Source organism: Polypterus senegalus, unplaced genomic scaffold, assembly GCF_016835505.1.
Source record: "Polypterus senegalus isolate Bchr_013 unplaced genomic scaffold, ASM1683550v1 scaffold_1404, whole genome shotgun sequence".
Taxonomy (NCBI): domain Eukaryota; kingdom Metazoa; phylum Chordata; class Cladistia; order Polypteriformes; family Polypteridae; genus Polypterus; species Polypterus senegalus.
This window is the reverse complement of record NW_024384976.1, coordinates 14,247-86,335: the sequence shown is the minus strand read 5'-3', so window position 1 is coordinate 86,335 and position 72,089 is coordinate 14,247. Positions and strand designations below refer to the sequence as shown.

The 72,089-nt window shown below is 40.0% G+C and overlaps 1 protein-coding gene across 1 annotated transcript; it reads left to right on the top strand.

Moving 5' to 3' along the window:
- Positions 1-15,776: 15,776 nt before the first annotated feature.
- On the top strand, positions 15,777-65,604 carry LOC120522220. Its single transcript, XM_039743294.1, has 6 exons — positions 15,777-15,917; positions 16,216-16,415; positions 30,960-31,094; positions 33,365-33,539; positions 55,343-55,520; positions 65,275-65,604. Exons 1-6 carry the CDS (start codon positions 15,801-15,803, stop codon positions 65,418-65,420), a joined length of 951 nt encoding a protein of 316 aa, XP_039599228.1. The 5' UTR covers positions 15,777-15,800; the 3' UTR covers positions 65,421-65,604.
- The last annotated feature ends 6,485 nt before the right edge of the window (positions 65,605-72,089 follow it).

The following is a 72,089-nucleotide window of genomic DNA, read 5'->3' as shown; positions in this document are numbered from 1 at the left end:
GTTTTGACCAAACTGTTTTTCCTTTTCCTCTTTCCTTAATATCTGGATTAATATCTTCAGATTCAGTAACACTATACTGTGCAACCCCAATGTCAGCAGCTTTGTTGCATTGTATAATTTATTCTTGCTGGTCCCATTCCTGATCACGTGGCATAGCAGCCCAAACCTATGATTAGGTGTCATACTGTACTGTATATAAAGCTTTGTAAACAATAGTCAGTGTTAATTAAAATATTACAGTAATATCTAATCAATCCAAAACACATAGTAAAAGTAATCTTTAAACATTAATGATAAATTGGAACCACCCTGAGAGATCCACACCCTTATTTCTTTGTTGGTTAAGAGATGTGACAACTTTAGTTTAATGTTGGTGAAATAAACAACCAATATAACAGGCATAAATTCATTAATTAATACAGTATATGCATAAATTGCTAGCCAGCTAAAAATGCCTATGAATTGTAAAAGTTAAAAAAGCAGAAATTGCTTAATTGGTTCATCTTAGTTGTGTGTTTATCAGAAGTAAATTATTGAACGCTGATTTGTACTCTAAACTTGTGGGCACACAGAATACAAACTCTCATCCTGTGGACAGAACCTTGTGTGTCTCCTGCTGCACTTACATTCAGTGTAGTTTTTTTCATAAATTGTGTAAGGTGAAAATCTACATGTACTATACACAATATTACATATTTCAGTAAGTATACTAAACAAATATTTTCTCCAATACTTGAATTCAGACCTTCAATATCTAACAAGTAGTCTGCCCAGTATGCAGCTATCCTCAGTTCCTCTTGTCTTCTGTTGCTACCAGGCTGGCTAAACTCAGCTTTAAAAAGATTCTCTATAATTTCAGCTGTTATTTTTTTCTCAGAAAAACAGAAGTATTTCATGAATCCTGATGGATTTTGTTTCATTGCTTCAAGAACATTTAGTGTGGCTAGTCCTTCTTTGAACCTGCAAACAACATATACAAATAAAGATTAGGTTATTATTAGGTTTTTATATACAGCACTTATTTCATACTCTGAATATTACAAGGTGAGTGTCATTAGAAAACAATAAATAAAATGCATTTACCAAGAGACTGAGTTGACAATATAGACCAGGCAATGTAAAACCACCTTTAATGCCCAAGGAAGGACATACTCAAGAGAGGATATTTCATTACTGTGATGTACTGTACATCATGTTAAGAAAGGTGGTCAGTGTCTGTCATCCTTACTGCATATAGTGTTATGACTATATAAGATGTTATGGATAGCTTAGCAGCTTAGGGAATGCAGAAGCCCTGATGATATGATACATTTGCCAAATGTAACCTGGACAAACAGGATGATACCAGAAGACCAAAGATATAGTTCACATAAACAAATATATTAAATCCTGAACACAATGCAAGATAAATCATCAACCCACTCCTCCCTAATATGAATGGGATTAGGCAGGTTTGAGAATGTAATGCATGTCACATTATGATCTCGGTGAAGCATAAAAACGTTGCCCAAAAACACGGACCACATACTAATATGACCATCAACACACACCTGTATATTGTGATGTCAACTTCTGAGGATATGTTTCCATAAGATCTGCAGCACTGTTTGCTAGAACCTCAGGAGTACAGATGCAAACATTTCTTGGTTTTAGTGCATTTCTCACAGAAACTATAATGTGTCACTTTTTGCCATTTTCTGAGGAGCACTCACAATGAGATATTGTTTCCAAAATCTTTGACATGTCAACAGAAGTAATTGCTATGAACATACAGATCTACAATGTAAATACACTGTTGCAATGAAAACCAACAAGTCTTTCTAGCACACATACACACTGATAATAAAACAAGCATTTGGACTTCCCTTTAGCTTTGCTATGTTTGCTGCTAAAACAGGGTTTACTATTTTTTTTCTTTACATTTCCTGTGTTCAGAAATAATACATTATAGTGCAAATTAATATGTTAGTAGTACTATTTTTTATTACTTCAAATGAATGCCAGCACTATACAAACGATTAAGAAACAGTCACCATTTAAGGGTGACATTTTGGGGCAGTGGAAGAGCTGGTACACTCGCAGTAAGGAGACCTAGGTTTGTGTCCTGGGTCCTTCCTGCATGGAGTTTGCATGCTCTTCCCATCACTGATTGGGACTCCTCTGGGTGGTGCTCTGGTTTCTTCCCACTGTCTAAAGACATATAGGTTAGGTAATTGGTGACACTAAATTGGCTCTAGTGTGTGTTTGATGTGGTTAGTGTATGTGTGTGTGAGATTGCCCAGAAATGGACTGGCGCCCTGTCAACAGTTTGTTCCTGCTTATTGTCCTATTCTAGCTGGGATAGGCTTAAGCCCTCCTGTAACCCTCACCTGAATTAACCGGGTTAGAAAATGACATGATATATTCACCATTACCCTATATTCTTTGCTGCTGCTAGTTTATACAGTATATGACTAAAGTCATGTGGTATATTGTATGTGCCACATTCCTCAGCAATACATGAAAATTTGGATTAGCTATTAACTACTACTTAATTTCACTTTCATTACATTTATTCTGATGAAAATCATGGTGGCAACATGCTCAGCTAGACAAATGTCATTGAATCTTCAATATCTTTTGCCAAATCCTCCTGGGGAATTCTGAGACACTTCCATGCTGGTCAAGAGGCATAATCCCTCTAGTGTGTCATTTGTTCACTTCTAGTTTAATGTAAATGCTACTTCCTCATCTTGGTAACTTTTAGAATTTATAAATAAAGCATTTATTACAGCTTACCTTTGAATACAAGCAGCATTTCTGGTGAAAAAATACCACTTCAGATAATCTTCCACAATTTTGTCTTTATCAGAAAGCTCCCTGATAACATGGCAAAGACATCCCGCTATCATAAGCATTGTAGCATGCACCTCCACTATACTCCTAAGACATTCCACTGAGGACGATGACTTGATCTAATTCATTTCAAAGTTATAATAAAATGTAACATTAATAGCAGTCAGTCACAAAGAAAAGAATGCATTTTTAAAATATGAAAAGTATATTACATGTAATTCAAAAGTTTGCAAACAAATTTATAGCACCTGCCCAAAAAGGAACCCAAGGGGTATTAAACCAACTTTTTTAATTACTTTAACATTTAGATTTATAGAAGCATATTTTGTTTGTTTAGTTGTTTTTACACATATTATGTATGGTTCTTTATATACATTATCTGTACACATTTTTTTTAAATCTAACTGCTTTGTAGAAACTGGAGGCATTATAAAAGTAATTTAGTAATAGCCACTACCAAAGGACATCAAATATTTGACATGTCCAGGGTTCCAAAACATTTAAAACAGAAAAATACTATTACAATATCTATCTTCAAATACACTGATGACAACAGGGATGCAAAGGAGATCCTATTTATTCCCCGGATTACCCCACAGCATTGACTACCTTGCGGTCTAGGAGACACAAATCTAAGTATGGTAGCCTAATGGAACACATATACACAGAGCATTTCAAATTAAAAAGGGTCTCATGTATTACATAACAATCTAATTTATTGTATTAAAATCAAATACATTACAAATAATATGTACTTATATATTTGCATGAAACATGCATAGACAAACAAAACAATGTTAGCACAGTGAAATAAATATCAGTTTAGTTTTCTCACAAACAATCCTAATTAATGAAGTATACAATTTTCAAAAAACACTAAAACATTCTGTGGAAGAAGCATTACTGTATTACTGTGCATTTAAGTCTTTAAAACTTAAAATGCAGATAAAGTCACGTAATACCTTTTGTAGCATCATCTGTATTTCTGGATCACAAACATCTTTTGTATCAGGGGAAAAGTTACCTTCACATAAAACATAGTTGAACAAGTTTTTCGAAAGGAACTGTGGCCCAGGACCACCATGAACCATGGACACAGCGATCATTCCCAATGATGAAATACTCATCATTATCAAATGCTAAAACAAAAACAAAGTGCAAAACCAGTCACCACATCCATTCAACTACCCATTGCTTAAATTAACTTATTTCAGCCATAGTTAATGCACATTATATAATGGCTACACTGGGCAAATGACAAGAAATCATACACGCATACAAGATGTCAGTCCACTACAGGATGTGACAGCTCATAATACTCACCAGCACTGTCACAGGTCAAGTATTTTTCAGTTTCCCTTCCTTCAAATAGTGTTCTGTCTTTAAGATGTTGCATTAGGAGTTCTAAAAATTCTCGCTTGGGTCCTCCTGTGTCAATGCCACTCTCCATGTAGCCAGTATTATCACTGAATTTCACTAAAATGGTGTGTGCTGGATCAAAGGATGAACGCTTAAAACCACGTAGAGCTCCATCCCAAATGTCAGCTCTGTTTATATTGAACCGTGAGACTTTTTCAGACTTAATCTGCATAGCTAAATTTTCCAGGATGTCTTTCACACTAACGATTTTGTCATTAAAACTGTATGCAAAAATAAAAAAAACAGGAGAAATAAAATTTACTTTTTACAAATAACAAGTATAAGTCAACTACTGAGGAAAAAGTATATGAAAAAAGCAACAGCCACAATATCTGTAGGATATATAACAAGATTTTACTCATTGCTGACAGACTATAAAACACACACATTAATTTAAAAGATAACCATGAGTTGTTCTAAAGAACATATAAATGAAACAGATATTAAATCATTATTAAATAACAATAATTACCATATTAACTACATTTATTCAGACTGGAAGAGAAAGTGTTACCACAGAAACTTACCAATCAACATTGTGAGCAAATTCATCTTCTGATGAGCTACTAGTATCACTTTCAACTAGAATTGGAGCGTAAACCTCTGTATATGTTCTTGGAAAAAATAAGAAAGCAATTACATATTGAGATAGAAGGATCAATAGTAAAAGTGATGAATTTCAAAATGTTGCCTATAGACAAACTGGACGATCCCACCCATGAAATCTACTACGTTGTTCTTCTTATCTTATTGTATTTTTATATTGTAAGAAATTTTAAATAAATTACATTTATTATTACTTTGCCCATAAGTAACAATCTGGCTAATGTGCGACACTACTACATAAACTAATAAAATTCAAAAAAGGACATAGCAGCACTAGAAAAAGTCCAGAGAAGAGCAATTAGGCTGATTTAGGGCTACAGGGGATGAGTTATGAGGAAAGATTAAAAGAGCTGAGTCTTTACAGTTTAAGGAGAAGGAGATTAAGAGGAGACCTGACTGAAGAGTTTAAAATGATCAAGGGAATTAGTCCAGTGGATCGCGACTGTTATTTTAAAATAAGTTCATCAAGAACACGGGGACACAGTTGGAAACTTGTTAAGGGTGAATTTCACACAAACATTAAGAAGTTTTTCTTTACAAAAAGAATCACAGACACTTGGAATAAACTACCAAGTAGTGTGGTAAACAGTTGGACTTTAGAGACTTTCAAAACTCGACTTGATGTGTTTTTAGAAGAGTTAAGTGGATAGGACCGGCGAGCTTTGTTGGGCTGAATGACCTGTTCTTGTCTAGAATCAATATGAAAACGTGATTATTTACATATATATTACATTTGTAAGAGTATCCTCTTATTTGAATGTTACATTTGAAGATGATTTGAGTCCTAAGGCATGCATTAAAGACATTACTAATTTTAAATTGCTTGGTTTGCAAATGTACTTTAAGTGGTATTCATCCTAAATAATGAAAAGAAAAAAAAGTTTTAATTTGTGTCTATTAATACATGTAATATTGATAACAATTGAGATACTATAAAATATTTTGTTCAGCAACATATTCAATGGAAATTATATAGGTAGCATTGTTGGTAATACCTGTAGCAATGTGAACCCGCACTAACACTAGTGTAGCTTGTGGAAACATCCTTTGATGATGTGCTTGCCATATTTTGCTTTTCATTTGATACAGGATTAATCAAAGACATCTATTAAAACAGAAACTGAAAATCAAAACAGTTTAAAGTAACAAACACAACAGGCACAGAATTACAGTAATTTACTAATACTGTATTTTAATTCAATTAAATTCTCATTTTGTACAGCACTTTTAACTTAATGCAGACACTGAGCTCTGTGTCAAGTTTTCAGGTAAAATGCAATTACAACTTTTCTAATTATATAATGAGTACATAAAACGTATTGAGATAAACAGAGCTCAGCACTATCTGTTCCTTGATTAATTGTTGAACTATGGCCAGTTAACAACAGAGGAGATGAAAACAACAATTCAGTCAGTGAGAATTTGTAGCAACCTGCATTTTAAACTGCAAACATGGTTTTAAACTACTGTTATATTTTTTGTTTTAACTGAAATTGTTACTAATGCAGTTACTCCTAGTGGAGGATCTCTTTATAACTTTTGGTCTAATTGTGCTCTTTATAATATGAGTATTAATTCATTTAGATTTTGCTAAAGTAGCTAATTTAAAAATGCCCCATAGCAGGAATTTTAGGCACCAGCTCCAGAAAAGTTACAGGTGGGATAAACAAGCGCCTGTGATGATAAGAGGCTGTGTCCTGGGATGAACTCTGATCAGTCAGCCAGGTAGTTTTGCTGTCATATTTTCAGATAAATTAAAAGATCCTCGCTAGTCAGGATGAAAACCATCTCTCTTGAAAACTCCAGGCCTTTCTCAAAAATCATCCAAATTAATCACAAAGACTCTTCTTTTATTTGAACACCAGATCTCTAACCAGCACTGAATGGAATACAATCTAATCCATCCCCTCTAATCCTGGTGTGGACAGACAATTAAATTCCAACTTTTTCTTTATCTTTAGTGCAAAAGGTTATTAAATTCGTCTTTAATTAAAAAAGATTGCTGTAAAATTATATTATTACTGTCACCACGAAGCAGTAAGGTAGATAGTATATGTATTAGTAAAGTATATCAGAGTAAAGTAATCAAAGATAAGAAAAAAATAAAACCGTATACACAGGATAAGCATGAACAAACATTTCAAATTTACCACATCTTTACTCCTTGCAGTTGGATTTTCATTTTTTTCCCTGGGGGAGCTGTGGACAAAAAGCTGGAAGATAAAAGTGAATTCCAAAAAAAAAAAAAAACATAATTACAAATGAAAACAGTAACTGGGTTTCTACACAATGCACTTGCTAGTTAGCTGTTTATACAGAACATTTGGGTGAAACATTATGACAACTGTTTTATTTTAAGCGCTACTTACACTACATTTCACTATGAAAGGTTTAGCTGAGCTGATTATGAATGAATAAACCTATTAATTAATTAATTGATTGATTGATTGATTGATTGATTGTTTACCACAGTATCATTGAGAGAGTCCTCTTCTATTTTATGTTTTGGATGAATAGTCGCTTCTTCAGGATCACTACTGTCATTTTCTGCAAAAATATTAGTTAAATAATTAAAAGTTAACCACCAACTAAAAATGCAGAATTGTATCCTAAACAGTTGAGTATATATACTCACTAATAATGTACAAGATGCTCAAATTCCTCATGCAAATATTTTCAAATAAATCACTAAAAACCACAATATTTATTTTCTTTCTTGATAGTCATTTAAGTAATAAACATACTTTGATACATCCTTAAAAAACTACGAAAAATGTAAAATTTTTACATTTTTAAACAGGTTGTCACAAGTTGTGCATAACTAGGAACTGATCAACCCATCAAACTGTATAAGTTATTTTACTACTATTTACAAAACAATTAACTTTTAAAAATTAACCCTTTGCTTCTGTGATTTGTAATTAAATATACACAAATACTTAAATAGTAATTGATTCTGAACCTACCTAATTTATTGTATTCAGCCTCTGGGCAGATGAAGAATGTTATTCTGTTAAATTGTTTGCCAATTTCATTTTTGTAGTCTTGCAGTATAAAATTATTTGCAGATCCAGGTATTTTATTAACAAGACTCCCATCAGCATACAAAAGCACGTATGGGCCTGGTGGTAAATCATTGTTGAATGTGCAGAGTTTTGTCTCAGCAGCGTGCAAAAGTTCATTTTTGGAACTTCTTGAAGAAATTCGAAGTGGTAATGTCCTGCCTCTTTCTTTTTTTAACATTCCTCCACACTCCCTCATAATTCCTACATTAATCTACATACAGAAAAAGTAATGAAGAAAGAAATAATGAAACAACCTGATAAAATAAATAAAAAGAAAATAGTTTTGCATAAACTGGATTAGAACTGAGAAATTACAATCAGAATTAAAAAAACGCATTTATGTTCATTTATATATTCATTGATATGTTTCATAAAAATAAATGAGTAAGACGCACGTAAATAACGATACCTTTAATTAGTAATTGAACAGATTTTTAAAAAATATATTTCACGCGTGTAATATTTAAAATATTCAGACGTACCTGTACACAACTTACAGTATCCTTCTGAGACTTTCTTTTAGTGGTAAAATTAACGGATCTTTCTTTGTTTTTTATTTCTTTGAAACGAAAAAACTCCGTCAGTGTTGGAGAATTTTCAGGATGCTGGCGTCCTAAACATTTTCAAAAGGGTTATTCGTTTTAGCGCGCACAAAGTACTGTAGCGAAAAAAATTACATATACTTAAATGCAAGAGACATATTACCTGTTGGTGGTCCTCCCAACGCCGCGGACGATTGGTCACCTGACGGCAGAAAGGCAAGTGATCGCCCACAGGTGGAACAAAAAGCTGGCGCAGTGCCCGTGCCCAGCTGACTGCCACAATAGGGACAAAACATTGTCTGCCTTTGGAGAATGAGAACGTTTGTTACAGGAAGAAGTGCAGTATTTGTAACAAAACAGTAAAATGAATGGTAAACCCTCGTTGGGGACGCAAACCCACCTACTGCACCGTCCATGCCCCCCGCGTCCGCCATACCACATGTGTTTGCACCATCGGCCCACCAAATGGGACCACAACCAAATAAAGAGAAAGAAATCCATGCGCGTTTTCGCACTCAAAACTTTCTGATAAGAAAATATGTTATTAATAACACTTGCGAGGAGTAAGAAGAAGCCGACCACGACAGGGAGTAGCCGCAGTTATCTAGTTCAAGTTTGACATTTTTATTTTAAAAGTTTGTGAAGATGTTAAACTTTTTGCTCAGTTTCCCAAGACAACGTTTTCGTTTTTAATTACCAGGAAGTCACAAAAACTGTAGTTGTAAAGGGATTATATTTAACAAGAACAACCAGTATATGTTCGTCGTTTCTTATGAAATCTGGGCAATTATTACAACCAACTATCAACACCCTTCACTGAAGCGGACTTTCCCGCACTTAACATGTTCAATGCTCAGGAGATAAACGTTTACAGACCCTTGCAGTCTTCACACTGCATGTATACAGTATAAAATATAGGTTTAAAATATACAGAATGTTCTGCATTTCACCTTTAAATTTGATCAGTTGAAGATATCGTTGCACAGATTTCTCTTCTAACTACGCATGCAGAGATTTCGTTTTGAAAGTCTCATTTCCGGTGTGGACATTTCCGTTTTCAAAATGCTGTTTCCGTTGTGAAGTTCACTTCCGTTTTCAGTTTTTGTTGATTTCATGCTATGGCTTCTTAATGTTGATTTCATGCTGCAGCCTCTTAATGTTGATTTCATGCTGCAACCACTTCCGTTTTCAGTTTTTGTTGATTTCATGCTGCAGCTTCTTAACGTATATTTCATGCTGTCGTTTTTGTTCATTTCACACTCTTTCTTTTGGTTAATTTCACGCTCTCACTTTTTGTTAATTTCATGCTCTGTAATTAAATTGTTAATGTTACGCTCTCACTATTTGCTAAGTTTATGCCCTCACTTTTTATTGTTAACTTCATGTTTTTATATATTAATTAATTTCATTGTGTTTTTTTTTTTATTTTGTTTTTTCATTTGGTTTGTTGTTGAATTTGTTTTTGCGCTTTGCCCTTAAGAGCCACCGTAGGATAGAGCCTTGTGGAACACCATATCAGATATCATGTGTCTTCGAGTTGTAATTCCCACAACTAACAAAAAATTTTCTCCCTGTCAAGTAGGATTCAAACCAATTTAAGACCGTGCCAGAGGCCCACCCATTGACTAAGGCGATTTCTAAGAATATTATGATCAATGGTGTCAAATGCAGCACTCAGATCTAAGAGGATGAGAACAGATAAATGGCCTCTGTCTGCATTCACTCAAATCATTGACTACTTTAACGAGTGCAGTTTCTGTGCTGTGATTTGTTTTAAAACCTGACTGAAATTTATCAAGAATAGCATGTTTATTGAGGTGGTCATTTAACTGCATAATGACTGCCTTCTCCAGAACTTTACTTAAGAAAGGCAGGTTAGAGATGGGTCTAAAATTTTCAAGAGCCGAGGGGTCGAGATTATGTTTCTTAAGAAGGGGTTTAACTACAGCAGTCTTAAGACAGTCTGGGAAGACCCCAGTATCTAGTGACGAATTTACTATGTCAAGAACATTATCAATTAGCACGCCTGATACTTCTTTGAAAAACCTTGTTGGTATCGGGTCAAGGACGCAGGTGGAGGGTTTTAATTGAGAGATTATTTTTTGTAAATCAGGTAAATCTATCCTAGTGAAAGAGTTTATAACAGGATGCTGGGGTTTAGGAGGATCATTAGTGTTGGGGAGATATACTATGTTATTTCTAATATCATTAATTTTTTGATTGACATCACCAGCAACAACGCCTATGGGCACAAACCCACCTTCGCTGGACCAGACAGGAGTGGCAAAAGTGCTCTTCACTGATGAGTCACGGTTTTGTCTCACCAGGGTGATGGACGGATTTGTGTTTATCGTTGAAGGAATTGAGCATGTCTGGAACCTGTTGGATCACAGGGTGAGGGCTTGGGCCATTCCCCCCGAAAATGTCCAGGAACTTGCAGGTGCCTTGGTGGAAGAGTGGGGTAACATCTCACAGCAAGAACTGACAAATCTGGTCCAGTCCATGAGGAGGAGATGCACTGCAGTACTTCAAGCAGCTGGTGGCCACACCAGATACTGACTGGTACTTTTGATTTTGAGCCTCCCTTCATTCAGGGACACATTGTGAAACATTTTTAGTTTATGTCTTATGGTTTTGACTCTTTTAGTGTTCATACAAATATTTACACATTAAGTTAACTGAAAGTAAAAACAGTTGAAAGTCAGAGGACGTTTCTTTTTTTGCTGAGTATATAAATATACACATTGTCGCAGGTGGCTGGGTGTGGTTGGCAATCAGCTACCTACTTATGGAGCCGCCCTGCAATCAAGGCGGGAGTCGGGTGAGGAGGAGGACAAGGTCGAGGCAGAGGAGGCGAGGAGAGGCCCGAGTGATTTGTGTGTGAAGAGGACTGTGTTTGTTGACTTTGGGGAACTGGGGGTTTGGTGGCGATGCACTTAACATTTGTGACTTTGTGTTAATAAACGTGTGGTGATGGATCAAATGGGTCTGCCTGTGTGTGTCCGGGCCGCTATACTTCACAGTAGCATAGTCGGCAGGATGCTCCACCTGGGTCGAGGTGGGGACCTGTATCCCAGAATATTTCTGTGAAAGGCCCGGAACAACAGGGAGCTCACCAACGTGCCGCAGGGGCGGCGTGCACCCAACCCTGCAGCAACGAAGTGCTGTATGGACCATTGGGGGTCCATTGAAGGACTTTGTAATTAAGGGGTGGCCCACCGACGCGAAGCCCAGGAAGGGGGCTGCCGAGAAGGTGAGGCTGTAGCTGTGGAAGCCGCAGCAGCAGCGGAGCTGCCCAGAGAGACGATTTCCAGTGAGAGAGGAGAGCGAGAAGGCCAGCCAGAAATTCCTCCTCGTTATAAGCACGGAATTGGACAGCGTTTCCTGTTCTCTCGCCGGCAATTGCTCGAAGGCGAGAGCAGGGAATGTCCGTCCCGTGTAGCCAAGAAACCCGAGTGGGCCGCAGGGAAAGGCTCACGGAGAGCAGTCGGTAGGTGGACCTGCTCACAAGGAAAGCCCACCGCCGGCTGCTTCTTTCTCCTTGGCGGCGATTTTACAGGAGCTGCAAAAAGAACTGCGCCTTGTGCTGTCGCCGTCGGCCGAGCGATGTGCCCTCTGGGCGGAGACGCTGGACTCAGGAGGGCTGGCAGTGGCGTCGGGTTGAAAGCCGCAGGCAAGAGAGGCTCGGCGCACTGCAGGAGCTCCTGGACAGAGAGGCACAGCGGGGAAGGTAAGTGAGACCAACCCTGTGAAGCTCCGGACGCCAGCGGGGCTGGGTCTGCCCTCTTGCAATGAGCAGATCCAAACCGCCTCGGTGTCCCAAAGTAAGCGGAGGAAGCGGCTTGGGGAAGCCAGTTCCTCTGACATGGGAGGACGTGTCTCTGGGTGCACACGTCCCGCGAAGGGCCATCCTCTGCGGAGGCAGGGTGAATCCCGCAGCGTGGGAGGTAGACACAACGCCTGAGCCCACTAGTGGTTCTGTGGCAGGGGCTACGGACTTACCGTACGGGGAAGCCGGACGTGGGAGCATCTGAGGGTTGATCGGAATGGAAAACGTTGGCCCCGCTGAGAGGACGAGCCGAGGTGCTGCATCAGGGCAACGTCCCCACCCCTTGTTTTTCTGTTTTATTTACAGGCTTGGGCCCTGCACTGCACTGTGTCGGCTTGGCGCCGAGGCATCTTCGTCCTCACGGAATGGTATGCTGGTCCCGGGAGGTCCCAGCTAGCGGGGGAGAACTGTCGCAGGTGGCTGGGTGTGGTTGGCAATCAGCCACCAACTTAAGGAGCCACCGCCCTGCAATCAAGGCGGGAGTCGGGTGAGGAGGAGGACAAGGTCGAGGCAGAGGAGGCGAGGAGAGGTCCGAGTGATTTGTGTGTGAAGAAGACTGTGTTTGTTGACTTTGGGTAACTGGGGGTTTGGTGGCGGTGCACTTAACATTTGTGACTTTGTGTTAATAAACGTGTGGTGATGGATCAAATGGGTCTGCCTGTGTGTGTCCAGGCCGCTATACTTCACAACATATACATACATATCTACATATATATATATATATATACACATACACACACACACACACACACACACACATACATACATACATACATATATATACACACACACATCTACATATATACACATACATACACACACACACATATATGCGCATACATATACACACACACACATATATATATATATATGTGTCTATATGTGTGTATATATATATATATATATATATATATATATATATATATATATAACTGATTACCCATTGGCTTTGCTCACTGAGTGCAAGGTGCAAGGGAAAAAAATAAAATGTAGTCTATAAGTTATTAAACAGTAAAACATTAACGTTTTAAGAAGTAAAGATACATTGTGCACTACTGGACTGGTTTCGGGTAAATTACATTTTAAAGATGGTATAAAACAACAGGGAAGTAGTACTAACAGCAGCTAAACTGTATATGGATTATCTCTCGGTAGTAGATCCCTTTTGAAAGGCGCTACACGACGGCTATGGTATAGAAATTACATTTTCTATGTGAACGTCCAAATTTCTGCCTGTGGTAATGTGCCTTACCAGCATTACCAGCAATTAAAGAAAATTAGTTTTGTGTCCTCTGCAGTGTTAACAGAGAAAGGCTTTGGTTTGGGATAAAAGGAAAAAAGGTGTAAAGAAAGGAAACTTGCCTTTTTGTTTTATATAGTGCAAAGAGACGTCTTCGCTGACGATATGAGCGCCTTTTGGGGACCGTCGCGACGGGTCTTGTGTAGAATGGAGAGACGGCCCTGCCATGAACCGGCCAGGATGGCACTGTCGGTCCTCCACTCCTGTACGTGTCTTCCGCGACCTCATAATTGTATATGTGCAAAAGAAAGTGCAAAGCACCTTAATATTAGCGGTCTAGAAAAGGGATCCCGTGTTTGCAGTTGTCTGGGCTATAGCTCAGGGGAAGGAGTAAAAAATTAAAAGTGCTTACTTTCACTTAAGGCAGAAGTGCAGTCAGCGTCTCAAAGGCCGGCACAGCTATGCGCGCACGCCGGTTGCTCGACCTTTATAGTATTTTTGCAGAACAGGAGACACCACTTTTTGCAGACACGTTCACGTGATCAAAAGTCTCCGCGCTCTTTGGAGGTCTTGCTTGTTCTCTGCGTACTGCGATCACGGTCAGTTCACGTGAGCCGCTCGGAGTACATGCATCGAAGGTTCTCAGCTGTGCTTGTGCTATCTCGTGTGATCTTGTGATGTCCACTGCTTTAATTAATGTTAGCTACGACCCAGCACTTAAACGTTTCTCTCGCACTTTCGCTGAGTATGTGCCAAACACTAGTCTATCCCTGACCATCTCATCTTCGTTTGCATAAGCACAGCCCTTCACCTGAGAATATTTAGCAGCAGCGTGTCTATTGGATTGCTGCTGACTGACGGCCTTATATGGGCAGGCACTCAATTACGTGGGAAGCGTGACGATGAGGGATGCAACTCCGCCTCACACGGTGACCGAGCTGCAGGCCATTGCTGTATATATGTATATAAGTAGGATCCAGTTATGACCGTTACACGTAGAATTTTGAAATGAAACTTGCCTAACTTTTGTAAGTAAGCTGTAAGGAATGAGCCTGCCAAATTTCAGCCTTCTACCTACACGAGAAGTTGGAGAATTAGTGACGAGTGAGTGAGTGAGTCAGTGAGTCAGTGAGTCAGTCAGTGAGGGCTTTGCCTTTTATTAGTATAGATTATTCACATTTTCAGAATCAAAGATATTTACTGTTGCTGCTGGAACAGACACTAAATTGACACACTAACTTGAATAAATGGGAAGTCAAAAGAAAATGACAGACCGCTTGTTTTTCCTCAGTCTTGTAAGTTTCTCCCCAGCTCAGCAATCCTGTGGCAATGCTCTGAAGGAGCTTGGGAAGAAACTGGTGAGGAGCATATTCTCTAACCATATGTTTTCAGACTCAAAGCTTTAAATAATCACACAATTTGAATTTTAATAAAGGACTACACTAAGACAGTGTATGCATACTTTTCACCTTGGCTATTGTCAGTGAAGTTTGTTGGTCATGTCTTTTTTGGTGTTAGTTAATTAAACTTGAAATTACAGGTAGTTTTATTTTAAAAAAGATCTTCGTTTAGTGCATGAATGTAAGTTTATAACACTTACTTCTTTTAGTGGGGAAGCCCTGGTCTTTTCAAATTTTACAATCTGACTGCAGGACAATGGAGACTGTTGCAGCCGTGGAGTAGATGTCAACACAGAGAACATGCAAGACTTCATGCAAGTCTTGTATTAAGTCTGTGTTACAAGTTGTATGTGTTAGAAGACAGTGGCCAAATCTGAACTCTGGAGCCTTTCTTGGTGCAGTAATGGTTAACTCTACTGCCTTCCAATAACTCTAATTTCAAATCCCAACTGGTTGCAACAAAGAGAGACCCCTGGAGACCCCTGAGCTAGCTGGTAATCTGTTGGCTTTCTTTATTTCTTATTATTTTTGACTGGTTAAGAAAAAATAAATAAACAGGGGTTTAATTATCAGTAGTGAATGGTTACCATTTAAGAAAGTGACTGGAATGAAAACCTGCATACACTGCAGCCCTCCAGGATCCGAGTTTGACACCCGTGATGTTGAATGCACTTGACACTTTAATGAATTATGATGTTTGTGAAGCTCATCAGGTATATGAAGTAAATCAGCATTTCTGAATAGGAATGTGCCTGCAGCAATGAGGTGAGAACATTTTCACGTGTCTCTGCTGGGTGGTTCAGAATCAGCATAAGTGGATCTATAAAAGGGGGAAAGAGAGAAACTGAATCACAGAAGACCAAGATGGCTTTACTGGTACTTCTGGTATACTTGAGCATCTTGTCTGCAGAGTCTCTGTTCCTCATTGGTGACACTATGACATTTATCAATAAAGGAAGAAATCCAAATGGCACATTTCAGGTATACAGTTAAGTTGAATCTGTAGTCAAAATAACTAAATATGTAGAGTGAAGTGCTTTTGAACAAACAAGCAATCTCATTTATAATGTTATATTCTAATTTGAAAATCTATTAAATGAGAATTAAACAGCTATACAAAGCATATGTCCTTTGTGTATAACAAATATTTATCATAGTAATAATTTCTTTTGTAAACCTAAATCAGTGTTATTGAAACACAGACATTTCTAATTAGACATTTTGTTAGCTAAACTATTCATCACCCTGGCTAACATGAATGTATTTAATGTTCCTGCAGGTGGAATTTCAATACGAAGCGACTTATTTTAGCTCTGGTAATCTACCGACTTTCGAGTACTGCTACAATGAAGTTTGCTACCAGATGGGCACTGAATTCCTAGAAGACGTTTCAGGTTCAGATTCACAGTTTGGCAAGTTGTATTTGTTAGGAGGATCCACAGTGATAAATGCGCTCAGTGACAAACCATTTGATGTGAGGTAGGTGGACAGATTCCAGCCCGCACTCTGACCCTGGTCTAGACTAAGTGGGTTACAAAATGAAATGACATGTGCTTAACCTTTTGCATATTATAAGGTGAAAAATGAGGTGATTTCTTTTGCTTGTTTTGTTCTTTTTCTTTGTCCTACCTTTAAATATAAACGTCAATACATGAGCAATGGTACCAGGAATGCAGTCAGACAACTTTTTTGGGCACATACACCGTCAGCATGGCACTGTCAAACCTAAACACTAACGTGGAGAGTCGCTCACGTACTGAAGTGTCAATAGCTGCAGGTGGAAGTTGCCATCGCACTTCTTATAACTGATCTTTTTCTAAATAAGGAGTAGCATTGCACATGTACTTTGTCGGCATGCCTTTGTCGATCAAACACAGGATGCTCTGCAGTCTACTTGTGACTTTACACTGTAGTTAGATAAATAAATAAATATAGGTAAACAACATTCAATGTGGCATTTATATAAGTAACATTTAAATGTTTTTCATATAAAGACCATCAAGAAACATAATCGCAAACAGAACTTTGCACAATACCTTGACGAGCTCTGTAAGCCCTGCTGTTTCGTTGAGGACATGAATATGGCAGATTCACTGGCAGGATGACACCCATCTTTCGCCTTTACGCATGGTGTAGCTACATTGTTCTTGTGTGTGAGTAGACGTTTCTTGCAGGGAGGGCTTCTGTTCTCTTTCTCCAATGTACAACCCTTATCCTCATCTGAGTTCACCTCTGTTATAACACGTCTTTATTTGAAAATAGCAGTGTCAGATCAGGGGGAGCGTGAACATGACTAAGAGAATAAAATTGAATAACAAAAAAAAAAGTAACCTTTGCAAGTACCATAAATTTACACCAGCTGTTACAGACTCAAATCAAATGTATGTTTTATTCTATAACAAGCAAAATACCTGCGCGTCACAGCAGCGAAGTGCTGCCTTAACATTTTTATTAAGAAGAAAATTAAACCTTTTAAAACTGAGGGAAAATATACCAATAATTATTTGTTAAGGATCACTTTGTATACCACATTGTCAGTTCGGCCCTCCGGTTGTAATATGACCAAGCTGTGCGCTGAGCTTACTCTTGAGCATGCAATGTACAGCTGGCCATGTGAACAGTAATCTTGTTTCAAATCTCACAGCTTGGATTGCTGCTGTCATAATCAGTTTGAGTTTCATGGTTTGTTTCAATTACGACAGCATTTGCAGGACTTGTGTTGAAGTGACATTCGGCATCTGTCAAGCGATGTAAGCATACAACCGGTTTCATCGATAACTTCGCATCCAGCTTTTGAGAGTTTAAACATTCATAAACATCAAAGTGTCCACTACTGAAATCTTCACCTGTGAACATAAGATGTTTAAGAGGTATTGGCGGTTGTCGAAAGGTGTAAAATATTTGGCCATTTCGGTACACCTGAAAGCAATAACCGAACAATTTAGCGGCAGCCATCAACTCACATGCAGAAACATCGGTGAAGGCCTTAAGCATTTCACTCTTCTAGTGCTCCTGTGTAGTATAATTATCTCCTGTACTGTCATCAGTCCACACCTTAACCTGTCCCAGTCATTCAATACATAAGACACAATGTTCCTCCGGATATCAAGAGTGAGCCTGATATGGCCGTGCAATATGTAACAAAGAGAATGGAAAAGGCAGGTGCCATCTCCGGGCATGGAAACCACTCGGTAAGTGACAATTCTTTGATCGATGGTGATCGACTCGATAGACATGTTAATGGGGTACGGTTGGAACGATAAAGGAAATGGGCACCTGAACAATGTAAAGTAAGTCTAAAATACCTACACAATAACTATAACCATAATAAACGAACAATAAAACAGAAGAGAAGCCGTGGATTAAATAAAAAGGCTGCAGTTATCAGCAGGGAGATGTGAATCCGGTCGCGAAGCAAGGAAGGGAATGTAGAGACTGGAGCGACGGACAGCCTTATATAGGCAGGCAGCCAACAACGTGGGAGGCGTTGGGATGGGGGACAAAACGCTGTCTCACACGGTGACTGAGCTGCAGGCTATGGACGTATATATGTACGTAAGTAGGATTCAGTTAGCGTTGGGAACCCGCGTACCAAATTTCTTGAAGATTGGCCCATAAGTAACAAAGACAGTTGGAAAGTTCAATATGGTGGCCAACAATGGCGTCATACCACCGAAATAAGTACATACATCAGTTTCGGTTAGTGCAGGGAAGCCGCCTACCAAATTCCGTGAAGACGGGGTCAGCCTTCTACCTACACGGGAAGTTGGAGAATTAGTGACGTTGGAAACTTCAATATGGCAGCCGACAGTGGCGTCATACCACCGAAATAAGTACGTACATTGGTTTTGGTTAGCGCAGGGAAGCCGCCTACCAAATTTCGGGAAGATGGGGCCATAAATAAGAAAGTTCAATATGGTGGACGTTGTTGACCGTTATGACCGTCATGTGTAGAATTTCAAATGAAACCTACTTAACTTTTGTAAGTAAGCTGTAAGGAATGAGCCTGCCAAATTTCAGCCTTCTACCTACACGGGAAGTTGGAGAATTAGTAACGTTGGAAAGTTCAATATGTGGCCAACAGTGGCATCATACCACCGAAATAAGTATGTACAGTAATCCCTCGTTTATCGTGGGAGATAGGTTCCAAGGCCAGCCGCAATAAATGAATTTCCGCGAAGTAGGGACACCATATTTATTTAATTATTTAACGTGTATTTGGACGTTTTTAAACCCTCCCTGTACTGTTTACAACCCACCCTTTACTCTATTAATAACAGGGACAACTGTTAAGCAATATGAAATCGGTAGATAAGTTTACAGTTTAAGTTAGGTGAAAATTGAAGCGAAGTTCAACACAAAGAAACCACAAAAAAATCACACACAATACAGTGTAAAGTAAACCGCTCGGCGAGAAAGCTTGAAGCGAAATGGCCGTGACAGAGAGACAAGGGGAGATGCTGTGGGATCTGGGCACCAGTCAAAGCACCAATCACAGGCGCGATTAGAAAGCGGGAAGCTGTGATTTGTCGTCTCCCTCCCATGTACCAATCACAACCCGTGTTACAACGCAATAGCTTGCCTTAATGCTAGAAGTATCAAAAATAAGGTAAGTGAGTTGGAGTTGTATGTAGCAGAGCATAATTATGATATTATAGCAATAACGGAAACCTGGCTAAATAACAAAGATGGGGATGAGTATAACATAGAGGGATACACATTTTTTAGGAAGGATAGACAGAACAGAAAAGGAGGTGGGGTTGCTGTTTATGCCAAACAGGGATTAAATGTAAGTCATCTTCAGTTGGATAATGAGCCCCATCTTAGTGAGGACATGTGGCTTCGCCTGGAAAATATTAGGGAAAAAGGTCTTTTTTTAGGAGTGTGTTATAGACCACCCAATTCAGACAGTAATTTCAACACACATCTTTTTAGTAATATTAAAAAGTCAAGTTTACAGGGGGATATTATAGTCATGGGGGACTTTAATTATCCAGATATTAACTGGGATAACCTTACAGATGGAGGAGCACAAGAGCAGGAGTTTTTAGAAGTAATCAGCGACTGTTTTTTAACACAGCATGTTAAAGCACCAACAAGGGGTGAAGCCTGTCTGGATTTAGTATTCTGTAATAATCAGGATAGAATTGAGGGTGTAGAGGTGATTGAACCACTAGGGTCAAGTGACCATAATGTAATACAATTCTCAGTATTCTGTAAGAGTGCAGATGCAAAGACTAAAATTGTTAAGTTGAACTTTGGTAGGGCTAATTTTGAGCAGATGCAACAAAGTCTAAGTAGGATACACTGGGATAAGCTTTTAAATGTGGAGACAGTCGAGGAGCAGTGGAACAGGTTTAAAAATGTTTTACATGTAATGCAGGACAGATACATACCTAAATTTGGAAGTAATAGGAAACTTAAAAAAACTCCACAATGGATTAATAAAGATTTAAAAAAGAAGTTGCAAAGGAAAAAACTGCTGTATAAGGCATATAAGACTAATGACTGCAAAGAGAACCGTAGCGCGTATGAGAAAATGAGGGCAACCATTAAGAAGGATATCAGAGAGGCTAAAAGACAGTTGGAGAGGAATATAGCAGATAAGGCGAAAGAAGACCCCAAGAGATTCTTTCAGTATTTTAGTAGTAAAAGAACAGTTAAGGAGGAGGTCAAGTTCATCAGGAATAGTAAAGGGGAATTAAAAGATACAGACAATGAAATAGCAGATGCCCTAAACTTACATTTTTCTGAGGTGTTTACAAGTGAGCAAGTGGATAATCTCAGAGCAGTAACAGGGACTACTAAGGACTTACTGAGGGATTTAGAAATTGTAGAGGGAGAAGTGCTGCTCAGATTAAATAAGATGAAATCAAACAAATCACCAGGCCTAGATAACATTTAACCTCGTGTTCTTAAGGAGGCTAGTGAGTACATATATAAACCCTTGACACATATTTTTAGGAAGTCACTGAGCACTGGAGAGATTCTGAAGGACTGGAAAATGGCAAATATCATCCCATTATATAAAAAGGGTGACAGGGCAGATCCAAGCAACTATAGGCCAATAAGCTTAACATGCATCACAGGAAAATTAATGGAAGGAATTATTAAGGATAAGATTGAGCAACACATGGCAAGGTTCTCGTCTAGATTGTTTTAATGTTCTAATGTTCTAATGCACTTAGTCACCGAACTTTTTTTGTTGTTCTTAGACTAGAAAATACTACTACTATATTTAAAAACCCGCAAAGTCGTAAATCCGCGAAAAGTGAACCGCCAAGTAGCGAGGGATTACTGTACATCGGTTTTGGTTAGCGCAGGGAAGCCGCCCACCAAATTTCATGAAGATGGGGTCTCTCTTCTACCTACACGGGAAGTTGGAGAATTAATGACTTTGGAAAGTTCAATATGGCGGCCGACAGTGGCGTTATACCACTGAAATAAGTACGTACATCGGTTCCGGTTAGTGTAGGGAAGCCACCTACCAAATTTCGTGAAGATGGGACCATAAATAAGAAAGTTCAATATGGCACACGTTGTTGACCATTATGACCGTTACATGTAGAATTTCGAAAATGAAACCTGCTTAACTTCTGTAAGTAAGCTGTAAGGAATGAGCCTGCCAAATTTCAGCCTTCTACCTACATGGGAAGTTGGAGAATTAGTGACGTTGGAAAGTTCAATATGGTTACCGACAGTGGCATCATACCACCGAAATAAGTACGTACATCGGTTTCGGTTAGTGCAGGGAAGCTACCTACCAAATTTCGTGAAGATGGGGCCATAAATAAGAAAGTTCAATATGGCGGATGTTGTCGACCGTTACGTGTAGAATTTCAAAATGAAACCTGCTTAACTTTTGTAAGTAAGCTGTAAGAAATAAGGCTACCAAATTTCAGCCTTCTACCTACACGGGAAGTTGGAGAATTAGTGATGAGTGAGTCAGTGAGGGCTTTGCTTTTTATTAGTATAGATAGTAACAATAAGAGCAGCTCACTACTGAAATGGTAAATCTAGGAAGCGCCCAGAATTGAACTCACAACCTTTTGATTATGAGTCAGCAGTTCTTACTGCTGCATGACCCAAGTGGTCATGGCAGTGTCATATCCTAACCCGATTTCTTTGTCTTTGGTTATATTCGCAAATGAAAGCGCACTTGTTTTATTATATTTATACCTTTTGTGAAAGTGTTTTTTTTAATATTTGGACTTCAGTCTTCACACATTATACACTTCATGTCAAACTTTTCTCATTATAACATGAAAAACGTTTCTGTTTTAGGTATGTGTTCAACAGTTTCTGTCACCCCATGTTTACCCAGATCATTGTAGACATGGCACACACATGAAATGTATGTGTTCCAAATAACGATATATTATTTACCCTCTACAACTCCAGGCACCTCACACCCAGATAAACAGACTTGAGCTTGGAGAACTTTTTGCTTGAGTTGAGCTGCGGTGGTGGGGGAGATGGGATAGCAGTCTGCTTGCTACTTGTGCTTATTGACACATTTCCAAAACAAAAGACTCTAATGTAGAGGTGCAAAGGAATATAAGGTGGCCCAGGATTACAAGTTTTTTCATAGGCTTCAGGGATTCTAGTGTTAAAATATTGATCTTGGGACTTGTAAAAATTGGTCTAAGCTTTTATTCTTTTTTATTATTATTTATTGAGTTTATTAAAAGCAAGTATCATTCCATACAAACAAGTCAAACTTAACAAAACTCAATTCAACCTCCAGCCAAGAGAAGGAAAAAATCAGATAAAAGAGAAAATTTTAAAATGTCAAAAGCAGAGAAGAAAGCCCATTAAAGATGTAACCCCAAATCATGAACCAAAATCAAGTCAAAAACAGTGGTATGATTTTGGCCGATTGAAGTACTTTAAATAACACAAGTTGTAGTAGTCAGATTCAGACAGTAAATGTACTGAGGAGTCCCCGGGCTTATAAATCATCGCTTCAATGATGTCACCCAACACGACTTTGAGTTCCCTTGACAGCAAACACGAAAACCTGATTCTGTCATGGTAAAAAAAAAAAAGATAATTAATTTATATCATGTCATAATGCAGTCCAAAACAAAGTTAAGAGAAATATATAAATTGTTATATTGAGAAATATGATAAAAGTTAAAGATTATGTGACAAATTGTATACTAGAATGAATACACAACATTGGGACTTTGGTTTATTGTGACTCTGGTACAGCATATTTTGTAACAATTTTAAATAAAGTTTGAGAGACGTTTAATAAAGTTGTATGTAATATGCTTTTAAAAAGGCATGTGGTTAAGTTGCTCTCAATTCCTTCTTTTTAACTTCTGATGATGAGTCTCTTTTGATGTACTGTATCTGTTCAGCTTGATGAATGAATGATTAAATTGTTCTTGTCTGAATAGTTTAAATAACATTTCAGTTTAATAATACACCTTCCTGTGTGTTTTGTAAAGTATGACATTTCAAACTATTACATATCAACAGATGATTATATTGTATAATAATAAGCAGTTCACACAGGGTAATGAAACTAAACATTAACAGTTCAACATTAACAAATTTCAACTCAGTTAAAAATAAAGACAACTCAATGTTGGATTAAAAAGTTGCTAAAAAGGAAGTTATAAAGGAAAAAAACATCTTTATAAGGCATATAAAAGATAGCTGGAGAGTAATATTACAGAAAAGACAAAATATTACTCAAAGATTCTTTCAATATTTTATCAGTTAAAGCAAGCAAGGGATTACAAAGCAGAAGACGCTGATGGTAGAGGTGTGAAGGGATTTAAGCTGGGCCAGGATTGTGAGTTTTTTCATAGCTTCAGGAATTCTAGTGTTAAATACTTAGGATTAACAGTACAGAGTAATGGGGATTGTGGAAGAGAAGTGAAGAAGAGAGTGCAGGCAGGGTGGAATGGGTGGAGAAGAGCGTCAGGAGTGATTTGAGACAGACGGATATCAGCAAGAGTGAAAGGGAAGGTCTACAGGATGCTAGTGAGACCAGCTATGGGCTGGAGACGGTGGCACTGACCAGAAAGCAGGAGACAGAGCTGGAGGTGGCAGAGTTAAAGATGCTAAGATTTGCATTGGGTGTGACGAGGATGGATAGGATGATGAGTACATTAGAGGGTCAGCTCAGGTTGGACGGTTGGGAGACAAAGTCAGAGAGGCGAGATTGTGTTGGTTTGGACATGTGCAGAGGAGAGATGATGGGTGTATTGGGAGAAGGATGTTAAAGATAGAGCTGCCAGGCAAGAGGAAAAGAGGAAGGCCTAAGAGAAGGTTCATGGATGTGGTCAGTGAGGACATGAAGGTGGTGGGTGTAACAGAGCAAGATGCAGAGGGCAGGAAGAAATGGAAAAAGATGATCTACTTTGGCAACCCCTAATGGGAGCAGCTAAAAGAAAAAGAGGGTAGAGATTTCATCTGCACTCGCTCTACCTGTTAACCTTTTGTACAGCACTGGCTTTGTCAGACAGTGTGCTATTGGCTGTCACAATGAGGGCTGAGAATGACTTTACTGGAAGGTAGGCACTCAGCCAATACATATTACATGCCCAGCAATTTTTCATAGTTTGAAATTACAACAGCAGTCAGTAAATCCAACATGTCCCACAACTACTCAAGTTCTGAATGTTAATGAAGTATTTAACCCTTAGGACTTTCTTATAATTGTGTGTTATAGTGCAGAATCACAACATACTAGGATTTTTCCTTGTTCAAAAATCTCAAACGTGAAAGCAAAATTGAGTTGTATTATTTCAAACTATAATAATAATAATTACCCCATTCTTGTTGAGTTTGTATCCAGTCCTTGGCTTAAAGTAGTTTATTTATTTATTATTCACAGAACCACAGGGAGGGGATGCTGGTGCCATGCATGTTGCTGCCACTCCTCCCTGTTAACAACACTTTTCATTAAAATTTGTGTTACATTTGCACTTCTTACATTTCTTTCACTTTTTTATTTTATTTATAGTCAATGGATGCATGTGACGCTCAAACTGTACTGATTTGGATTTATTTTTATAGACTTTATGGTCTCTGCCTTGACTGGGTTTGCATCCTCGGAGCCAACTGAATCTTTTTGTGGTTCATGAGACAAGTCTTATGAAAATTTCTTTGTTCCATAGTGATCGTGGGGTAGAGGGGTTCTTTCATCAGATTGGCTGGCCCAGTGCTGTTCCAGCTGTGGAATGGCCAAATGGGGAGGCAGCTTGATGGACTCTAAACAAATCCAAATCATATTACGTGATATAATCTACTGTTAAATTCTGCCCCGTATTTGTAAAAATGTTATTCTTATACAGTATTGTGGATTTGTTCTGTTCTGTGTATTGTATTGTATTGACCCCCTTCTTTTTGAAACCCACTGCACGGCCCAACCTACCTGGTATGGGGTCTCTCCTTGAACTGCCTTTCCCAAGGTTTCCTCCATTTTTTTCCTTACAAGGGAGTTTTTCCTTGTCTTCTTAGAGAGTCAAGGCTGGGGGGCTGTCAAGAGGCAGGGCCTGTTAAAGCCCATTGCGGCACTTCTTGTGTGATTTTGGGCTATACAAAAATAAATTGTATTGTATTGTATCTAGAAGCCGGTCTTCTTTATTATAGTGGATATACTGGATTTCTCTTGATTAATTCTATACATGTTTAATGACTGAGAAATGATTTGATTTTACATCCATCTGGCTTGTGGCTGTGGGGTGATCATGCCTGTAATACCCAGCATTATGTGGCTGTATATTGGAACCTCCGAATTCTGATATCTTCATGCACATCTTGTAATATCTCCTAATACGCTTCTTCGGCTGCTTGCTATTGCCACTCATCTGCGCCACCCCACCAGTCTCACCTTCTCTGCTGTGCTGCTTCTCTGATACTTTCAGATAAGTATTGCTCTGTACTATGGTAAAATACTCTTGTGCTAAATTCCTTCATATTAAACAGTTTGTCCAGAGTGTATAGTCAGATTGGAATGTCCTTATAGACACTGGCATTAGGCGGCACCTGAAATATTTACATTGTGGGTCAGATCTCCACCATTGCCAGGCTGAAAATGAAAAGGTCAACAGCAGCATGTGTTCAGGAATTTGCCTTCCTATTCATGGCTTTGGAAATAAGAGTATCAGTGTGCCAAATTTGCAATTTGTTAAAATAAACTCTGATCATGGATCTGACCACAATGAACCCTCATCAGCTAATATTGCATCATTGTACTCAAGAGCTCTTAATGGCAAAACACCGGTGCTATCAGAATTCATTACACACTCCAACCTTGACATGTTATGCCTAAGCCTGGCAAAAACTAAATGATTTTACGTCTCTCACAGAGGCGACGCCATCCAGATGCATTTACTTCATAGAGCCTTGCAGCTCAAGACAAGGCGGAGGAGTCGCAGTAATTTTTAGAGCAGAACAAAACATCAAAAGATTTCCAGCTGACTGCCTATTGTCTTTTGAGTGGCAGGCTCTTAAGGCTAATAACGAAATCAGGTCCTCTCTTACTTGTTACTCACTATGATCCCCAAAATACAATACATCTTTTCATCTGATCTGACTGAATTATTTACCTGCTTAAGTTCCCTTTCTCAGAGACTCATTCTTCTTGGCGATTTCAAGAACACATATTATGGCCGAATAATAGGAAGTGGTTTTGTTCTGTGTAGTTAATAAACTACTTCAACCTGCATCTGCCCAAATTACCTCCTCTACCGAAGTCTGTGAAATATTCCTCCATTTTATCAGTAATAATAACCTGCTTTGTAAAATGAGTCCCACTCCCTGTGTACTGGACTCCATCTCCACCTCACTTCTTAAATCCTGCCTTCATGACATAATCCCGACTGTTATGACGATAAGAAATACATCCCTTGACACCATCCTTGTGCCAGCCACTTTTAAAAACGCTTCTGTAACACCAGTGTTAAAAATGTCTGGTCTTGATGATGAAAATCTTTACAATTTTTGGCCCATTTCTCACTTACCTTTTCTGTCAAAAGTTCTTGAGTGTTTTGTAGCATCCCAACTCACCAATTACTTAACTTTTAATAATTTGATGGAGCTCTTTCAGTCTGGTGTCAGGGCACAGCACTCTGAAACTGCTCTACTTCAGGTTACTAATGATCTGCTTATGGCAGCAGACTCTGGGCAAACCAGCATATTAATTCTGTTAACTCGGAGTGCAGCATTTGACACAGTCAGACATGACATTTTACTGTCCAGAATGGAGAACATGGTGGGGATCTCTGGCACTGCCCTCCCGTGGTTTAAGTCCTATCTGACTGACAGGCAAGAGTTTGTTAGTCTTGGCAAGAGCAGGTCCAGTTCAGCGCCAGTCACACAAGGAGTTCCTCAGGGCTCTGTCCTCGGCCCTCTACTCTACTTTGTCGATATCCTTCCTCTTGGCCATATCATTCATAGCTATGGACTGGGTTATCATTTTTATGCAGATGATACTCAACTCTATTTCAATGTTAAAAGTTAAAGTTCATCAGGGCTTTCTCAGCTCACAACCTGCATCAGGGAAATTAAAACCTGGATGGAGCAGAACTCTTTAAAATTAAACTGCAGCAAAACTGAACTCCTGCAAATTGGCACTAAAGCACAACTTAAGAAAATGAGCTCCTTCTCAGTCACTCTTGATGGTGATCTCATCAGACCTTCTTCTGATGCAAGGAATCTTGGTGTCATTTTTGATTCCTCCCTTTCTTATTCCACCCACATATACCACATTAAGAAACTTTCCTACTTTCACCTCCATAACATATCCCGTGTTCACTCCTTCCTCTCCTTTTCTAATGCTAAGAGACTTGTCCCTGCTTTTATCACATCCCATATCGATTATTGTAACTCCCTTCTGGTAGGTGTCCCTTCTAATCTTCTATCACAACTCCAGTTGATTCAAAACTCTGCTGCAAGGGTCCTAACATGGACCAGAAACAGCGAGCACATCACACCCATCCTGCTTTTTCTCCAATGGCTCCCTGTGTCTTACAGGATTGAATATAAAATTCTACTAATAACCTACAAAGCTTTAAATGGCCTCACACCGGACTACATCAGTGACCTTCTCCGTCACTCTGCTCCTGTTCACCCACTAAGGTCCTCTGATTCTCGCCATCTTGTTGTGGCCCACACTAACCTGCACTCTTTGGGTGACAGCAGGGCCTTTAGCTGTTTAGCACCCAGACTTTGGAATGACCTCCCGAAATGAATAAGATCAGCCGACTCCATTCATTCCTTTAAAAAACAACTGAAAACTCATCTGTGCAGGAAGCCATCTAACTTAACCAGAAATTCTGCCTCCTCTTTCAGTTTAGTTCTCTGTCCAGATGCTTAGAAAAATTTGTCTGTGTGTTATATTACAAATGATGTGATTTCCTGGGCTTTCCCTTTAAAACTGAATTTAGTATTTTAGTCTGGCTTATTGTCTTTTATTCTGTATAATGCTTTTATATATCCTGTATCTATCTGTTTTAGTGTTCTATTCAGGAAACATTTGTATCCAGTGTTACATATACCTGCTGCTTCTTTATGAGACTGTGAAGTGCTTTGAGCATTGGAAAGGTGCTATATAAGTAAAATGTATTATTATTATTTATGGATGGATGTTCAATCTGTTGCCTCTTTGTATGTAAAGTCAAATTAATTATTCATAAGTAGTAAAAACACAGATAATATAGGCGGCACGGTGGTGCAGCGGGTAGCGCTGCTGCCTCGCATTGAGGAGACCTGGGTTCGCTTCCCGGGTCCTCTCTGCGTGGAGTTTGCATGTTCTCCCCGTGTCTTTGTGGGTTTCCTCCTGGTACTCAGGTTTCCTCCCACAGTCCAAAGACATGCAGGTCAGGTGCATTGGCAATTCTAAATTGTCCCTTTGTGTGTGTGTGCGTGCCCTGTGGTGGGCTGGCACCCTGCCTGGGGTATGTTTCCTGCCTTGTGCCCTGTGTTGGCTGGGATTGGCTCCAGCAGACCCCTGTGACACTGTAGTTAGGATATAGCGGGTTGGATAATGGATGGATGGATGAATAATATATAGCATAACATATCATTTTGCCACATTTAAGCCATAATTAAATGAAGTGTAGATGTGTGTTAGAAGAATAGTTTTTTTATGTGTTACGAAGGGGTCTTTCTTTGTTGCAGAACCTTTGAAACAAGGACACTGTGCAATAGGGGTTGACAGCCGGTACAAATGGTGATGAACTATAACATCTGTATGAAGATCACATCTACAGTAAATCAGGAGATGTACTGTGTAGATACGTAAACTGGTAGAACCACAGATTAAAACTTTATGGAAGCCTCTTTGATATATTGAAATGAAAAGTGAACTGTGTGCAAAGTAAATTTATCATAACATGCTGAATTAATATCCAAAGTAAATGTACAATGGTTTGTCTTCCATAACATTGTAAAGTTATATACATGTGTGTGTGTGTGTGTATATACAGTGGGTTCAGAAAATATTTTGGCCCCCTTCACTTTCTGCACACTTTATTGTGCTGTAGATTTAATTAAAAAAATACATTTGCCATTTCGGCTCATCAATCTACACTCAGTAACCCATGATGACAACGTGAACATATATTTTCAGTAAGATTTGTAAATTTATTAAAAATCAATATTTGTACTCTAAATTGTGCTCAGGATGATTTTAGAGGACACATTAATGTCGACTGTCTCTCCTTTTCATTAAGTACTTATGTTCAACAGAACCTCACCTGCTGCCCACACTATCAGAAATTCATGTGTTTTGCACACACTCACACACTCACACACACACACACACCCTTATTACTTCATATGACCCCCTTCCATTTTGGTCTGGGGCCAGGACTGGATACTGTGAAGTATTTGATCTAATGTTTGAAATTCTCGTTGCTGCCAGAGTACAGACCCTGCTGCTCAAGCAAATGGACTCTGTTACACTGCAAGTGAGGCACATTGTATAAAACTTTAAATAGATCATTCTTTGAAAACTTGGAGTATAAAGAGCCCCCCTAAGTAAATTATCCTTATGTTTTATAATCCTTTTGCTATGTAGAGTGTAAATGTATTCTTTTTTATTGAATAGACATTTTTAAGCTAAAATGAAAAAAAAACTAAAATAAAAATGGTCAAAAGTATATAAAACTAAACTGAAAATAAACTGAAGCTGGAATGACAGCTAAAAATACCACATAAGTTAAAACACATTTTGAAGACCTTGCTCCCTGTTTCCATCTAATAGTATGAGGAACTTCTAAACCACCATTTAATGTCCCCCATTGTCCTTCCATTATCATGTTGCATCTGAAACAGATGCTTCTGGAGATCCTTCCATTATGCTGGGCCAAGTGTGTCCTGATACTGACACCGCTGTCACACTGTACACAGGGCTGTTTGTTTCCCAGGTGGCTTTCTGTGCAAGTCAGTCCTGGACTTGTCACAATTCTTTACAGAGGGCTTTCCTGGAAATAAGGAACATTAAGTCACACGATTCTTGTATAAAGAACATTTTGGAATTTTTGTGTTATTCATAAATCTGTTGTCTGTTCTTCCAGTACAAGTTCATGAGGTGCTGGGGTTTTAAGTCAGGACACCTGCATTATTACAGATATACTGGGCTGTATAAAGGATGTATGGTCTTCTTAATTAAATGTCACTACTTCCTCTTCATTTTGTCACTAAAATATTTTGAAAGCTTTTATGTATTCCTTGTCTCTCTAAAATCGCCATTTGTGTCTTGTACCTTGGCATTTTGGTTATTTGTGGTCTGCTGGTGCAGTGACAACTTTATCCCCTCAGTCTTGGTTGTGAGACCCCCTTGCTTGAGAGGGTGTGACAAGAATTCATGGGAAGATAGAAAAGGTTAGGCATTCACTGTCAAATTGCAAAAAGTAAAGCCAGTCTGGTAATTCAAACTGCATGTTTTTCTTTTAGTAATATAATAAGAGAGGTTGTTTGTGAGAATGGTAAAATGAGTTAAATATTGAGAAACAGAAGGATAAGAAGTCTTTTATTCTTTATTTTCTGTTTCAACAGCTTTTCTGGCTGCTGTTGGGTACACGACGAACCTGATATGAAATTGCAGTTTATGACTCACGTGGACCTGGGTGTGCGATCCGACACTGGACTTCCCAACAGACTTCCGATCACAGGGTCAAATCTAATGTTCAGGTTTGGAGCTCTTACACATTTTGTTTAATTTGTTCTGAAAATTATTCCTGACCTTTGCTTTAATTTTCTTCTGTTCAGAATTCAAAAAGACTTCACCCTGAGAACATCTTACAAAAAAATACAATCAAGCCTCTAAAAAAAGCCTCTAAAAAAATTTCATGTTTAAATTTTGCTGTTATAAACTTAATTTGGGTAAAATATTTGGCTTTTAGAGAAAAGCTATAGGCATTTTCATTTTGACATATTTATTATAAAATATGGCTATAATAACCACTAGTCAGTTGTAAAAATGTGAATGCTGCTCTTTAACTTTCTCTTTCTCCTTTTCTCTCTCTGTCTGTATTTGTGTGTTTCTCACTTTTCTTTTCTCTGTGTCTACTGAGAGGATAATAATAATAATTCATTGTATTTAATTGAGCTTTTCTAGATACTCAAGGACACATTACAAGGTAAAAGCATAAACAGTACAATTACTAAGTAAAGTAAATAAATAAATACATACATAGGAGTATAAATAAAAACACACAAGTATTAAAGAACACAATTAAACATGTAATCACAACAATTTAGAAGGAACATCTACTGATTTTTCTAGAGAAGGCAGTTCTGACAAGGTGAGTTTGAAGATGTTTTTGAAACAAAGAGACTTGATTTAATGCTGAAGGCAGTTTCAGAGCAGAGGAGCAGCCTAACCATCCAAACCTAAACCTCCCAGTGAAGACATGCGTACTGAGGGGACAACAAGAAGGCCACAATTACAAGAGCGCAGTGAGCGGGTCGGTGTGTAATCTGTAAGAAGATCTTTTGAATGAGTGGGAGCAGAATCATGGAGTGTTTTGTTAGTGAGGACTTGAAAAAAGTCAATACGGTACTTAACTAAAAACCAATCAAGTTTTACAGAATAAGTGTAAGGTGACTTGTGAGCCTTAGTTTGACTCAATAAAGCTGAACCCCTGCCATATTTTTATTGACTTTCACTTAAAGATTTGGTTCCGGTTGGTTCTGACTACTAGCAGGTCATCAACTCCTCAGCTGGCTGGTGACATACACTTTTATTTTTGTTTTAACATTGTTTTTCTTCATTATATTAGCAATGATATTGTGTTCCTGTTTTAAATTTGTATTTTGATGTGAGTTGCCACCATTTTGTGGTTTTTCTCATGTAGACAGTTGTCTTATTTGTCATCTTGGTAAGTTGCTAAATTTGTGATTGGGTGCAAAGCATTATGGTGATCCTGATACTATAAAAGATGGTGGCACACAGCTCATGTCGTACAAGTTTTTGAATTTGTGAATAAAACCTTTTCAAGGTGTTTACTTTGTTAAATTCACATTAGAGATTCATGGCCATGTGTGCTTTTTTGACAGAGAGTTTAGTATTCATGGTAGGACTGATCTTTTAGTTTAGATCTTGGCTTGTTTTGACCATCCACTTGCTCTCAGCTCATGGTCTTTTATTATTTTATTCGCCTAATTTCATCCAAGCAGAATATAAACTTCAACCAGTATAATCAATGCGTTTGAGTGCATTTAGAACTTAATTAATTTCAGAGGCAATAAATGAGGATGTTGTGATGCAGCAACACAAAATGACAAAAAAAGGGTGTAAGGCCTCAAAAAGGAGCAAAAGTAGACCAAGACCTCCACCAGTCTGTCAAGAGAAAGACCCCACTCTGTGCAGCCTGGTCCCAAAATCATCAGGAAGGCTGCAAGGCCTACTCAGGCCCAAAAACAGGGCACAGGCTTTTAACAGCTCAAACATACTTTTAAATGTCCTCACAATGCAAAAAATGCCCTACAAGGTAGAAGAAAATGTTAAAATTCCACAGAGTTTATTTAAAAATATTCAAAATAAAGATAAAAAAATAACAATAACATGGAATATAAACACTTGCTGTAACATAACAAAAAAAGCCTGTAAAGGGATAAATTTAAGTGAAAAATAAAGATATCAGACATGGGCTTGGTCTCCCTCATTTCCAACTTCTCACATCTCATGAGTCTTTGGCTCAGTTATCCTCACCTCTTTGGAGTTTACTTATTCTCCCTGTGTCTGTGTTCATTTTTTTTTTTTTTTGGTTGTCCAGATTTCCTGCCACATCCCAAATGTGCATTCCAGGACAAAGTTGACTTGCAGTACTGTCAGTGTGTGTGTGTGTGTGTGTGTGTGTGTGTGCAATGGACAGGCACCCCATTAAGAGTTGTATCTTGTCTTGAGCCTGACTCTCCCATGCTCTTTTACACTATTTTATAATATAAATAAATTAAAGTATATTAGGTATTTATGTAATGTTTTCACCTGATTTTTTTAGTCTCCCATTAAACTGTCCCACAACTATCAAGCTGCCAGTATTTGACCCCGATGGAGATCGTATAAGATGTCGGTATGGACAGTCCATCAATAACGAGTGCTATACCTGTAGTTCTGACTTCACTGTAAATGAGGTAAGAGGCTACAAATAGACATGTCAGTTAAAATAATGAGGCACAAGTAGAATTCTAAGAATTGTATACACTGCAGAAACCAAACATACTAAAAATTGTTTGGCATATTATTTTTGGCTTACATATTTGAGAGCAAATCAAATAAACACACAAACACCTTTGAACCCATGGATTTACAGTCCTTGCTTACCAAAATGCCATGGCAGCAGGTCCTCAAATAAGAAGAATTTCCTTTACCTCTAAAAGTCCTCATTACTCACAAAATCACTCGTCTATGATCCACAATTTCTTAACTTCAAACTCAACTGAAGTACAGGCTCATGCCAATCAGCTCCTTATTATGGTGCCCCCAGTTTAGTACCAGTGTAAGTGCCTCTGGGTGGTGAGGAAGAAGCAACACTGGAATCTCAACTGTGATCCTTGTTTTTATTATCTTGTTGTGAACTTATTCTTGGAAGTTCAACCTTCAAAACTGGTATAGTACTCAAATATCTTTTTGTATTTAATAAAATAGAAAATATCATGCATAATTAAAAAAACATCTTATGGCGTAAATAAATATATACACACGATCACCTTCACATGTACTGTATATAGATTATATACTCTGTGTGTGCATGTATTTAGAAATCTCAAACCTTTGCGTGTGCTTATAATTTATATGCATACAGTACATGAATATAAATAGACAGATATGTATATGTAAATAAAATGCAGCCAAACTATTGTGAAGACCAGCCTCGACACAGACAGGCAGACACCAATGGTTCAAAATCACCACACACGTTAATTTTCCATATTTACAATAAAATGAGTCCTGCACACAACCCAGTGTCCCTGCAACACACACCCTCAGTCCAGGCCTTTCAAACTCCTGTCCTCTCTTCGCTGCCTCCACTCCTCTCCTCCTTGCTTTGTCCTCTTCCACCCGACTCTGGCTGACGACTGGAGGGAGGTGGCTCCTTTTATCTTCACCCGGATGTGCCCCAGGTGCCCTCTGATGAGCTTCCTGTGTCACTTCCTGGTGTGCGGAAGTGCCACATGAGCACCTGGAATACTTTGGGTGTCCCTGGTAGTACTTCTGCCAGCACCTCAGGGTGTGGCAGAACTGCTGACATCTAGGGCTTCAGAATCTTCAAGGCACCCCCTGGTGGTGGCCACGGGCCTCTATAGGGTTGAGCTTCCATGCTCAATTCCCGTGGCCCCCACACAGACCAGGGCAGCTGCCCTCCTGTGGTCCGGGGAAGGCATCATCCCTCTCCCGGTCCTTTTCGGCGTCCCGGCTGGGCACAGCCCCCAGCCGCTCGTCACACCATCTATGATGTGAACTTCAATAATTACTTCATAGCTGCTAGGAACAGCCTGAATTCCCATTTCCCAGCCTGTTCACTGTGTGTAATTCTTATACTCTTTGTGTATCCATGAATGCTGCCTCCTGTGCCCCTATGACAATTAGGCCGACTTATGACTCTGTAATCAGTGATGGTAGACTGTTGTCCATCCTGAGTTAGTTGCTGCCTTGCACCTTGTAACAGACAACTCCTTAGGTTAAAGGAGTCCCTGCTACCATACAACTTTCCTAATCTTTTATTGGATTTCTTGGATGAAACTGTAAGAAAAATGTGGTTCCAAAACTTAAATATATTCAGGCCCAAGACACCAATTCCAATCCATCTTTAGTGGTATTTTAAACGTGACACATACAAGGTACATATACATAGTCACAAAAAAATATTGGATACATCCCTGTTTCCTTTCAAATTAGCAATCCAATTCTGTTCTCACTTCTGACGACTATTTCCATTAACAAGCAACCATGCCAGCACAAGATTTTTCTTAATCAGTCAACATGATATCTAAGACAGGAAACTATTATGGCTCACCAGTTCTCTCTGTCATGGGAACAAATCCTGTTCTCAGCAGTCTCTATGATCTTCCAACACAGTAATCTTGAACTATCTGATGTTGAGCAGTTTAGTCGTTCCTAACGTAGGTGCTGCATTATTGGTGTTCACCGCATTTTCCTTCTCTTGCCTCTTTATATCCACACTAATCTCATGGGTTTTTTCTCTTTCCTCTGTGTCATCTATGTTTTTGTTTATTAAAGCTGGGTTGAAGCTCCCTCATTTATGTCATTAATACAATGGCCTCAAAAAGACAAATTCTCAAGGATCTTGAAAACACCTTAAATCTTAGCCTTATGTTTTTATGAGGAACCACTGGAGAACACAGACAAATTACTATATGTGGTTCGTTACAACCTCATGCAGCTGACATGTGCGTGACCTTGTCATGGATGTAGAAAATGATTAGATGATATATGTTGGGTAGAAGATCCTTTGGGGCAGCAGTTGGAGGAGAATACAATGCAGAATTTGGATCATGAGATGCAGTGTTATAGGATGCACTAGTAATGACAACTCTTGACCTTTTGTAAATAAAAGATAACCAATAGTTGGAGGAATTACACCCCTCATTTGTACAAGACGCTTCCAATGTGGTAACAGCTGTATATGGAGAAGGTCAGGCTGGCTAGTGTCTGTACTCCCCCAGTCTAGCAGATGGCCGCAGATATCCTCTGAATCTAATACATGACTCCAGCTCCCCATAATGATGTTCAGGTGACCTACTTTTACTATGGCCCTTTAATTAGGAGCAGCAGGAACACCTAGGGTCACTGGGCAGGAGTTACAGAAATTACTTATTGTCTCAGAAGGGGGCTGTGACTAGAAATTAAAAAAATGTCCTTTAGACAAATCCGCAGTGGTGTGTGTTGAGTCTGCAGATAGCAAATCCTCAACTGGAGGCAAAATGAAAGGCCATTAATGGAATGTGCTGGATTTAAGACAGAAGGTGGTAAGAGGTAGACAATCAGTAGCCACCCTACCCAGACAAATTTGTGAAACTCAGCCCAGAAAAATCATGAGAGTTTTGTTGCTTTTTGTAATGTGTTTATTTTGCAAATGTCTGTTCTCTTTGCACTCTATTATTATTTTTGTTATTAAAAACCTTTTTTTTTATTCTTTCTTGCAATATATGGGTTAATAAAGGTGAAAGGGCTAACCATATTGTCCAGAATATAAAATAAGGATTAAAAATGATTATTTTCTCCATGCAAAATCTGTTAAACATGCTGAGTAAATTCCAGTGGACTTTTAGGATGCCATGATGTCCTGTTAGTAGTCAACATTTGCACATTCCTCAAATTGCAGCAGGCATTTCAGACTTTCTCTGTGCTATCCAGAAGATAAAAAATGTCACAAAATAACTCAATTACTGAATCCCACTTTAAAATAAATTGTGTAGACCGGGGTGGCGAACTCCAGGCCTTGAGTGCCGCAGTGGCTGCAGGTTTTCATTTTTACCATCTTCTTAATTAGTGACCAGTTTTTGCTGCTGATTCTTTTAATTAACTTGACTCAGGCCCCTTAGTTGTTTCTTTTTCTTTAATTAGCAGCCAAACAATAATGAGACACAAAACAAGCCACCACATGACCAGCTCACCAGTGCCCATCACACAATATCTGAAATTAAAGAGAGGTGATGGTCTTGGTAAGGTTGATCTCTCAGGTCACCAAAACATTTTGACGATGCTCTTAGAAAGAATAGAAAAACAACAGTTTTGGAAATGTCTGCTGTGGCAGAATGACAGCAGCAACAAGCCATGGAATTAAATAACGGTTTTAATTAACAGCAAGAATTGGCTTCTCATTAAGAGAGTGATTGGAGTGAAATTGGCTGAAGTTTGATGCTCCAGTTTAGCTGGTCATCTGTCGGCTCGTTTCATATCTCATTTCTGCTTGGCTGTCATTTAATGAAGAAAGGAATCAATTCAGAAGGCTGAGCTCTTCTACCAGGGCTATTAAAGTGATGGGGAAAAAGTTAATTAGCAGTGAAAACTGATTAGGAAAAGGGTTAGAATGAAAACCTGTAGCCACTGCTGCACTCCAGGCCTGGAGTTCACCACCCATGGTGTAGACTATAGAAGGCTCTCTTGAGCCTAAATCTAGATAATGTCTAATTAAACCAAATGAAAAGACCTGCTTAATAAAAACAGGAATAACAAAAAGTGTAGAGGTAAATTGGAGACAAAACAAAGGTGGGCAAAATTTTCTCTCTGAGGGCCACATAGACATCTGCATGGTCTCTAGCGGGCAACCTGACAAAAATCTAAATTTGCTAAATAATTAATGTTATTTTCACACAAAATTACATTTATTAGTCACATACACAAAGTAAGCAGCAAATGAAATGAGCTTTTTGCTATAATTCACTTTCTGATAAATACCTTGAAAACTTACTGTGCTTAGTTTGAAAATGTCTCTGCAAATTGAACTCCTTAAAAACTGCAAGACTGTCATGACATATTAGGCACATTGCTTTACTTTCAACATTTGTAAAAAAAATAATAATTGTATTTCCATTCCTTGTTAAAAACACAACATTCATCTTCAATTTTGCATTTTTTCACAGTAGCACTCACTGTTAGGGTAACAAAATTTAAAATATAACACAGCACTTGAACAACGACAGCTGAACTAATTTGAGCGATCCAAACACATACGCAAGATGCCTGTGCTTACATAGCAAACGGTCTTCCAAATACATACAATCGAAACATCAAGCTTACACTTACACACAGTACAAAGTCCACTTTCACAAACACAAGCTTCTGCTTGTACACATGTAACATTATAAACGAGCTTGCTCATTTGTTCACATGTTTCGAAACATGCAGTGAATATCTGTTTACTTTGTAATTTTTGTTAATAAAATCACAAAGGTTTTAAACTTGTGTCTGGGCTGCTCAAATTGACGCCATAGTTGTTAACAAAATAACAAGATTTAAAATTTGTGTGTGGGACGCACAAATTGACATCGCAGGCCGTAGTTTGCCCAACATTGTGCTAAAATAATCTTATTAAACCAAACCTTATAGCTACCCTGAGCCTGCCTACACTAAAAGTCCACATGTCGTCTATGTGGTTGTGGTCAGCTTGCCTACTATAACAACATTTATATATATAACACAACTGCACAGTACCTCAAATAGACCTTTTGCTCGTCCTTCTGAGTCCTGTCCATCAAAAGATTGCCTTCAGCTCCTATTCCTCCCATTTCTACACTGAATTTGTGACTGTCTAAAAAAGAATTTTAAGCTCCTGCCAGAAAACAGTTTTGGCAACATGCTGGTGATGGACTTGTCATGTAAGGAATGGTTCTTTGTATTACCTGGGACCTCACGTATTAAACATGCATACACTTAGAAACATTCCTCAGTCATTTCTTATGCCGAAAATTGAAATTTATACAGCATGAACCAGATGTGAAAACTGGCTTACCTTAATAGCAAATTTTGACTATCATACGCAGCTTTTTTGGTGTTGGGATTTTAGCGGCAGAACAATGAAGTCAACAGAAAATCTTGCGTCCTTCTGCATTTCAATAACACGTTAGTCACATTCCAGTGTTCTTGAGCTAATTCTATCACAGTTAACTGACATGTTCTCTCAATACGGCTGTCTTCAACATTGGGAATAACGCCTAATGAATGTGCTTAATGAAAATTGCCTTGTGTGCAGCCTATTTGATAAATAAAAAGGGTGTGCTGGGTGTGTACAACATAACTGGCAATGGCAACATTACCAAGAAGCCAAACATCACACACATCATGACCTTGAAGTCTGCTTCCCACAATACTATTTGATAAAATAATGAAATTATTGATTAAGGTGAGTCACCTCGCAATGTTAGTCAGACATATTTCAATACTAGCTAAATACCCACGCTTCGCAGCGGAGAAGTAGTGTGTTAAAGAAGTAAAGAAAAAGAAAAGGAAACATTTTGAAAATAACATAACATGATTGTCAATGTAATTGTTTTGTCACTGTTATAAGTGTTGCTGTCATATATATATAAATATATATATATATATATATATATATATATATATATATATATATATATATATATATATATATATATATATATTCAAGGCATTCATAGTCTGAATCACAATCTGATTGTATGGGTGGTTACCTATCAGGTAACGCTTGTGGCTGGTCAGCAAGTCGGTTAACATCCGCCACGGGGCCATCTCAGTTGCGAGAAGCAGATCAAATAGAATGGTTGAAATAGTTTTACTATCAAATAATGCAAAGAGTACGCGACACGTGTTTCGCCCTAATTCTGGGCTCATCAGGCGTACACACTCTTACTGCACTCCCTTCTCGGGAATCGAACCTCGGACGTCAGCGTTATATGATCTGCTTCTTGCGGCCATTTTTATATGGGAGGAGCCGGAAGTGCAGGAATGCTGGGAAGAAGTGATGGATGATGGGAGACAATGACGTCATCAAAGATAGCGGAGGGAGGGCGGAAGTAGACGTACTGCGGGCAGGTCTTATGGCGGAGTGTCTTTGGGTCTGGAAAACAAAGAAACAAGGTTAGTAGCCCACCATTCCCCGCCGGCGAACATCCTTCGATGTGTTTTAAGATCCGTCCGCGATCTCCTACTCACGCATGCGTGACAAGACCCCCCCCTCAGCCCGAAACCGTCAGGATGGGCGGACTGAACCGAGAGGTCGTGGATACGGGAGAGAGCATCGGCGTTGGCCTGAAGGCCGCCACGGCGATAAGTGACCATGAACTTATAAGGTTGTAAGTCCAAAAACCACCTGGTGACCCGCGGGTTCGACTCTTTATGTAAGGACATCCACTGCAACGCGGCGTGGTCAGTCACCAGAGTGAACTCGCGACCCAACAGGTAGTACTGGAGATAAGTCACAGCCCACTTTATGGCCAGGGCTTCCCTCTCCACCGCCGCATACCGGTCTCCCGGTCCAGCAGTTTCCGCTCAGGTACATTACGGGGTGTTTAACACCATCGATACTTTGGCTCAACACGGCACCCAAGCCTGTGTCCGAAGCATCGGTCTGGAGGATGAAAGGAGCTCCAAAATCCGGAGTCCGTAACACAGGCGCCGACGTTAGGGCCTTCTTTAAGTCACTGAATGCATGTTCTGCCACATCGGTCCATACCACGTGGAGGGGAGCACCTTTCTTTGTTAAATTAGTCAAGGGTGCTGCTCTTTCGGAGAAATGGGGTACGAACCGGCGGTAATACCCAGCTAGCCCCAAGAAAGCCTGCACCTGTTTCTTGGTACTCGGACGGGGCCATTCCAGGGTGTCTTTAACATTGGAGCATTGTGGTCTCACCTGTCCTCGTCCCACTAGGTACCCTAAATACTTGGCCTCCTGTAAGCCAAAGAAACATTTGCGAGGATTAATACGGAGGCCGGCGTTAACCAATGTCGCGAGGACAGCTGGGAGCTGCAATAAATGTTCCTCCCAGGTGCCGGAATAGATGACTATCTCATCGAGGTACTGTAGGTGGCACTATAGGACTGGTGGGGCTTCAACACTCTATCCACCAGACGTTGAAAGGTAGCCGGTGCCCCGTGCAGCCCAAATGGGAGGATCTTGTACTGCCAATGTCCGCTAGGGTGCTAAAGGCTGTTTTTTCTTTCGCGGATGCCGTTAAAGGAATCTGCCAATACCCTTTTGTCATGTCAAGGGTAGTCAAGTATCGGGCGCACCTAGCCGCTCCAAAAGGTCATCAATGCGGGCATCGGGTAAGCATCGAATTTGGAGATCTGATTCAGACGTCTAAAGTCATTACAGAACCTCCATGAGCCGTCAGGCTTAGAAACAAGGACAATTGGACTAGACCAAGGGCTGTTACTTTCCTCGATTATGTCCATATCCAACATCCGTTGCACCTCCAGTTCCACTTCGGCGCGTTTTGCCTCGGGGAGGGCCTCTCCCGAACGATCATCCGGGTTCCGTGATTATGTCGTGCGCAATCAGTGTGGTTCGGCCCGGTGTCTCGCTCACCACTTCAGGGATGGCGTGGACAGTTTTAATAATCTCCTGCCGTTGTAAGGGGGTAAGCTCTTTACCAAGGTTAAAGGTGTTCCCACCAGTGAATAAGGAGAGGGACCTACTAGCATTGGGAGACTCTTCCCGGTCTTTCCAAGGCTTTAATAAATTAACATGGTAGATCCTCTCGGTCGGTCGACGATTAGGTTGGAGAACCAAATAGTCGACCAATCCTTTTCTCTCCTTAAACCTCATATGGCCCTTGCCAGTGAGCTAACAATTTAGAATGGGATGTGGGAACGAGTACCATCACTCGATCCCCCGGACGGAACTCTCGGAGGACCGAGTTACAGTTGTAACACCGGACCTGAGCTGCCTGCGCACGAGTCACGTGGTCTTTTAGGATTGGTTTGATATTTTCGAGCTTGTCACGCAGTTGCGCAAAATACTCGAGCACATTTGAGGAGGGCAGAGGTTCGGCCTCCCAGCCCTCTTTTAGGATATCCAAAAGTCCCCGGGGCTGTCGCCCATACAACAATTCAAAAGGGGAGAAACCCGTGGATGCTTGGGGTACCTCCCTGTAGGCAAAAAGGACGAGCGGTAGGAGCTGGTCCCAATTCCTGCCATCGGCGCTGACTACCTTACGGAGCATCTGTTTGAGCGTCTGGTTAAAGCGTTCAACCAACCCGTCTGTTTGGGGGTGATAGACAGACGTCTTCAGGTGCTTTATCCTGAGTAATCTGGCAACTTCCTTGAACATATCCGGTGAATGGTGTACCCTGGTCCGTGAGGACTTCTTTGGGAATACCCACTCTTGAAAATAAATTAACCAATTCCCGTGCGATATTTTTTGTAGTAGCGGCGCGCAGGGGAACTAATGACTAATATATATTTATAGCCACGGTTTGAGGGTTCCAGGGGTCCCACTAAATCTACCCCTATTCTATCAAATGGGACGTCTATTAAAGGAATAGGGACGAGAGGAGCGCGGCCCCTCCTCGGAATCTGGCGAATCTGACATTCCGGACAGGACTGACAGAAACGCTGGACCTCCTCATTGATCTCAGGCCAATAAAAGCGGAGTTTAACTCTCTCTAATGTTTTTTCGGCCCCAAGATGGGCGCCTAAGAGGTGAGCGTGTGCTAGTTCACACACCTCCCGCCGGAAGGTACGTGGCACTAACAACAGTTTCCGCACCTCACCCTCGTGAGTTGCCACCCGATACAACAGATCATTTTCTAACACAAAGAAGGGCTCATGTGGCATGGAACCATCAGCATGTGTGCTACCAGGAAGAACAACTGCATTCCGGGCAAACCGCAGGGAATCATCATTCCACTGTTCTCTTTTAAAGGACGCAGGCGTAGACCGAAATTGATGATCCAGGTTGCTTAACGGATCATGAGACGGGTTTGGCGGAAGTGTCCCCGGCTTGTCCCTTCCCCGGCGGATACTTCCGGGTCAGAGGATGTCGCTCGGGAATCCACTCCCGACACGCCTGCGCCATCTTGGCTTGCCCCTCTGCATGGCGTGGAGATCGCGGGAAGGGCACCTCGTCCCCTCATGGCTAGACCCAAGGAGGCTCTGGGAGCGGAGTTCATCCTACCGCTGCTAATTTTGGACCAGTCTTGCCCCAAGATTACCGGATAGGGGGGTTCAGGCAACACTGCGACCATCAAATTGGACACCTGCCCCTTCCAGGTAACGTAACACTGGGCGGATCGATATGATCTGGTCACCCTGTGTACACAAGTGACTTGTAAATGTTTCGTGAGCCACTGTCGCGGTAAGACAAAACGGCGAGCAACAATGGTAATGTTACTGCCGGAGTCGAACAAAGCCACCACCAAGTGCCCATTTAACAACACCACTCCCGTATTCGGACTTGCCAGCAGGTGAGACGGAGTACAGTACCTCTCTTTAGTAGCCCAGGTGCAGTCCATCGGCTCCGATGATGTGTTGAGGGGGCAGGTTGACAGTGGATGACCGGTCTCTCCACACTTGTAACAGCGTGGGGAGGCCGGCTTTTCTTTGAATTTTTGCGGCGCTTCCGCAGCGCGTCGAGAGGGCTCGGGGTGGGCCACCCGTGCCTGTCGGTTCCCACGCATTTGCCGTTCTGATCCCCTGGATCGGTAGATCGCCAGTTGACGTTCCAGTACCTCCAGGAGACCTGACATTTCCTTAAAAGGATGTGACTGGACCTGCTGGGCGAGAGAACTAGGTAGGGTGTTAACCAGGCCTTCACAGGCCACTTGTTCTACCACTTTTCTGGCTTGGGGGCCTTCTGGCCGTAGCCACCTCCCGATCTTACCCCAGAACTCGAATGCCTGCGCTCGGGCCGGCTTCTCCGGGTCAAACTGCCAGGTTCTCCATTCCGCCGCCTGCTGGCCCGGTGTTATGCTGTAGCGGGCCAGTATCTCCTTCTTAAGGACGTCGTATTTGGCGGCCTTCTCCTCGGGGAGGTCGTAATAAGCGCGCTGCGCGGGACCCTTCAGGTAGGGCGCCAAGATGGACGCCCACTCGGACCGCTGCCACTCGTTCCGGGTGGCCGTCCTTTCAAAGATCCCTAGGTAGGACTCCACATCATCGGACTCCGTCATAGGTACCAGGGGTGGCCGTGTATGGCGCGGATGTTCTGCTATCGCTCTCCGGCCAGCTGGGCCCTTGTTAAGTCCAACTCCCGGTTGGTCGCGGCCTGGGCTTGCTGCAGTGCCGCGAGTTGGGCGCTCATCCCCTGTAGTACAGCATTCAGGTCTTGTCCTTCCGACATTTCTCTTGGACAACGATCCTGCCGACTACGCCAATGTAACAAATTCAGAAGAAGACAACAAAAAGGTTTGGGGTTTTCCGGCCCCTTATATTGTCGACACTCCAGAATTTCAAAAGTAAACAGTTGGTCAAACATAAACAATTCATGCGCGACGCCATACTAGGCGTCGCGGCCATTTTTATATGGGAGGAGCCGGAAGTGCAGGAATGCTGGGAAGAAGTGATGGATGATGGGAGACAATGACGTCATCAAAGATGGCGGAGGGAGGGCGGAAGTAGACGTACTGCGGGCAGGTCTTATGGCGGAGTGTCTTTGGGTCTGGAAAACAAAGAAACAAGGTTAGTACCCTGCCATTCCCCGCCAGCGAAAATCCTTCGATGTGTTTTAAGATCCGTCCACCATCTCCTACTCGCGCATGCGTGACAATATATACATATATACATATCTACATATACACATATATATATACACATACCTATCTACATTATACTGCATATACACACACATACATACATACACACACACAAATTATATATATGTGTGTGTGTGTGTGTGTATGTATGTGTGTGTATATATAATGTAGATAGGTGTGCGTGTGTATGTATATATATATATACACAGTAATTTTTTGTAATACAAGTATATATATGTGTATATATATGTATGTGTCTATATGTGTGTGTATAGCTTTTGTCATTGAGTGCAAGGGAAAAAAAATAAAATGTAGTCTATAAATTATTAAACAGTAAAACATTAACGTTTTAAGAAGTAAAGCTACATTGAACACTACTGGAGTGGTTTCAGGTAAACTACATTTCAAAGACTGCGTAACACAACAGGTAAGTAGTACTAACAGCAGCTAAAATGTATATGGATCATCTCTCGGTAGCAGATCCCTTGTGAAAGGCGCTACACGACCGCTGTGGTATAGAAATTACATTTTCTGTATGAACGTCCAAATTTCTGTCTCTGGCAATGAGCCTTATCTGTCATTACCAACAATTAAAGAAAATTAGTTTTGTGTCCTCTGCAGTGTTAAGAGAGAAAGGCTTTGGTTTGGGATAAAAGGAAAAAAGGTGTAAAGAAAGGAAAGTTGCCTTTTTCTTTTATATAGTATAGAGAGATGTCTTCGCTGACGATATGAGCGCCTTTTGGGGACTGTCGCGGTGGGTCTTGTGTAGACTGGTGAGACGTCCCTGCCATTAACCGGCAGGGATGGCACTGTCGGTCCTCCATTCCTGGGCGTGTCTTCCGCGACCTCATAATCGTATACGTGCAAAAGAAAGTGCAAAGCGCCTTAATATTAGTTTGCAGCACGCAGCTCCGCCCCCCACGGCCATCGAGCTAACGTCCATTACAGTATATGGAGAAAAATAGGTTCCAGTTATGACCATCATGCATAGAATTTCGAAATAAAACCTGCCCAACTTTTGTAAGTAAGCTGTAAGGAATGAGCCTGCCAAATTTCAGCCTTCTACCTACACGGGAAGTTGGAGAATTAGTGATGAGTCAGTGAGTGAGTGAGTCAGTGAGGGCTCTGCCTTTTATTAGTATAGATCATAATTTAATTGTATATTAATTGAATGAAAGTGCTTTCTGCTTACCAAAGCAATTTCATGCTGTGATGCTGTCTTTTTTACAATATGTGTATGGTCAATGGTGCTGATTACATTAGGAAAATCAGTGACCCTTTCAAATTACCTATTGATCTTGGCTTACTCAATCTGACCATAAGAAAAATTTATTTATCTTGATAGTATTTTAATTATACCATCCCATAATGATGGCATGACACAGCTCCGGGATGACCGCGAGATTCCTGACTGGTCAGCCAGTTCACTCTGAAACGCTCTCATTGCCAAATAATGTCACTGGCTGTCAGATAAGTAAAAGATAAAAAATATACAAAATATATAAGTTTAGGCAAACATTTTCAAGGAGAAATTGAAACTGAAAAGTAATTCATAGTTAAAGTCGCAAAGAACGTTTCTCCGTTTTAAGTTAAGTTTGTAAATACACTGATTGTTTTCAATGGGAGATTTTGAAATTTAAAAACCTTGTGCAGCATGAACCATTTGAGATATGTCAATGAAAATTGCACTGTCTGAACAAACTTCTTTAAAGAATAGGTGTGACACATTTTGACCCAATTGATCCAAATTGATATTAGGTTGAGTTGTTTCATGCAGACAGACAGACAGACAGACAGACGTAGCTGTCACGATAGGTGCTTCTCGCATAATATGCAAAAATGCTCAAAAAAAAAGAAACAGTCGCATCAGTGATCCATGAGGGAGTCCACTTTTGACATCAGCCAATTTGTAAAATACATTTTCTTCTTGTGTCCATCTTCACATTTGCCTTAAATTCTAATATCTTTTAGTTCAATTACTAGCCTTTCATGCAGTAACTTGGAACCCATTAATGATCTTTATTAAGCAAATATTGATTCAATTTAATTGTTTTATTAAAATACTTATATAAATTATTCCTTAGTTTAACCTTCAAACCAAAATGCACTTTTTAATAGAAAACACCTATTCCGTTTTGTGACTGTTAAGGGCATTTCAAATCAAGCCCAAACTCATATTCATTTTCAAGGAGGACAATTAATTTATAAGAAAAAGTACTTTGTCAACCAAATCTATTCCCACTAAGGAGTAAGAACTCATATGTAGTAACTGCAAAGGAAACTGCAGGTAAGTCAAGATCAAGCTAAAAGCATACCAGAAGAAATTTCTCAGTCCAAAAATTCATTTTAAAAAGCTTTAGTGAAATTTCAAAGCAAACAGTCCATACAAGAATAGAGAAAAGTTGTTACACACATTGGATAAAAGGCAAAAAAGGAAAAAATGTTTTTTCTTAAACTCGCATTTCTTGTTGAACTTCAGTAATTTTTTATACTTAAAGATAAGTTATTTCTCTTTGTTTTACTTCACATTCAGTACGTTCTAAACATACGGCGCTGCACATACACCTGAGTGTGGTAGGGCACATTAAAGCATGGTTTGAAGCTGTGTCCCCTCCATGTCTTACTTACAGCAAGGCAGGTCACTAACTGAGGCTAAACTGTAGTCAGAGGGACAAGAAATAGTTAGAATATACAAATTCAATTCAGCTTGTGTTTGTTATAAGAACCTCACATATACTGTGCACTAATTTATAGGAAAACATTTAACATAACTAAGAAAATGCTTCTGTCAACTTATAATAACCTAACTAGCAAATGGCTCTTACAGAAATAATTAATATGCTGCCCCTCTGAACCTATTTAAACAAGATGTTATATCCCTGACTAGCCTGTTGGGTGCCTACTGCAGTTATCCACTCCTTTATACAATTACAATACAATACAATTTATTTTTGTGTAGCCCAAAATCACACAAGGAGTGCTATAATTGGCTTTAACAGGCCCTGCCTCTTGACAGACCCCCAGCCTTGACACTCAAGGAAAAACTCCTAAAAAAAACCCTTGTAGTCGTACAGGATGTCAAAAAACAGGGGTAAATATAATACAATACACAGAACAGGACAAAAGTAATCCTCAATACAATATAACACTGCAATACAAATATTACAAGTACAGAGCAGAATTCAATAGTACATGATATTACATAATACAATTTGGATTTGTTCAAGAGTCCTGGTGACCTCGGCCATCAAGCTGCCTCCCCCTATTAGCCATTCAACAGTTGAGTCAGCTCTGGGCTAGCCAATCCGATGAAAGGACCCCTCTACCCGACGATTCATGTGATCCTCCATCAGAAGTGACTTTTATTTAGGCAGGCAAAGCAACTTGGCAGTGGGCCGAGGCACCAAGTGCCACATGTGAGTACCAAGAAGAGAAACAGAATAGGTGAGGGTTAGTAACAAATTAGAAAGATCATGTTACTTATGTTTTAGTGATAATGACTAACAATAGAGATGCAGTCTGCACAGTTAATCTTCAGCTTTAGTCAGGGTGTGCTAAACTGGAATAGTGAATCTTCAGCTAGGATCTAAAAGCATGACCTCCCACTGTGATTTTATTAATCCTTGGAATCATAAGCAGGCCGGCATCTTGAGATCTTAATGTGCACTCAGGTTTGTAAGTCATGATAAGTTCAGATAAGTGTAGCCCAAACTCTATTCTGTGCGCAGAAAGGGGCCCTGAGATCTTTACTCCAATGCCTAAATTATTATGATTTTAATTACTTTAATATTTTGAGTCTTGGGTCACTATGAACAAAACATTATTAATTAATTCTAGCAATACACTGGTCAGGTAATCTATACTAATAAAAGGCAAAGCCCTCACTGACTGACTCACTCACTCACTCACTGACTCATTCATCACTAATTCTCCAGTTTCCCGAGTAGTTAGAATGCTAAAATTTGGCAGGCTTATTCCCTACAGCTTACTTACAAAAGATAAGCAGGTTTCATTTTGAAATTCTACACGTAACGGCCATAACGGTTGACAACGTCCGCCATGTTGAACTTTCTTATTTATTGCCCCATCTTCACTGAATTTGGTAGGCGGCTTCCCTGCGCTAACCGAAACCAATGTACATACTTATTTCGATGTTATGACGCCACTGTCGGCCACCATATTTAACTTTCCAACGTCACTAATTCTCCAACTTCCCGTGTAGGTAGAAGGCTAACCCCATCTTCACGAAATTTGGTAGGTGGCCTCCCTGCGCTAACCAAAACCGATGTACGTACTTATTTCGGTGGTATGACGCCACTTTCAGCCACCATATTTAACTTTCCAATGTCACTAATTCTCCAACTTCCCGTGTAGGTAGAAGGCTGAAATTTGGCAGGCTCATTCCTTACAGCTTACTTACAAAAGTTAAGCAGGTTTCATTTTCGAAATTCTCCGCGTAATGGTCATAACGGTCAACAACGTCAGCCATGTTGAACTTTCTTATTTATGGCCCCATCTTCACGAAATTTGGTAGGCGGCTTCCCTGCGCTAACCCAAACCAATGTACGTACTTATTTCGGTGGTATGACGCCACTGTAAGCCGCCATATTGAACTTTCCAAGATCACTAATTCTCCAACTTCCCATGTAGGTAGAAGGCTGAAATTTGGCAGGCTCATTCCTTACAGCTTACTTACAAAACTAAAGTAGGTTTCATTTCGAAATTCTACGTGTAACGGTCATAACGGTCGACAACATCCGCCATGTTGAACTTTCTTATTTATGGCGCAATCTTCACGAAATTTGGTAGGCGGCTTCCCTGCACTAACTGAAACCAATGTATGTACTTATTTCGGTGGTATGATACCACTGTCGGCCGCTATATTGAACTTTTCAACGGTCTTTGTTACTTATGGGCCCATCTTCAAGAAATTTGGTACGCGAGTTAGCAACACTAACTGAATCCTACTTACGTACATATATACGTACATAGCCTGCAGCTCGGTCACCATGTGAGGCGGTGTTGGGTCCCCCATCCCAACGCCTCCCACGTTGTTGGCTGCCTGCCTATATAAGGCCGTCCGTCGCTCCAGTCTCTACAATCCCTTCCTTGCTTCGCCACAGGATTCACGTCTCCCTGCTGATAACTACAGCCTTTTTATTTAATCCACGGCTTCTCCGCTGTTTTGTTGTTTGTTTATTACGATTGTGTAGGTGTTTTAGAGTTACTTTACATTGTTCAGGTACCATTTCCTTTATCATTCCAACCGTACCCCCATTAACATGTCTATCGAGGTGATCACCATCGATCAAAGAACTGTCACTTACCAAGTGGTTTCCATGCCCGGAGATGGCACCTACCTTTTCCATTCTCTTTGTTACATATTGCACGGCCATATCAGGCTCACTATTGATATCCGGAGGAACATTGTGTCTTATGTATTGAATGACTGGGACAGGTTCAAGGTGTGGACTGATGATGGTACAAGAGATAATTATACTACACAGGAGCACTAGAAGAGTGAAATGCTTAAGCCCTTCACCTATGGTTCTGCATGTGAGTTGACGGCTGCCGCTGAATTGTTCAGTTGTCACTTTCAAGTTTACCGAAATGGCCAAATATTTTACACCTTTCGACAACCGCCAATGCCTCTTAAACATCTTAGATTCATAGGTGACGATTTCAGTAGTGGACACTTTGATGTTTATGAATGTTTAAACTCTCAAAAGCTGGATGTGAAGTTATCGATGAAACCGGTTGTATGCTTACAACACTTGACAGATGCCGAATGTCTCTTCAACACAGCTCCTACATATACTGTCGTAATTGAAACAAACCATGAAACTCAAACTGATTATGACAGCAGCAATCCAAGCTGTGAGATCTGAAACAAGATTACTGTTCACATGGCCAACTGTACGTTGCATGCTCAAGAGTAAGCTCAGCGCACAGCTTGGTCATATTACAACCGGAGGGCCGAACTCACAATGTGGTATACAAAGAGATCCTTAACAAATAATTATTGGTATATTTTCCCACAGTTTAAAAAGGTTTAATTTTCTTCTTAATAAAAATTTTAAGACAGTACTTCGCTGCTGCGAAGCGCGGGTATTTTGCTAGTAACAAATAAATCAAAATTGAAGAAGTTACCCGTTAACATGTGTTCCCAAATCAATTGTTCATACTACACAAACTTATAATAAACACCAAGAAACTGGGTTATAAACAATGATAAACTCCCTGTTTAATTATAAACCAACAAAACACAATTAATAAACTGGAAATAATCAGGAACTATATTACACTCAAACCCTCACTGACTGCCTGACTGACTGACTCATCACTAATTCTCCAACTTCCCGTGTAGGTAGAAGGCTGAAATTTGGCAGGCTCATTCCTTACAGCTTACTTACAAAAGTTAGGCAGGTTTCATTTCGAAATTCTACGCATAACAGTCATAACTGGAACCTACTTATGTACATATATACAAGCCATAGCCTGCAGCTCGGTCGGCGTGTGAGGCGAAGTTGCGTCCCTCATTGTCACGCCTCCCACGTAATTGAGTGCCTGCCCATATTAGGCCGTCCATCAACAGCAATCCAATAGAAACACTCTGCCGCTAAATATTCGCGGGTGAAGGACTGTGCTTATGCAGACGAAGATGAGATGGTAAGGGTGGTGTTTGGCACAAACTCAGCGAAACTGCAAAAGAAACTTTTAAGTGCCGGGTCTTAGCTAACATTAAATAAAGCTGTGGACATCGCACAAGATGGCACAAGCACAGCTGAGAACCTTCGATGCATGTACTCCGAGCGGCTCACGTGAACTGACTGTGAACGCAGTACGCAGACAAAAAGCAACAGCTCTAAAGAGCGCTGAACAAAAATGCATTACGCAATTGAAAAGGCAGCAGAAGATTATGAAGCGAGTGATGCATACAAGCATATTCATAAGTGCAGCTGCTGCGGAAACAAAGCACACGGTGGAAAAAGTCAATGTCCAGCTAAAGGAAGACAGTGTAAAAAAAACCCGTGCATGCAGTGTGTGGTGTCTCAAATAAAGAAGAAGACGAGCTGTTTATTGATGCATTAAGAAAGGAATCGATGAATGAAACATGTTATCTTTACAACGATTGACAAACACGGAATGTAACTTGAACACAGCACATCCTCCAAATACGAACCTGATTGAAAGAAATAATGATAATTAAATCCTTGATTACAGCAACACTCATAACAGTCACAAAACAATTACGTTGACAATCATGTTACGTTATTTTTAAAATGTTCCCTTTTCTTTTTCATAACTTCTTTAACACACTACTTCTCCTGCGGCGCAGGTATTTATATATATATATATATATATATATATATATATATATATATATTGTGATGGACAGCCGGGTTCCATGCCCGGCCGGGATGCCTCTGCTGCATACGTCCCGGGGAAGCCACCGTGGACAGTGCAATACCTTCCCCGGGGCGCCTGGGGCAGTCTCCCTCGCCGTGGGTCCTTCCTCAGTCTCCCCCGTGGCTCCATGGGACATGGAGTCCACCACAGCCCGGTTGGGAGATGGGGTGGCTGCTAGGGGTGCTGCGGAGAGCCAGCTGCCACATTGGACGACTTGCCAGCCCCACCTGGAGGTGCAATTAAGACCAGCTGGTCAGGCACCTGGAGCACTTCCGGGTGGGCTATAAAACGGGCCAACCTCCCTTCATTGCTGGCAAGAATCGGGAGGAAGAGGACGAGGTTGCCTGGGAGGAGTGGTGGTGGCGAAAAAGGCTTGGTTATACTTTTGTGCTTTGTGCTTTGGAACTGTGTTGGGCCTGTGGGACACGGGGAAGACGTGCCCCACGGCTGAAGAAAAAAGAATAAAGCCTGTGTGTTTTATACACGTGCCTCTGCGTGGTTTGTGCCGGGTCGGGCTATATAGCGCCTTTTACAATATATATATATATATATATATATACTGTATATATAGAGATAGATAGATATATATATATATATATATATATATATATATATATATATATATCCCAATCTACATACTGTCAAATAAACAAACCACAAGCCGTGGCGCTGACGTCCGAAGTTCGATTCCCGAGAAGGGGTGCAGTGAATGTGTATGCCTGACGAGCCCAGAATTAGGGCGAAACACGTGTCGCGTACTCTTTGCATTATTTGACAGTAAAACTATTTCAACCATTCTATGATCTGCTTCTCGCAACTGAAAGAGGGCACCGTGGCGGATGTTAGCCGACTTGCTGACCAACCGCAAGCGTTACCTGGCAGGTAACCACCCATACAGTTAGGCTGTGATTCAGACTACGAATGCCTTGAATGTAATTACCCCGGTCTACATGCTGTCAAATAAACGAACCAAACACCATGGCGCAACGCAAAAGGCTTCGCCTCAAGCGCTGACGTCCGAGGTTCGATTCCCCAGAGGGGGTGCAGTGAGTGTGTACGCCTGATGAGCCCAGAAATTGGGTGAAACACGTGTTGCGTACTCTTTGCATTATGTGACAGTAAAACTATTTCAACCATTCTATGATCTGCTTCTTGCAACTGAAAGAGGGCACCGTGGTGGATGTTAGCCGACTTGCTGACCCACCACAAGTGTTACCTGGTAGGTGACCACCCACACAGTCAGATTGTGATTCAGACTACGAATGCCTTGAATGTAATTACCCCGGTCTACAAACTGTCAAATAAACTAACCACATGCGCAACGCTAGAGGTGCAGAGAGGGGGTGCAGTGAGTGTGTACACCTGATGAGCCCAGAATTAGGGTGAAACACGTGTCACATACTCTTTGCATTATTTGACAGTAAAACTATATATATATAAACACGCACACATACACAATTATATATATATATACACATACATATATATACAGTATATATACACACACATATATGTGTGTATATGTATGTGTGTATATATGTATATATATGTGGATGTATGTGTGTATATATATATATATATATGTATATATGTATGTGTATATATACTGTATATATGTATGTATATGTATATGGGTATATGTATATATATGTTTATATGTGTGTGTGTCTGTGTGTGTATATATATGACAGCAACACTCATAACAGTGACAAAACAATTACATTGACAATTATGTTACGTTATTTTTAAAATGTTTCCTTTTCTTTTTCATTACTTCTTCAACACACTACTTCTAAGCTGTGAAGCGCGGGTATTTTGCTAGTCAATAATAAAATAAAAACACATTCAGTCTTGTCACTCGTATTGAAACAAAACGTTGCAGGCCTGATTCGGTGCTTGTGAACGTTGTGACCAAAAACTTAGCGGTCCTTTCACTCCACCATGAGCAACAAATAAAACAAAAGAGGTACCTTACTTGTCAATGGTGGTATCGGTCCAACAAATCCTCCTGACCCGTCTGCCTCTGTCTGCGAGCAGGGAACCACTGCTGAGCTAATCCAAAAGCGTCTCCAATTAAGCGAAAGTCCACCAGAAGTGCGTTGAGCTAATTTAGCTGCTGCCTCATCACCTTGCTACTTCCCCTCGCTGAGTTAACGAGTGGTTCATCGCCGGATAGACACTTTGAACGTCTAATCGAAATTCTCCATCTATATCAGCAGTTCGTATTCCATTAATTATCTTGCTGATAACTTGTCTCCAAAACTTTCTATTACACCACCTCGGCATCACGCTCTCTCTTTTACTCCTCAATCCCCGTTTTCCTCTAAAGCCGGTTATTCCACCCCCTTCCATTTTCTCTACCCTTCCGATTATCAAAATAAAAGTCTGCATAACCACGTAAACGAACTACTATACTAAAATGAACAGTTTAAAACACAAACATTTACATTTTTACATCAGTAACTTATTTACATAAATCAGTTAGTTAAGCACATTTTTACTTGGGCTACATAAGGAAGCCGGACCTTGGCCATTTAAGGCATTTTATGTTAAAAGGAGGATTTTGAAATCTGCCCGTTATACACACAATGTTCTCCCTTTTCGTCTCCTGTTCATTTTTAGATCTGCTAGCCTCACTTCATCTCCTGTCATCTACACTCCTCTCAACTCCACACTCAAAATGAAACGATTTTAAGTCGGTGCCACTTAATAATTCCAGGCAAATCTTGGGAAGTACCACCAGAAATAACAACAGTAACATTTATTTATATAGCACCTTACGCAGGAAAGATGGTCAGTGAGGAAAAGGAAAGAAAACACTCCAGTGAAGAAAAAGACAACTGGCCATTCTATCACATATCTAAGAGAGAGAAAAGAATAAAATACAGAGTCAGTTTGTGCAAACTTCCTCAAGGACAGGATCTCTGTATTCTTTTTTCTACCACCAGCCTCAGTGAATTTTGATCAGCTACACATTTAACAAAATTCTGATTAAAAAAATAAGTGTTAAGTCACGATTTAAACAACTCTGTCATTCCAGCCTGGTGTATCTCTATAGGTAGATTATTCCATATTTGTGGAGCTTTTAAACTTTAAAGGAAAACAGAGTATGCAGGGCCTTTATTTGGAAACAAGCCTACTAAGAATAAATTGAAATAATCTGAATGAAAAATTTCTGTGGTGTGACCCTTTAAAGTCAAATTCTTCTTCTGTGACACTGATCATATAATTGCACATCTGGCCAATGAGCTCCCTTAGATTTTGTGTCTCAGCCTTGTGTGAAGTTGTTGAAGTGTTTCTCATTGTTTATTCTTGTTTTGCATTTTTTCAGACAACATGTGAACTTTCAGTTAATGGTTCACTCAAAATCTTAAACGTACTTGAACTCGTCATCGAGGATTTCCCACAACAAAGCATTACATTAACATACAGTGATGGGTCCTCCATGAGCAAAGGAAACAGTCCAACAGATGAACCTCTAAGCAAAATACCACTCCAGGCTTCCTATTGTAAGTCTTTCTTTAATGCTTACAGTTTTGTTTTATTTTAATATTTCCATAACTGTTTGAAAAATACAGATGAATTCATGGAAATTAAAAAAAAAATTAAAAAGTAAAAAAAAATTCCATCAGTTAATAATTTCTTTAAATATTAGGTTTACATTGTGATTAGTGGTGCTGCTCTACAGTACCTTGGTTCACAGGGTCTTTGGAGGTGGCATATCATCCCCCTGACTGGATTACTGCACCACCCTCTCCCTTCCTAAGCTAATTGATTATCAACTCAAAAGTGACTTGTTGCACTGTGACATACAGGATTGATTCCTGCTGGGATTGTGACCTTCTACTATGGAAAATGTGAGTTTAGATACTAAATGGATGTTCAAAATAGGCTCAGAGACATAAAAAAATAATTAAAATGGATATTGCAAGCGTCATTGTGAAAGACTGAAGGCATGCTGAGATAGATATGACATTTGTTGAAGTAATGAAGAGAGAAGACCCTTGAAGTGATGAGTGGGAGGACCACACAATCATCCCTTTTATCTTAACAAGTGCTCTGAGCTATTAGGAGTAAAATAGAGGAGTATTATGGATAAAGTGAAGATTAAAGAAGCAAATCAGGCAGCATCATTCTAAAGGAGTAGAGGATATCAGACAGCATGGCATGTGATAAGTAAAAAGCTTTAGTAGGCTGACCTAAAGAAAATTAAAGCTTGAACAAGATACATTTCATAGGTAGTGTAAGAGGCAGCTGGCATTCATGTCTGGCCAGGATGCCTCCAGAATGGAAGGACAGCGGGAGGTAGTTTATGAAGTGCACTGCCCCTCCTGAACCGTTAGTTAGCAGCCCTCCTGGGCTGCCACAGCTCCACGGATCACCGCAGGCCACAATGGGAGTTCACTACAGCCCTGTTGGGTGCCGTGGGGACCAACAGTGGTGCTGCTAGGATTGTTGAGCCCTTGTGGACAGGGCTGCCACCTTAGCCAGAAGTATTCCCAGGTCATGAGGATGCAACACCAGAAGTACTCCCAGGATGCAGAATATAAGGGGCAGCCTCACCTCATTTGGAGGCCAGAGTTGGGAGGAGGTGGATGAAGCTCACCGAAAAGGTGTAGAGAAGGAAGGAGGCTGCAAGACTCCTTAGGAAAGGGACAGTGATTACTGTGCGTGTAACTGGTAGTATCAGTCCTCGGACACTGCTCCGGGTCGGGGTCACTTTTCCTGAATAAAGTGCTTTGTGTTGGACTGAGCTGGTGTCTTTGCCTGTCTGTGTCGGGTTGGGGCAGCAGGTGTGCCCGGGTCTCCGCTGTAGTTGTAAAGGGTGATAGCCTGTGAATAGTGGGAAGAAAGAAACTACAAGAGAGGTATAGTGTAAAATACGGTAATGTTGTAATGATGATTGCAAGGTAATTTACTTATTCATTAATAAAATTGCTGCAAATCATGAGCCTTTTGTTGTCATCAAAGACTTCAATACAACCTGCTTAATCATGAAGTGGGCTGAAACAAATGTTTAAACAACAAACAGTAAAAATTAGTAATTATTTTTACTCTCTCAAAAAAGCCATCCTCTGTCTTTATATTAACAACAGCAATTCAGTAACAACAACAACATTTATTTATATAGCACATTTTCATACAAAAAAAATGTAGCTCAAAGTGCTTAAGTGCAGTATGCCCTAAAGAAAAAAAAAATAATGCTTCATTCTGTAACATCGTGTCTTGGTTCTGTTGCCTAAATTGCGCTTTTTTCCCAATTTCCTTAATATTTTTCTTATCTGCAGTACATACAACATTTTGCTAATTGTCGATTGGAATTTCAAACTTAGGGATGATATGCAGGTGGACAACAGTGTTAGCTTTTTTAAACATAAAAGGCTTTATTTTTTAAAAAGGTGTAATGGAATCAGCTCATTCCAGATTTATTATCACATGTAAACAGTACAATGAAATTCCTGTTTGCACATTTGGCCAACACAAACCACACCACCATCTTGTGATGGCCACCATAGATTATGTAAACTGTAACATTACACAATATGGCTGGTATTGATGTGTGAAACAGATGAGATTCCTTTGCGTACGGCTTTGTGAAACTGATGCTAAATTTGTTTTGCTTGTAATTTTACTATCACAAAACTCACTTAAAAGAGTTTTTTTTAATCCTTAGTTGATTTGGGGCTCTGGTTCTCCACAATATTTTTGAATTAATTCAGAAGTTGATGTTTCACAGTAAAACCAGTTCTTTCTAGTCAGTTTCTTCAGAAATCTTCTACTCTTTCTCCAACTACTATTAATGGGAAAAGGATACGAAGTTCTGAACATTTTGCAATTAAGGAGGCAAGAAACAGCAGCTAAAAATTTTGTTTACATGAAAGGTTATGGCCAAGAGGACAAGTCTTTAGGTTATGTCTGACGTTCACACACCTCGCCTTTTACCACAGTTTGCCTGGTTACACACTGGGAAGCATGGCAGGTGAATTGGCAGCCCGTGCCTTAGAAGGTGGAGGGTTCTGTTGTGTTTACATTGTGATTATTTTTTTCTTTCATTTTAACTTTTTTTCATATTAATATTTTGTTTGCTCAACTGTTGCTTAATTTTGTCATCATTTTAGTGATATTATTTCATCACCATTTTAATATGGACATTCATTAAGGGCACTGTCATTTTATGCTCTGTTTTCATGTTTGTACAGCAATGATACAAATTTCTACTGATTTTACCCTGAGCGGCCAAACCAGGAACAAACATTTGCTCTCTGGGAAAGGATGGCATTACTGGATAAGGCCATTTGAACAGACCTCCTTCCAGATCGTGCAGCAGGTCGCCTGCTTCCTCTTAATCAGAGAATTACCTGAATATTTCACCCAGCCGGTCTGGGGAGAATTTCTAAACATGGATGAGCTCATTGAGACATCTAGGACGGCCTCACAATCTGAGAGAGCAGAACGGTCCTCTAGCGGACACTATGGGGATTGCGTCCCACCAAATCTGCCCCTTCCTTACAAGCCAGAGCCTGTTCCCAAGTCTCCGGACCCGTGGGTGCGCAACCTGCTCAGGAATAAGGAGGTGTGCAGATGGAGAGAGAAGAGAGGCTTATGTGCACTAACAAACCCCTTGACGATATCAAATACGGGAGTAGTAATTGTCAATGGATTTAAAGTCGAAGCACTCTATGATTCCGGCAGCAACATTACCATTGTAGATCGCCGATATGTACTACAGCAACAATGGGTAAAATTAAAGACCAGTATAACTTGTATACACGGAGAAATCCGGCATAATAAAACTGCCCTATGTTTCATCAGTCATGGAGGATTGCTTAAAAAATTTCCCGTAGCAGTCCTCCCAAATCCACCTTTCTCGATGATCCTAGGGCGGGACTGGTCTAATAATAAATGTGGTATAGTACTGACTACACCCATGAATTGATCCTTCTCCAGGTGTTTTCACGCCATGTTCTCAGCCAATAGAGAAAGATATGGAAGGCCACGAGGCGGATGGGGAAGTTCCGGGACTGTCACAGGCAGAAATGTCATCTCCCAGTGCCTCAACGAACCGGGAGCTAACCCCACACTTGAGGTCAGACCATATCGTCTCTCTGAAATGCAGTTTTAATTTAGAGAAACTCTGGCCTCTTTCAAAAGGGAGCAGTGCAACGACAATTCCCTGAAATTTGATTAAAATGCAGTTGTGCCAATCAATGGCTAACAAACTTATCAGCCCATGAAACAGGGTCCTCACTTTATGATTGAAAATGATCTGTTGTATTGGGTAGCGGAGCATGAGGGGGAGGTGTGAAAGTTGTTGTTAATCCCACGAACCTACCAGCGGCAGGTCTGTGAGTTAGCACACACCCACCTCATAGGAGGCCATTTGGGCACCAAGAAAACGTTAGAGTGTATCAAGCTCCGATTTTATTGGCCGGGGATTAATGAGGAGGTTCGCCATATTTGTATCTCGTATCCAAAGTGTCAATTATGGCAAATTCCTAGGAGGGACCGTGCTCTTTTCGTCACCCTTCCCTTGATCGATGTCCCCTTTGAAAGGATTGGGATCGATATTGTAGGACCCCTAGAGCCCTCTGTCTGAGGACACAAGATATATTAGTTCTCGTGGATTATGCTACCCGATATCCAGAGGCTGTTCCTTTACACTCAGCTACCTCCAAGGCTATTGCACGAAAACTTGTAGGGGTCTTTGCGCGAGGCAAAATCCCTAAAGAAGTCTTTACGAATGAAGGGACTTTTACCTCGGAGACGTTCAGGGAAATGGGCAAGTAACTTAAAATAAAGCACTTAAAGACTGCGGTGTATCACCCTCAAACCAATGGTCTAGTCGAGAGGTTTAATCAGACTCTCAAACAGATGCTTCTCAAGGTGGTCAGCGAGGACGGGAGGAACTGGGATCAGCTCCTCGCACTCGTTCTCTTTGCCTATTAGGAAGTCCCACAAGCCTCTACGGAGTTCTCACCTTTTGAATTTTTATATGGACGACAACCCTGGGGAATTTTGGATATTTTGAAAGAAGAATGGGAAAGAGAGGCTCTTCTCTCTAAAAATAAATTGAAGTACATTGCACAATTACACGATCAATTGGGAAAAATTTGACCCATATTAAAAACTCACATGGAGGAGGTGCAAGCAGCACAGGCCCGTTAATATAACCGCTACACGACTCTCCGAAAAATCCACCTGGGGGATTGTGTCATGGTTTTAGTTCCTACCTCCCATTCTAAACTGCTAGCCCATTGGCAAGGCCCTTAACAAGGTTAAGGAGAGGAAAGGGCTCATTGATTACCTGGTGAAACAACCCACTCATCGGCTGAGCAAGTGGATTTGTCATGTAAACTTCTTGAAGCCATGGAAGGAAAGGTATCCCGATCCCTCCTCAGCTCAGCCCCACTCATTATTTGCTCTGAAAAATATCCTTAACTTCGGCTCTGAAATAAAATCTAAACAGAGAGGGGAGGTCGAAGCCGCTATCCTGTCTGTCCCAGAGGTTGTAAGCGAAAAGAATGAACGGACCTCTCTGATTGCACACGGCATAGTGACAGAGCCTGGAATTATTGTTCGAGAGTGCCCTTATCGGCTTCCTGAGTTAAAGAAAGCAGGTGGAGCTTGAAATCAAGCGCATGCTGGAAGTAAGAGTGATAGAGGAAAGCTTTAGCCCCTGGTCTAGTCTGATCATCTTGGTTAGTAAGCCTGATGGGAGTTGGAGGTTTTTCAGTGACTTCCTTTGGCTTAATCAAGTCTCCCAATTTGATGCTTATCCAATGCCTCGAGTGGACAACCTCCTTGAGAGGCTGGGGCAGGCTAATTATTTGACCACACTTGAAATGACGAAAGGGTACTGGCAGGTTCCTTTAATGGATTCCACTAAGGTCAAGACCACGTTTAGCACCACTAGCAGATGCTGGCAGTATCGTATCCTTCCATTTGGGTTACATGTGACTTTCCAGTGTATGGTGGATAAATTGCTCTGCCCCCATATCGTGTATAGTGCTGCCATAGTCATTTATTCCAGCACAAGGAAGGAACACTTACAGCAGGTCAGAGCAGTATTGCAGATGCTGGGAGAAGCCGGGCTTCAAATCAATCTAAAAAAATATTTTTTGGGTTAAAAGAAGCTAAATATTTAGGCTACCTGGTGGGTCAGGGTACTGTAAAGCCACAGTGTCCAAAGGTTGATGCCATATCGAAGTGTGTCCAAAGTGGCCTCGGATTAGCTGGGTATTACCCGCGGTTTGTACCTAGGTTTTCAGAGAGAGCGGTGCCCTTGATTGATTTAACAAAGAAGAGGGCTCCTAATAGTGAGATATGAATTGATAAGACAAGACGCTGCATTTTGTGACTTAAGGCAGGCTCTTACGTCAGCACCAATATTGAAAATGCCTAACTTTTAGCTTCCTTTTATTCTCCCTCTTGGGACGTGAGTTCACTCTTGTTACGGATCATGCTCCTTTACAGTGGATGGCCCTTCACAAAGAGTCGAATCCACGGGTCAACAGGTGGTTTCTTGATGTTCAACCGTATAAGATCTCGCTTATTCATTGTAAGGGTTCTCTCAATGACAATGCTGATGCCCTTCTTAGTCAGAGATGCCCGACCCGATGGGTCTGGGCTGGGGTCTCTTTGGGGGGGAGCCTTGTCACACACATGCGATTGGGAGACATCTGAAAGGCCTTAAGAATAGTACTACCACGCCAGACCAGGGGGTAGTGAGCTGCACTAACTCTCTTTTCAATCTTCTGCAGACCATCCATGGGATATCTCACTAGGTCCCGGCCCCAGTGATGATGTCACTTCTGGGCCTAGCGCCATAGACAATATCACTTCCGGGACAAAAGACATCACTTCCGGTTCCAGCCCCAATAACATCACATCTGGTCCTGGTCTTCAAAGCCACCATATGTTCCTGTTATTTTCAGTTCTGTTGTGGGCTCGAACCTGTGATCATCTCAATCAATTTAAAACCCATTTGCAGCCAAGCACAATATACAGGTGGCTACCCCAAACCTTTTTATGTCTATGGTCTGCTTTTGTGACATCCTGGCTAGTAGAAACATCATACAAATGGTTGTACCCATGGAAGATGACTGCTGAAAATGGTACAGAAAAATGTTAAAATACAGTTAAATACAGTTAAAATAATAAAAAAATAAAAACAGAAAATAAACAAGTTCAGAAATTCTAAAGATGGAACAAACCAGAACAGAGAAAGTCAAAAGACGTATCGTTAGCGTCAGTGCACTTGGAAATCCTCCTTTATTAGCTACAACCAAACTGACTCATCAGCACATTTCTTGAACAAATTGCATATGGGCTTATGTATTTCTTGTGGGAAGATAATAATAATATAATAATAATACATTTTATTTATATAGTGCCTTTCCCATGCTCAAGGCACTTCACAGAATTTAAGAAAGAACGGCAGGGTATACAGTGTATAACATTGTACAAACCAGATAAATAAAGAAGATTAAGCCAGTAAATTCAGAGAAAAAGCCTAACAGACAACATAATTGATGGTCTAGCACACACACATACAGGTTACCTGAGCATCTTGACATAGAGGTAAACTGAGAGAAGGATAATAAAGTCAAGTAGAGCTAAAAGCCTTACTGAACTGATGAGTTTCGAGTTGTTTTTTAAAAGAATTCATGGAGTCAGCTGACCTGATAAATTTCGGTAGGTCACTACAGAGTCTGGGCGCTATTCACCTGAAGGCCCTGCTGTCACCCATGGAGTGTAGATTAGTGTGGGGCACAACAAGATTGCCAGAATCAGAGGACATTAGTGGGCGGACAGGCACATAGTGATGGAGAAGGTCATTGATGTAGTTTGCAGCAAGGTTGTTTAAGGCTTTGTAGGTTATTAGTAGAATTTTATATTCGATTCTGTAAGACACGGGGAGCCAGAGAAGGCGGAGCAGGATGGGTGTTATATGTTCACTGCTGCTGGTCAGTGTAAGGACTCTTGTAGCCGAGTTTTAAATAAGTTGGAGCTGTGATATAAGATTAGAAGGGGCGCCTGCCAGTAGGACATTACAATAATCGATGTGGGATGTGATAAAAGCATGGACAAGTTTCTCAGTATTAGAAAAGGAGAGGAAGGAGTGAACACAGGATATGTTACAGAGGTGAAAGTAAGACAGTTTCTTAATGTGATTTATGTGGGCGGAATAAGAGAGGGAGGAATCAGAAATGACACCAAGATTCTTTACAGTGGAGGCAGGTCTGATGGGATCACCGCCAAGATGGACTGGGAAAGAGATCATTTTTTAAGTTGCGCTTTAGTCCCAATTCACAGGAGTTCAGTTTTGTTGCAATTTAATTTTAAAGAGTTCTGCTCCATCCAGGTATTAATTTCACTGAGGCAGGTTGTGAGCTAAGAAAACTCTGATGAAGATTAATTTTTAACATTGAAATAGAGTTGAGTATCATCTGCATAAAAATGATAACCCAGTCCAAACCTACGAATAATATGGCCAAGGGGAAGCATATAAATACAGAAGAGAAAAGGGCCGAGGACTGGTGCTGAGCTGGATCTGCTGTTGCCAAGACTAACAAACTCTTGTCTATCAGTCAGATAGGACTTGAACCACTGGAGGGCAGTGCCAGAGATACCCAGCATGTTCTCCATTCTGGACAGTAGAATGTAATGCTTGACGTGTGTCAAATGCTGCACTGAGGTCTAATAGAATTAATATGCTGGTTTGTCCAGAGTCTGCTGCCATAAGAAATAATTGGTTACCCGTAGCAGAGCAATTTCACAGCTGTGCTGCACCCTGAAACCAGACTGAAAGGGTTTCATCAAATTATTAGAGGTTAAGTAATTGGAGAGGTGGGAGGCTACAACACGCTCAAGAACTTAGACAGAAAAGGTAAATGGGAAATAGGCCGAAAATTGTTAAGATTTTCAGCATCAAGGCCAGACTTTTTTAACACTGGGGTTACAGAAACGGTTTTAAAAGTGAGCAGCACAGAGCCAGTGTCAAGGGATGAGTTTATTATTGTTGTAATAGTCGGGATTATGGCATTTTGAATAAAAGTATACTTGTTCTATTATGTTTGTACCTTTTGTGGAAGTGTTTGATATTTGGACTTCAGGCTTCATACATTATATAGTTTATGCTTACATTTTGTCATTTACTTCTACAATATGAAAAACGTTTCTGTTTTAAAAATGTGTTTACACGGATTACTGTAGAAACGGAACACACGTGAAATGCGTGTGTTACAAATAATGATCTATTATTTCCAGTTTGTGCACGTTCTAAGTCGGTGGGGGGATGGAATAGCCGGCTGCTTGCAGCCTGATTTTTATCAGCACATTTAGATGACAAAAGACGCTGGTGGAGAGCTGTGAACGATTTTAAGAAGCGATTTAAGGTGGGACGGAATTACGAGTTTTTTCGTAGGCTCTGGTAATTCTAGTGTTAAGTAGTGTGCCGGGGATGGGGTCCAGTACAGAAGTAGTAAGCCTCATCTTACAAAGCAGGTTATTAACAAACGCAGATGTGACTGGTGTGAACTTAGAGAAGGAGCTGGATGGAGTTGGAGAACAGGGAAAGATATAAACAGATGATGCATTTATGTTAGTTGAATTATTTAGATCTTTAATTTTGTTACGGAAAAAGTGGAGGAATTTCTCACAGACTTCAGTGAAGAGGTAATTGGGCCAGATGTGGGTAGTTTATTAACTATAGAAAACAAAACCCTTGGGTTATCATGGCCACTTTCTATTATTCTGCCATAATGGGTGTTCTTGGCAGCAGTTAGATAAGATAAATTATGTGTTTTCTGTTTTATACAACCTGATATCTATCCATAGTATGTTGTGTCAAAACAGATACTGATCTGATTTATAATTATTTAAAGATAACAAGCAATGTTTTTTAAAGCATGGAATAGCAGAAGTACATTTTGACAAAAAAAGTCCTAAACATCAACAAGACTGAGCTTCAATGAACCTGCCAGGGTTAAGATACACCGCTAGGTGACTTTTCCCCAAATCAGGTGGGTGTTTTTACAGTGTTTGAAGTTCCTAAATAGCACTCAGTTTAAATCGCTCCTCATACTTAAGGCTGCCATATTTATGCATGTGTGTGTTATGTATTATACAGGATTTAGAGGGCTTTTATGTAATTTGCAAGTGACTTCTGCTCAGTTTTACCATTGACACATCAACTGCCAGAAGATGACTGTCTTTACTGTCAGCATCGGACACTTATTTGCTTTTTGCTATGTTTTCTAGATATGTATGCATTTTCCAGCTGTATCTTGGGGGATATCATACCTCTGTTTTTGGATTCTACTCCTGTAAATCAGGAAAGAAAAACTGCATTTGTTGGTAGTCAATTTGAGTTCAACATCACTGCATATGCATCACAAGCAAAGTAAGTTCTAAGTTTTTCTAAATGATTTTACATTTTCAAAAAGTCTGTCATGAATAACTAGTTGTAAAGAATCTTTCACTATTTCATATCTCATTTTATTAAGTGCTTAGATTAATATAACATTTTAATATTTCTGAGTTCATTAGAAGACAGTATAGTGCATGGAGTTACATCCTGATAGTCCTGGGATCAAATCTCCACTAAGACCATTACATACTTCTCTGCCACTCCCGACTTCCTCATACAATATCACAACTCCTCTTGAGGCACACTGTCATACGCTTTCTCTAGGTCCACAAAGACGCAATGCAACTCCTTCTGGCCTTCTCTATACTTCTCTATCAACATCCTCAGAGGAAACATCACATCTGTGGTGCTGTTTCTTGGCATGAAACCTCCCTTCTTAACCTAGCTTCCACTACTCTTTCCCATAACTTCATGCTGTGGATCATCAATTTTATCCCCCTGTAATTACTACAGTTCTGCACATCCCCTTTATTCCTAAAAATCGGTACCAGTACACTTCTTCTCCACTCCTCAGGCATCCTCTCACTTTCCAAGATTCCATTAAACAATCTGGTTAAAAGCTCCACTGCCATCTCTACTAAACACCTCCATGCTTTCACAGGTATGTCATCTGGACAGTGATGTGGAAAAAACATTCCTCTATATTCAAAGAAGGCAGTCGCAACCCAGATGAGTGTGCAGAACTTTTCTTTATTTACAGATCATGCATAAATGCCTCAGTCCATGGAGTGGTCTGTTAATTAAGCAATTCATTCCATTTTATACTTTTCTAGCACCATTACCTCATTTAATAAATCACATCATCTTATTCTTAATATGTAGAATTCTATCATCTTAACCAATCAACTACAGCCAGCAGTAACTTCATATATACAGTATGTTAATTCTTCCATTATTCTAAGCATTGCTTCGTTTATAGCGGTGTCCTACAGGTTTTCCCATTGATCTTATCGCTGTTTCTTAATAGGGGTGTTTGGGCTTTCTCACTAGTTTGTCCTCAGTTTTTAAGGGTGTGTTTATTACTCATCTACTTTATTTTAACCTTAGTAATTACATTGATAGCTCCTCTAATGTGAGGCAAGAGCTTCACATGCCTAAACTTAAAATTACATTAGTTAATCCTTCAGTTACATTCAAGTCTTATCCTTATGTTTGCTAATTCAATGTCATAATTTCATATAAGTTTATACTTGTATTAAATTGTAAACATGATCATGTATTGATTAAAATATTGACTAAAATTCTTTTTGATTAACCTCCTTAGCGTTAGACCCGAGCATCACTTGGACAACTGTATAGACGTGTCTAGCGTAAGCATTAGACCTGAGGATTACTCAGGCTGTTAAAGTGCCAACAGAGTTAGTGCCAAGCATTGCTCGGGAAATGACACAGGTGCATCTTGCATAAGCGAAAGGCCCGAGCGTTACCACAGGCAATGGTGCAGACATATCTTCTCCTAGCCTCATAATGGCGTCTCGTAAGCAATGTTTTTCAGCAGCCCAGGTGTTGTGAAATTGAAACAGAAAGTGAAATCAAAAGTGCTTTTGATGAATCCGAAAGCGACACTCATGTCAGTCGCACACATGCAGTTTGCTGTTCAAATGCTGATCAGTCTGGAAAGAAAATCCGCACAGAATCACGTTACTATTGTCCTGACTGTAATGTTGGATTGTGTATTTCACAGTGCTTCTAGATATACCATACAAACAACACATTTTGACAGTATATATGGTATTAGCATGATTTTTATTATTATTATTAGCATTATTATACTTTTTACACTTCTTTGTACTTTTAACATTTTGCATGTTTTACGGTAGAAAGATAAGATTTAATAACTACGTAATTTTTCAAACCAAAAAATGCAATGCTTTTAAAATGTCTTTTTCGAAAAAAAAATGTAATGCTAAGGAGGCTGCAATTCTATATATTTTTGATTAAAATTCTATACTGCCTGCCATGCAGGCTCCTTTTATCTGACCTGATTGGACACAGATGTGATACGCTGCTACCTCCAAGATGTGAATGAGGCACCTGACTGATCTGTTCACACTCGCACGTGTATGTATGATCAGCCAAGCAACTCAATCAACCTTGGAGCGAAATGCATTCACGCACATGCGCAACCAATTGGAGCCTGCAATTACAGGGAAACAATTATTTATTTAAAAATTTCACAGTCCTGCAAATGTTAAACATCACTGATATTTAGCTTGATGCCAGCAAATTAGTCTGGTCTAAAGCTAAAGCTAATAAATAATTACGTTTCGTTCACAAGATTAAAAAGACAATACATGATAATGAAGTTTAAAATTTGCGTGTAACAGGTTTAACACTATAACTTAATTTAAGTGAATGCATGTTTAAACAAACAGGAAAATTAAATGAAATTTGGTTTACACCCTGATATTTTTTTCTAAGAAGATTGCAGAATATGGTGGAGAGAGGAAGGATGAGGAGACCGAGGCAGAGGAAAAAATCAAAAAAGAGAGCAGAGCGGAGAATACTTGAGAGGAAATAGAAAAGTCTAAACACCTGAGTTGACAGTGTTTCTCGAGCCTTATAAGAAAGTGTTTCATTAATTGTTTAAAGTTTATAAGATTGCATTGTCTTTATCTGTTAACACTGCTACTCAAGGAGAACAGGCAGAATTAATTTTGGGGATTTGTGGACATAATTGCCAAAAAGCAAAGTAACTGTAAAATAAAATTATGATGAACTGCATGTTGTTTATGATAAATATTCCTAAATGAACAAGGCAGGAGCAACACTTGGACAGGGTGCCAGTCCATCGCACATACATACACACACACCGGTGACAATTTAGCATTACCAATCTACCTGACCTAAATATCTTAGGACTGTGGGAGGAAACAGGAGCACTCGGTGCAAACCCATATAGACAAGGAGATAACCTGCAAACTCCCTACAGGCGCCCCTGACTCTTTAGCTGATAGACTCAGTTGATCATTCACCTTACTAGTGTATGACCTGTTAAATTTTTTTCCAATTGCTCTTTTAATTCATGAACATCGACTAAACGAATGTATTTTTCTTTCTACTCCTTGTTATGCCTGCGTACAATTGATCACATTATGATGTGTAAACCCACAATCGCATTCCCTCCCTGAGAGGATAACAGTGCCATGTAATTTGGCTTGTGTATGTGTGCAATTTATTTCTGTCTTCTATCTGCTGTATGTTAATGTGGTTTTATGGATTTGTGATAAGGGCTATTTCTTTTAGTGAGATTGCCCCTCAAAATAGCGCCATGGGATGGAAGGGCAAACAAGAGACAGAGAGAGTAGGGGGATCTTGACTAAAGAAGAAACATGCTGAAGAAACTCTAGTCAGGGGAAAGCAAACCACTTTACACAGAAATGCAACATATTGGTATCTATGGAGGAATTAAGCAATATGAGTTCTTTGTTATGCACATAAAAGACAGAAGCACATTTCCAAAAACTGTGATGAACTCATCTACATAGAAATTCTGTGCTCATCATTGTCTTCACAAGTTATCACTACTTATTCATTACAAGGTTGAGGACTTAAGGGTACTCTGGAGCTGACCCTGATCCCAAACAGCATCACAGAAGTTCAAACTTACAAATGCAAGGGGTTTATTAACACATAAGGGAATAAACTTCAGCAGGGGAGAATTGAATACTACATAAAACAGTTAGCTATTAAACACATAATCCTCAGGGCCTTCCCACACAATACGGTCAGTACCTGCCCTGTGGGGTCTCAGGTTCACTTAATAGCTGTTTTCCTGTAGTTCCCCAGGCTCACCTTGTTTAGCTGAACCACGACATTCTCCTTCTCTCAGCTGTGGCCTTCTGTCTACCTGCCAGGCGAACCTTAGTCTGCTGCTCCCTCCAAACTCTAAGCTCCTTAATCTTGAGGCCCAGTCACACGTCTGGGTAGCCATTAAAGACTTTTAGGCTATGGGATGGCCATTCAAAGTCCCCCAGTGATGCTTCTGGAGATTCTGCTTGATCCACATACCACTGAAATGTTCCACTAGAAGGAGTTTGAGTTTTGCACAGACTGCCCACATGCCTATTGTAGAGCACCTGGTGGATTTTCTGTGAGTTGCTGTATCTCTGACACATGTTTTCATTTGTTTATTCGTCTAATATGGTGGACATTTTTGCACTTTGGTTCATGTTGTATAAAAATTGATTTCTGTACATGACTGAGTCTACTTGATAAGGTTTAAAATTGCTGCTTTTGCACATTCAGATTTGTTTTTCCATTTTGCGAAAGTGTGTGAAAGAGTTTGATCTGCTGTACATAGGATGTTTCAAGTTTTATTGATGAGCACATTTTAACTTTGGGCCTTTGAATGACGAACAAGCAAAAGTAAAATCAGCAACTCATCAAAACTGACATCAGACCACATGTACACATGGAACTGAATTTCAGCGCATTGTGTTAAATCAGTCGGTGTGCACACTTGTAGGTCTTAGTCACAATTATATCTAACATTACTTATGAACAGATTAAATACTGTAAGAGATCATCTGCATCTAATAAGTCTGACTTGCACCCTGGAGATCAAGTGAACAGCGGCTTTTAACATTTCCTATCACTCTTATCAGAACAGAAGTCACTTTTTTCTTAATTGTTTGAGCTGAATGATCACATTTATATGCTCACCACAGCTATAATTAGAACCAATCATGCAATCACTCACTGTCCATTTCTGAAGAACTATTACTAATATCACATGATAAAATGCTTTTTACTTCCCAGCACACTGTTTCTGTTCCGACAGCCCACATTTAGCTTGGCTCACAGCCATAAATGATGTGCCAGTAATCACCGTCCATCACTAACTACTGTTCACAGGAGACGAGTAAAGAGTGCAACTAACAGAGGATAACAGTAACAAATTAAACAGGACTCAATCATCACGTCAAGCATCAGGAATATTTCTTTGAAAACCAAAGAACAAATATTTATTAAGGTGCTGTGATCAATTCTGATTCCTCTAAGGTTCATGTGTCTTAATTTATATGACATTTGTATAAGACTGCTGTGAAGGTTGTTTATAATTTCATTTTTAATTACACTTTCTCTCTTCCAGCATTTCTCATATACTGGTTACTGGCCCACTGAATCTGAACAAATCATTCCAGTTTGATGCCATGACAGGAACTGGTAGTGCAACTGTAATGTGGACCCCATCTGAAAATGACGTGGGCAACTATATACCATTTTGTTTTACAGCATGGACTGCGGAACTGTAAGTCTTTTAAAAACAACAAGAGAAATGTGAGTTAAAATGCAGAAAAATGTTTCAGCACGTCACTCCCTCTCTTCTAGGTATCAGTCTGAGATGAGATGCATATTTGTGAATGTAGTGCCTAAGACGCCCAATGTGAGTAACATGACAACTACGACACCCAGCAGTAAGTGCTGCTTTCTGTTCTATAATAACTTTATTCATAGAATTTCATGGGATTGTACTATTATGTGAGAAAATTGTAAGCTTTGATAGATGATGATAATAATGAATAAACTATACTACTGTAGTTATCTGGGACAATTATAATTTATAGATATAAATTTCTTCTTGACTTAATTATTTACAACTATTATTTTTTGAAGCAACCAGATTCAGTGGTTCAAGTGGAGTTGGCATGTTATGTTTGTTTAAATTTTCATCTTGGTACTCCTGGTTTCTTAATACATTCCCAAGGACTTGTGTTTTAGGTTGATTGCTGTGCATGAATGGACCCTGCAAGAGAGACTGTTGGGTTGGCCTGTTTGCTTGCCTTGCACTTGATGCTCTTGGGATAGACCCTGACAGCCATGAAGAATGTTATCTTATGTAGAAGCCAAGAAGATTATGACTGTTTTATATCACTGTAAAAGACACCCATTCAGGAGAAAATAGTTCTGCCAAGAACAGACCATTCTGACCAACAAACTCCCCAATCCTATTCACCTAATACTCAAGTAACATCAAACTGAGTTTTGAAGAACCCTAAAGTTCTACTTTTTACAATGCGGTGTTTTGGTGTTTATACTTTTTGTTTGTGATATGCTTGGTTACAGGATTCTGGAATTCTGCAGCTACCAGTAAGGTTGGAGTACTGAGCATGAAACACAAGCAAAACATTCCATAGCTGGAGTGTCCTCACTTTAAAAGTTTTGACTTTAGTTGTGACAACATTAGCTTTTTAGGATTGGCTTTTACATTAGTGTATTATTTTGCAAATAGATATAGATAGATAGTGACCGGACATAGAGTTTTTTTGGGTGTGGTTAAAGTTAATAACTAGCTCTTTGGTTTTGCTGATGTTAAGATACAGACAATTCTGTTTGCACCAAGAAAGACATTTCTCCACCCTACTTCTCTCCTATATCTCATCCTCTATATCAATACACCCCATAAGCGCAGAATCTTCTGAGGATTTCTGCAGGTGACATGACATGCTGTTATACAGTTTTCGTGTTTAATGGTGAAAGGAGAAAAGCAGACAGGCCTGTTCATTGTGGTGCTCCAGTATTGCTCACACAGTATTGTACAGTACTGCCTGACAGATAGTCCATTGTCCAGGACACCACAGGCTCATCCACCTGCATATCTCAAAGTTGACCCCTTAAAACTGGCTGGAGAAATCAGAAAACA

Coding starts and splice junctions, on each gene's coding strand:
- LOC120522220 (XM_039743294.1), top strand. CDS start 15,801: ATGGCTTTACTGGTACTTCTGGTATACTTGAGCATCTTGTCTGCAGAG. Junction 15,918..16,215: donor ATCCAAATGGCACATTTCAG/GTATACAGTTAA, acceptor ATGTTCCTGCAG/GTGGAATTTCAATACGAAGC. Junction 16,416..30,959: donor GACAAACCATTTGATGTGAG/GTAGGTGGACAG, acceptor CTGTTTCAACAG/CTTTTCTGGCTGCTGTTGGG.